Source organism: Urocampus carinirostris, chromosome 9 (assembly GCF_059441175.1).
Source record: "Urocampus carinirostris isolate Australia breed hairy pipefish chromosome 9, RoL_Ucar_1.0, whole genome shotgun sequence".
NCBI lineage: Eukaryota > Metazoa > Chordata > Actinopteri > Syngnathiformes > Syngnathidae > Urocampus > Urocampus carinirostris.
Window position 1 is genome coordinate 13,891,920 of NC_142357.1, and position 72,089 is coordinate 13,964,008.

A 72,089-nucleotide genomic window follows, 5' to 3' on the forward strand; every position below is an offset into this window, starting at 1 on the left:
TTTATAAGCAATAACTACTATCATCGGGACTGTTTGGCTAATCAGAATGCAGAACACGATGCAAAATGCAAATCCATTTAGTAGCAAGATCGTAATAAGTAATACACGTTATACCGAGGGATAACTATAATCTGAAAAAGAAGATGTGGTCGTAAATGTCATTTTTTTAAACAATGCATTAGGAATTTCTGAATAAAATGTGTTTTTCATTGCATTGGTCTTGTGCCATCGTGGCTCATGATGCTTTATGAATCCCATCTTGCACCATTGGGGCTGATTCAAAGAACCTGTTATCAAAACTATGAAGCTGGGCTACTTACCACAATTGCGGGACTTAACACTACGAAATGCCATTTTAAGCTTTTGATGCCGTTTTTGCGTTTCTATGAACTTTGCGAGTGTGCAGAGGTCATCATAAGAGCGATTAGGAGACTAAGGCTCGGATCAATCCGCACACTGTACCTCTTAGCAACACGTGTGAACCAAAGACACCAAGTAACCCAAACCGGGTCTTCTTAAATCTTAAGACCAAGGACTACGAGCGAGACCTCGGAGCCGTGGTCGGAGACGCTGGCTAAAGCCTCGGCCCGGCCCGGGAGATTCCCAGCCTCTTTAGATGCCTATAACTCATCCGCTTGGCCCGCTTCTGAGGGGAGATGCGCCTCCCACCTCCAATCCCAGGGCCTGAAATATCCTTTCAAAGGCCTCTGGCTGGAGACAGATATGTAGGTGTTTTAGATAAGGTCGGAATTGCATTAAAGGCTTTTTCCTCTTGAAAGCCATGGCTATCTTTTTTCTCTTTTTCCCATAGACTTGAGAGGCAGCGGCTAAGCGCTGCGGGACGGGACGCTGCAGTGTTTTCTGTGTCTTTGCGGTCAGTTCGCAGCTCATAAAAGCCAGGCCCCGTGAAAAAAATAAACTTTGAATAACGCACAGAGCCAAAGGCGGTGATGCGGAAAAGCTTCTTGTAGAATTCCGCAAGTTTCTAACCCAAGTTTGGAGGTACCGAATAAAGAAAGGAGAGAGAAACACGCCGCAAGTCGTAAGGAGCTCTCCGCTGGAGTAATTACAAAGCACGACAGTATGACAAGTCTGAGTGATTAAATCCCAGAAATAGGTGATTGTTGCCGGATGCCAACAGTTAATTAAAAGCTTCTTCCTCAAACCTCAAAGTTGGAGCATTTAAATAAAATAAATTGGGGGAAAGTGTCCGGGAATCAGCGTTAACAGGAAGACCTTGTTAGATTTAACAGTGCATAACATTGTGAGAAAAAATAAACTCAAAGTCTTTGCACAACGTCCATCCAAGATCTTGTTGTCCCATTGAATTTAAACTACTCATGAAGGTACAGTCAGTATTGTTTAGCGTTTCCCAGTGGTGAAACACTTGATTCATTAAATAAATAAAACTAGAATACTGACGTCCAACTTCAGTATCAAATGCTGACAAGTCACCAAAGTGAAAAATTGAACACCAGACCCCCCATTCAACAAGTATTGGTGTTGAAAAAGGACACAATTATTACTTGAATGACCAATTTACAAAAAACGTGAGAACTTGTGGGCATACTAAAGACAGGCATACCTGCCAAATATATGCTGCTAAGTGAAAATGGCCGATTTTACTTTGAGGAGAAATCAGCAATGATATCTTTAGTAAAGTTCATTTGGTAGCAGTAGAAAGGGAAACTGCAACTTTTCAACCATTTATATGTTGACATATGACTATTAAAATGAATATACTGTAATTAAATGTTGTTTTTGTTAATCTTGTGACAAATCTGGGATTAGGTTGCTTAAACCTATATAGTCTTGTCCCATTTCGGCTCCTCTTCCTTGCACTTGCTATAGCTTGAATATATTATGTTGCTATCGGGAGTGAAGACACGAATTTTCCAAAGCAGTTGTTTATGTTAGCATTCTGAAAAGATTTTAACCTCAAGAGAGGTTCACCTTCCATTGGTTGCCATTGTCCTTCAATACAATCATTAAAGCAATGCTAAAAGAAGCCTTTTAACGGTGGCTTAAGTCATGTAACGGCACTCCTGACTTATTTCGTCCACGCTGCTCTTCCTCCCAAACGTTCTAATTGTACTGCCTACACCATTTTCCCCAGCGGACCGACTGCGTGTGTTGTTTACATTTGCCGGCTTAGCGATTAGTCGCCTCGTTCCCTCCGGTGCTGCTGCTGAATATAAACCTTCTCAGGTCCCTGAGGGCCCAGCGGCACGCTTATACTTGTGCCCTCAGATGAGCAGGAATGGTGCTGGAGTTTGTGCATGAAACGTATTCTCGATGTAAACTATCCAGTATTAACTTTGACACAAGCCAGGTTTAAAATAAAATGTTACCTCTATTTGAACAACACAGAGCATGACTGAAAGTGTGAGGTATGTCAGTATGGCTTTTCTATACGTTATTGTAATAATGGAATCAGAGAGACGACTATTTTACTGTTTAATGGCCAATAACATTGCTGTTAGTTGATTTCTATACATTTTAAAGCATATCTGCTTTTTGTATAGTAGGTGCTTTAATACAAAGAAACATTCAGGGAAAGTGCATTTAGAACAGATCTACAATTTGGCATTGTTGGGGTTTCTTGTGAAGTCCTCTCCTATTGTCTTAGCGAGTTCAAAATTAATTCAAGTATCCTCTCCTTATTTTGATTGTCTCCTAAAATATAAACTTAGCGTGAACCTTTCTACGACATAAAGTCAAGTGTCATCGAAAAAAAAAATGTTTGAAGCCTTAGTTTTCACCTCCAACCAACCAACTGTAATTTGAATCCCTGATTTGATTTTCTAATCTGTTTTCATTGAAAGTTTGAAATTAATTTGTTTTCTCTCCTTATTTTGACTGACTACAACACTATAAACTTATCATTTATACTTTTACATTTTTGTATGGTGGGGAAGAGTAATTTACCTGATGGTCCCTATGTGGCCCACAAGGGTAGTTTTCCCACCCCTACATTTAATAGAATCGATTTATTCATTCACAAAAAGCTTTACATTGCAAAGTGCTGCTGTTTTGAACAGCAAAGGGGATAAAACGACTTAAGTCTGATACTGTTATTACACATTTAATTCAAAGTTTTCATGGTCGTGAAAGCGAAGCATAAATCTTCTTGGGCCGAGATACCGGGCCAGATAATAGCTTGCGTATGTCACACTGAGAAAATTACAGAGTGCAGGACAGAGGCCCGACTGTGCCGCGAGCTGGAAGAGAAATCAGTGAAATATAAGGATGCGGCCGATGAAGTACGCAAGATTACCGAGCCAGCAATTTAATCTGATCTATTAACCTCTGAGGCGTCCTCCGTCACGAAGCTCTTCGAGGTAAGACACCTTCATTTTCTTACCTCTTTTTTTCTTTCAGTTTCTCCGTCTGTTGTTTAGCCGAGGTTTACTCATCGAGCAGCTTGGTTTGGTCCGGCCTAGGCAGAGATTAAGACAAATTCTGATAAGGAGTGGAAGTTGACTCTGGGCATTAAAGAGGATTAATGCGTAGCTGTGTGTGTGTGTGTGTGCGGCCAAGGGGCCTTCTCGGCGGAGTCCGCATTAATCTGAAATTAGTACAAAAGATCAACTGCGGCCACCAGAGTGAACCTCGACGGGGGGGCTTTAGGCCCGCTAATCAAGTCTCACTTTGGGACAATGAGCGCTTGGAAGGTCAATGAAGGAGGGGGAGTTTCAAAACATTGAGGGATGATGGATCAGAGAGGGTCTTTGATGACCACATGTTTTAATTTAGTTAGGCCTGGGTATTTTTAATGTTTGTGTTTGCGCTCTGTTTCGCACCTCCAATGTAAATGCATACAAACAGATGAATGTTGATGTTGTTCCTATGTTAACACAACACTTTTTTTTCATCCAAAACTTTGGAAACCAGTTGCCTGGTTAGGTATTTTTTTCTTGGATCAATTTAAAGTTTAGCCAGTGTAACACAATATAAATTGTGGTCAGATTCTGGTTTCTTTCTAAAACCTTCACACTTTGTCATCATTTTACCAATTGTTTTGGCTGTTTTTTTTTTTTTTTTCGTCCTTTCTTTCTTTTCCACTACAGTCAATATGATGAGTTGGTCATCACAAAGGAAAACTGTAAGAAAGTCTAACTTTTTAGTCTTGTGTGTGTATTTATCAAGACATAGGATTTTTAGATCTTGAGTTCATCACAAATATATTATCCAAACCTGTAAAGCTAAAAAAATAACGTAAAACAGCGTGGGCATTACATTTACCCTCCTTCAATATTTTTTTGTGTTTGAATAAGTAAATACTGTATATCCTGAAGCAGGACATGTTTTCCCTCTGCATGTTCAAATCAATTTTGGAGTCACAAGACAAGATGGGTAAATACAAGCGTTTGAGTGAGCAACTAGAGTTTTGTTTCGTTTTTACAATATAACAAATATAATAAATACAACAACATATTTTGGGCTTGTGAACATGGCTGTAATGGTTCTAAAAGTGGGCTTTCAAAATAGATCATCATTTATATACATAAGCGGCGGAACACAGAAGTGAGTGAAAAATTCCCAAGGCACCACCTTTACACCAGTCCTTCGTCCAGACTGAATCCTGCTGGTGGTTTGATAACAATAAAGGCCTTTTTTCCAAGAGTAAATTAGAACACCACTTGGAATAATTTAGGGACTGTTTAGGATAAATAGAGATATTGCAGCAACAAGTCAAGGCATGTTAATTTGTACAGCCCTTAATAACAAGAAGTCTCAGAGGGCGGTACAGACTACAGGCTACCATTACATCATCCCCTATAAAAAAAACTACATGACGGCAAGAAAAACTCAAAAACCTCAGAATGAGGAAATGAAGAAATCTTAACAAGATGCTGCACATGGTGTTGTAAAGGCATCAACAGACAATACGCAGACATCAACATGAAATATAGTCTATAACCAACAGTTTGCTGCTCCAAAATATTGACCGATGCAGTAGTTCATAGGTAATGGCGTACATCAGGTCCAAGTGCCGGTTCGAGGTACATGCACCAAAAAACAGACTCATCCTTCCTCAGGGACAAGACTAGAGAATGAGGTCAACATAATTCATACGCTATTGAATATAATTTTGGTCAAGCCGAGATTTAAATACCGTATATTCCGCACTATAGGGCGCACCGGGTTATAGGGCGCACCCCCAAAAAATCGTTTTTGGTCCTATATCTTCCATAGATAAGGCGCACCGGATTATAAGGCGCTACAATGGGAACGTGGACACAACAGTCAGATGATTCAGTCAAACTGATTACCCCCTTAACATTCCCAAAGCTTGCAAAGAAGCAAATACGTGTCTCAGACACGTGCGGATGCGGTGTCCATACGATGTCACTCAAATGCATCATTTCAAATATCATTAGGAAGGTTAAAGTCTTGGGATTCAAGTAATGCCAAACATTTCTAAGTTTCTATTTTCTTTTTCGCTCGCAACTTTACTGTGCATACGACAATAAACACTTGGAATTGAGTTTAATTCACTTAACTCATCACAGCAACATCAAGATGGTTCCGTACTTCCGTACTCGGATCACAATCCAATTGTGAGAGCGACTTGCTTCCCGCATACAGCAAGCAACGGATCGTGGGCGCAGCCCTTCCGCTTTCTTTCAATAAAATTGTAGTAAACGTTACGCAATTGGGTCCTGATTCCGTTCTGGTCGTGACAGTTTATTTGTCGAGTTATTCTACAAAGACCTTTGTCATGTGAGTAGATAGGTGCCACATTGTGTTTGTAAGGTTTATTATCACTTAATAAGGAAAACTGCAACCATTAATACACGTAGCATTAGACTGAGGTTGACAGGTATACAATTGAGAAAGTTGATAATAATTAAGCACTTACTGTACACTTAATATTAAAGTTAATATAACTTTAAATGAAAATACACACAAAAATGGCTAAACAATTCTTTTTTTCTTGCGTAATAGTTTGCATGTGCAAACTGTAACAAGATGTCTCGTGTGGAAGCCTCTCAGACTGCTTGTGACCTGGATTTTCTGTCAAATGTGGAGCATGATTTTTTTAGGTGCTTTTATATAAAGGTACCATTATATGTGACTACAAAAATCGTACATATAAATCAACGAATCAAATCCAGAAGAGAGCGCTACCCAATAGAAACATCCGTCGTCAAGCGAGCGTGTCGCGGTCAACCGGACAAAAAATTCCTTCTCGTAAATGATGCAACGTCGCGCTGAGGGGTGGACATTGATTACAGCTTAGATTTGGAAAGTTCTCCGACGGTTCTGGCACAACAAAAAGTGCATCCTCTGCAACACCAGGCAGCAGCAGAAGAAGGAAAAAAAAATCTGACAGGAGCCAAAAGTGCTTTTAGGTCCAGTGAATTACGGTTGCGGCTTTCAAAGCAAAGAGCGTCACCGTCGTGGACGCGGGAACCACTTAAGAGGGCAGCTGCGCCAGTGACGTGAATAAGTGGGGTCTAATTTGTGACATCTTGGCACCAAGCACCCAGAAAAAGAATTTAAAAAACCTAGCTTTTTACCCTCCTCCGCTAGCAACACTGTTGTTTCTTTAATTCGGCCTTTTATTCGCACGTGCCAAAAGGGAGATGATTTTCTGCGGGGCACTGTAATTTGCCCTAACGCTGTGAAAGCTCTATAAATAAATACTCAAAAGAACTGTATAAGTGGAAAGTATTTACAAGTTCCTACTCGAGCTCTTTGTAGAGATGTTGTAAGGCAGCACAGAGACCAGAATGTCAATAAAACTGTCTTCCCAGGGAGTAGGGAGAATTGCCCATTCTGCGATCTGAGGTCTTCAAAATGGGGTTTTCAGATCCCCTTAAGTCGCCAGACAATCCATAGAAAGCTACAAAAAATAAAAAAAGGATATTGGTGAAACATTTTTTGGTGACCAATACAAAAACAACCCACTAATATGTTAATAACAGTTTGTGTACTATGGTCATTTTCACAAAAGTCTGTTTTATTTGTGTTTCTTTATTTGTTTTATGAGGTCTACTCCATCTTGATTGAAGATTGAATGCCTTTTTCATGTGCCGTAAAAAAAAAACTGTTCTTGAATCCCTTAACCGCTTGAATTGTCAGGGCAACACTTCCTGTGGTCAGGATTTGTATGGTTGATTGAAATATTTGAAAATGTTTCTATTTTAATGTTGTTATGCCAAATTTTGAAAAGTGCTTACGTTTTGGATGAAGTGCTTGTAAAAGATTGACATTTTTGCTATGTTTTTCAACGAGTCTGCTTAAAAATGACACTGCTCTCCGGAGGCTTTGCTCTGCCATTGCATTTTTTTATTCCTTCGGGATTAACTGCAGTTTGCATTAGTTTGTACAGCCTTGTCCTGTGGGTTGTGCCCAAGAGGACAGGTGCATGTTACACCTAAAAAGAGCACGATGATATGTGCACTAGTGCAAGAATTGGACTATGCAAACCATTAAATCAGCATTACCAGTTGCAAATTGTCATGGTAAGTCTTTCGTGAAATTTTAAGCTACATGTTATCGTTATTTTCACCCAAACCCTATTTGAGGAGAGATTGATCTAACACAGATATATTTGCGATTTATTCAAGATCTAAATATCCTATGTCTTGATGAATGCACACGCAATATTAAAAAGCACATATTTACAACTCGATAGCTCTGCAAAATAAAAAAGAGTACTCACACCTGATTTTGTGCTTTTAATGGTACTGGAACATTTCAAAAAGCTTTGAAAGTCCTTAAAAAGTGCTTGAATTTGGCCATGAAAAAGGTGTACGAGCCATTGTGTGGAGTGTCTTGGGCAAGGACAGACTGGCTGAACCCATCCCACTCCGGACCGTTTCCTGTGGTTGCAGTTTCTCTCTTCTACATGAAACAGATACATAATACTGGTTCCCACTGATATCAGTAGCAGGAGAAGCCTCATGATCTGACTCAGATACAGCACCTTCGTCATATGGTTGCCGTTATTGTTGGTGTATTATGTCCTCCTGCTCTTGAGAAATGAGGCAGACCTCACAATTAACATGCAGTGGATCCAGCGAGTACGTCTGCTTCAGGCCATCGCAGAGCCTTCTGATACGCGTGTGGCGATACTAATACTAAATCCTAAATCACTTGGAAAAAATGATAACCAAAAGAAGCAAAAGAAAAAGCTCAATTTGGTTCTGAAATTTTTCAGTAAGCCTGTTTTGTGACAATTTTTTTCTTGAAAAAAAAAAAAAAAACTTTATAGCGATGCAAGTACTTTTATGATTTTGTCACAGATTCAATGTTCTATGACCAATAAAGGATTTTTTGTATTTTTTTGTCAATATTAAAATTATTCAAGTATGTATTTTGGACGTTTGTTTTCTGTGTATATTTTTATTTTATACATGTATTTGTTTTTTGACATACATATGAATTAATTCGTTAATGTACTGTATATTAAATGGTTTTATACAGCTTTTCAGCTTGCAAATAGTTGAATAAATAGTTATTTACTTTTTTATCAGATTGCATTGCAGAAGTTCAAGTGCAAATGGTATAATAACAAAATAAACTTAAGTGGTTACTACTTATGTGTCATCAGTTAGCATATGATTAAATAACATTCTAAAAAAATTGTGTACAGTTGAAGGAAAAATGTATAATATTTTTTACTTTTGGTGTGATTTGGCTTAAGTTGTGTAGGTTCAAGGTTTCCGGTTGGTCCACAGACCCTTTAAAACTCAATAAGTGAGTCTGGTACACATACTTGAAACCCTGTAAAATTTAAATTATTTATGTGCAAATTCTCTTGAATTTCCTGTTTCCTGAATTTCAATAAAACTCAATAATTGGATACTCTGTGATAGAGTATTAAAATCAGTCAATTGTTTTATTGTAGCTCCATGTATTCCGTGTGTGCGACCAAATGTATTCTAATTGTTATCTTGAGAAATACTCAACAGATTTATCAGTCACAATATGTTTTGTTGTTTCCAAATTATCTACATTGGTTGGGCCATAAACTTTTTTTGAAGTTTGGATGTTTTTTTGTTCATTTATTTCCACATTTTCTAAGATATATGTATATTTTCATGCTTTTAATATTAATTTTTTGATACTATCTTTCGCACAAAATTAAAGTCATCACGATATGTATTATGTACAGTAGTTAAAAAGTTGAAAATCAATCAATCAAATACTGGTATTTACTGAAAGTCTACACATGTATTTATTGACCTTTTGGGGATTTTCCACAAAAGAATTGTGAGCTCCGTCATTTATTTTTGTTGTTGTTGCAACACTGGCTACAGTCTGAGTGGTTTGAAATAGAAAAATAACGCACATATCAACACTTTTTTATGGATATCTATCATCCAAAGCGTGCTGCGGTCGGCGTTGCGCTATATTTCCCATGTTTTATTTTCCTAACTGAGTTTGCTCGCACGCCGTCGGCCAACGGCTCGTGGAAAATCGGCGACTGATTTTTTTTTTCCTGCTTATTTTCAATTGGACGTGACGAGTGGGACCAGACAGTTCTGCAGCAGTTATGAGTCATGTTGAAAGAGGAGACGTTCGCAACAAGTTGTGGGCAGAATGACTTCTTTCTTGTTTGTTGTTTTAAATGTGAGTATGCACAATATGTGATGCCTTGACATAGCTCAAACCTAAACGGGCGGTGCAACTTTGATCGTCGAATATTTATTACAAATGCTGTGTATCACAGGACACTGACACTGTTACCGATACTCAGCTCTTGGTCTTTGATACCGATTCCATGTAAAAAACAATAGTATAGAAAATCTGCAGAAACTGAGGGTTTTTCCTGTAAGAAATACCTGTAATTCCCAAGGTAATATGTTTTACCAATAAAGTAAAGTAAAAAGATGGAAAAACTGGTCTGTAGCGTGGTCGGGGACAAAAAGAGGTCGTAAGCCGGGACGGGAGAGCAGACGAGGTCAGGATCAAAACAAGTCGTAGCCAGAGAGAGACGGGAGCAAAAACGGAACGGGTGGGAGTCAGGGTCGAAAAAGGCTTGCCTAGTGTACACAGAGGTTCGCAGACGGACTGACAACAGGGGACTGACAGGACTGGGTTCAAAAAGTGACAGGGAGCCAATCAGAAACCGTGGCGGTTGGTGCCAAATGAGTGGGCACAGGTGAATCACATCAGTAATCATGACAATAGCCCATGTTGCAAGTAACAATACGTTCCAAAAGGTCTCTATTTTTTCCGCTTTTTTGGCACATTCATTCAGGTGAAAATAAAAAATGGGAACAAGGGCTTCAAAATACCAATACAAAGACATTTACAAGTACATGCGATATTTCTATTAATAAAGCATTAGATCAAAGTCAATTTATAATATATGTCCCTTTTTGTAGGACATAATGGAATGCTATGCATAAAAAACAAATAAAAATGATTTTTTTTTCAAAAGGCTCTAATTTTCATTTAATTAGTTAAATCTATTGATGAATGAAATAAGTACATGAGAAAAATAGTAAGTGAAGAATAAATTTAAATGTTGGGGACACAAGGGTCTAAAGTTGCACCAAATTAACATATTTTTATTAGAGTACTTTTAACGTTTTGGTTTGGCAGGCAAGATAAAAAAGCCTTACAGGTTGCATTTTGCCTAAAGGCCATAGTTTGGCCACCCCTGTGCTAAGGTCATATGCAAAAATGCTGTCAGGAATTTGGAAAGTGTCTACTCGCTGACACCATCTTCTGGCTTCCTCCATCATTCCAGTCTCTGTCAAGCTCCTCGTGTGGTGCGTGCATATATTTGCATTTTTTTTAGATACACTAGGATAAAATATTTGGACTGGCCTTTTCTTAGTTTCACCATTTTCTTGCTACACTGACAAGAAACTGCGGGATGAGAATGAATTCATTCTCCCTGACTCCCTCCTTTTCCTGCTTCCCAATACGTTGGCCATCCGCAACAGTGTTGATAAAAGTAAGATAAAAGCTGACGGGCACGGTGGAAAAAAATATTAAGGCTCTTTAAGCTCGGTTGGGCATTGTTAACACATACTTACTTAATAGAGAAAACATTCTACTTTCAACTTTTGACCCCTTAACAATTCTGTAAATTGCCCCTAAACTCCCAAATCCAAGACGTACCCAAAGTAAATTGAATGCTGTTCATGAACCGTTTGGAGAGTATGCACGGTTGTGGTGTCTCTATAAAATTAACACTAGTTTTGTCCCAAACTAAAATAAACACTGCTAGTGATACAAACATGGAGTCATCTAAATTGGAACAAACAAAAGTTTTTACACTTGCCGGATTTTGTTCTTTGGGGTCACATGCCTCCAAAAGAATTTAGCATGGGCATCTTAGTTGAAAAAAAAGGCAGCGGCAATAACATGTAGCCTTAAAATAAAATTTGATCACAATCTGAAATTTACTCATTTTACTCAAGGTATGTCAAATCGTTTGCAAAAGTGGCCATTTGGTAACGACCAAATTACAGCTCCAACTTATCTGCAATCGTGCATTTAACCAGTTTGTAGACATTGTTAAAGAGTTGTTAATGTTTGACTTCTCTTTCCAGAAATCAATCTCTAATAGTGCACAATCAAAATGCAAATAGATCAAAAGCCCCATTACGCACATTTATTTCCGTCTCTTACTTGAATTATGTTACGAATTGTATTGGTTATCCAATGTGTCAACCATTGTTTGAATGAAGATGTCTGAAGGCCAAGTGGGTAATGTTCGTTTTCTCAATAGAGGCTTCAATAGGCCATGGTAGGCTAAGAACCATGAAAATAAATTTGCAATTGGTCGAGAGTGGTGTCAATCAAAAGGTCAGAGGCTAACGGCTGTATTGATAATTAGCTCACGAGTCTACTTACTTTTAAATGTGAATTAATGGGGCGAAATAAAAGTATTACAACAAGGAACGTCAAACGATGCACAAATGCTTTTAGGCGTTTTTTTTTTTTTTAATCTGTCGGCATTATCATGTGTTTTAGAGTAAATATTTTACGCTGTTGGATTCACTGGGATTTTGTGACTGTAACAAGGCCATGCACGCAGTGAATCTTTTCATCAGCTGATCATCAGAGCACGTTATTGGTGTGCTATGCCGGCTTTATACTTTTTGGGTATCATGTTTCAGACTGATCGTGTTGTTTCTGTGGTGAATACATTTTTATCTTAAATCCCAAGAGTTTCAGCTTTTTAATGATATGTGCATGACTTATTTCAATGACTGGTGACATCGTGAAGACACGTCTTTGTTTATCAACAGTCTGACGGCCTACCGACTCTAAGGGATTAAAGGGCAACTCAAACGACGCACTCTACCTTTAAACCCTATGTGTAAGGTGGTACAGTAGTTATAATGAATAACACGTACATAATTTAATTATTGTCCATGTAGAAAGTTCTGGAAAAATATTTTCTATTTGTGGCCATTAAAAACATTTCATGTATAGTTTTTATTGTGCAAGTGGGCCAGAACACCTAATATAAGTGCATACTTACATCCCATATTATGTTGTCTGATCAGTAGTAGCAGCTAAATTAATACCGATTGAGACAACCTCAGAGAGGCAATAAAACCTATATTTTTGCATCTTGAGCTCATCAAAACAGCAATACAAAACTCAGTTCTGGCATTTTCTCCAAGTTATCATATCATTACTTTCAATGATACTTGCATATCCACTTCAAATACAGACGCCAGGGGAAAAAAGGTTGCCCAGCAGGTCGAGATATTATGTCTGTCAAAACAACAACGGGGCCTCTCACGCCTCATTGAAACTCAATCGCTTTGTCCACAATCCAAATCGCCGACATAGGGCGGGGGGTACTCACAAGGGGGCGTCAGCTGGAGGGAGGGTGGGGCTGTTTTTCATCGTCGCTGTCACGATTCACTGCATGAGTACAGTAAGCAAAAACTCGGGCGACGGCACCCTTCTTTTCCACGTGTTTTGCATTTCAAGCCGGCCATGGTTGACATTTCATTTCTCCGCAAGTCATCTCGAAACGGGCCTAATTCAATTTGCACTCCAAGCTGTTTCTAATCCTCCGCTCTCCGCCACCGTGGTCTGAATGGGAGAACATGTGCCGTCTGATTGCCTTTTAATGGCAAACATGGAGTGTTCTGACACCGCGGTAGGCCAAGACAAATGCATGCAAGCACCGGGTCAATTTTTAGATATTTGACGGGAATCTTGTCGTTTGCTTCAATCGCGCTACTGTGAGAAAATGTATTCATTTTAAACAACACCAGATCTGGTGCACTTGAGGCGAGCACGGTCCAAAACCGATGGTTGTTTCTCCCAATTCCACAGGCGAATAAAAATGAATCCAAGCACGTAGTCATTCATCGTACATTTGACAGGAAGGTTATAATGAGTTTCACCTTCACAAAGAGTTTCAGAATAATCATTTGGAAGAATTATGTTTGTTGTGAAGGAGGATTCATGAAGACTGACCTTAACTGGGCTGCTTTGCTGCCTCAGAACCAGGAAAACTGTCTCTGATTAATGCAATAACTATTCTATTATTTGCCTGAAGATCTTGAAGGAGAATGGCTGGCTATCAGTTCATCCCCGCAAACTCGAGCGCACCAGGAAGTCTAAATCTGAATGGCTAAAAATAAAGAAAAATACAAAATAAAGGTTTTGGACTGCCCAAGTCAGAGTCTGGATTTAATTCCAATTGAAATGCTATGGAGTGATCTTAAACCGGCAGTCCATGCTAGAAAACCTCCATTATCACAGAGTTGAAATGATTTTGCAAAGAAGAGTGGGCCAAAATTCCTTCACAGTGTTGTGAAAGACTCATTTCCCATTATTGGGAACGCTTGATTTCTGTTATCGCTGCCAAAGGTAGCCCAACTTGCTATTAGGTTTAGTTAATTAATTCATTTTTTCAGATAGGGCCAGATAGGTTTTAATTTTTTTTGTGCCTTAATGAATGGAATCAACAATTCAAAACTCTATTTTTTATTTCCTTTGTTTGTCTTTGTGTGACTTTAAAAATTGCTTTAATGATCTGAAAACTTTGAGAGTGACACGACAAATGACATAATACTATCCCCAAATGTCAGACCTGTGCCAAATGTGTTTTGTTGTTTTCATTTAAATTTTTGTTTTTGTCTGAATCTGTTTTTAGAGAAAAAACAACTATGTTCTACCATTGACTAGGTCTAGCTATCACACTGAATGGATCAAAAAATGTTGTGACGCCAGAATGACATAAAGTTCAGTTTGATTACAATCTGATAAAGTAAACATTGTATTTTATACATTTTTCTTCAGGTATGGCAAAGTGTTTCCAAATGTGGCCCTATGGAGACGACCAGTTTACAGCTCTAAAACCTCTGCAACCATGCATTTGACTAAGTTTTAGATGCTGTGAAAGAGTTGTAAAGTTAAACTCAGTTTAAATAAATTGTCTTATTGATTTTGTGTCTGACATAGGAAGGAATTTGAATATGTAATGTACAAACTGGAGTCCTAAATGACTGAGTACATTTTGTTTGTGCCGTCTGGGCTTGTAGTCCCTAACGCACAGAGCGGGAGAGATTTTTTAGACATTTACAACATGGCCACTGCTTTTCCACTGCTGGTAAATGACTTTTATAAACGTCTTAAACGTGCAATTACTGACTTGTGCCTCGGAGTACCTCGTAATAATGTGAAAGACTTATTGGAGTTACGTAAACATGCACTCGTACGATGACAAAACCACTGCATTTACCAGAATAGGCTGCTAAACGTGATCAGATCGTAACGTCTTTGTGTTGAAACAGGTTGACACGACACTTGGTACTTTGAACATCCCGTTCGGCTTGTAGCATGACTAGATGCCCTTGCATTGGTCTTGTAGTTTGCAGTTTGTGTGCATGCTTTATTTGTTTTCATTCCACAATTTATCAACAAACCAATTACCAATAAATGAACATCCCGGTGGTGAAATTTTAAATTTAAACTGGTATAAAATATTTAACTTGCAAGGATTGTCATGCCCCTAGAATACATTGTTGCTTAAATTAGCTTATTCCTAATAATTGTCCCAGTCATCAATTGGGTAATGCTATATTCCTAAGCCAGTGTGCTGTCTTTGTATTTTTATTTTTATTTTTTTTAAACTTGGTCCCCATTGTTATTATCTCCTTACATCTCCCTTCACCATTACTGCAAGTCTTGGGACCAATAGAATTTAAAGTTTGTTTACACAAGATTTTGCGCTGAATTAAGACGGAGAAATTGAGCATTGTGGGAGGGAGTTTGGCTGCTGGAATAGCTTTATGAAATCGTATCGCAAACAAATTGCACGCTAGAAACGTATGTGATGTCATCCAAAAGCAGACAGACATCTTGGAGATGTATGAGGAACTTGTCTCTCAGTCATACATTGGAACGCGGAAATGTTAGAATTGTGTACGTTTTGGGGCAGGCAAAATAATTTGTTGTCGATGTTATGCAACATATTGTTTACTGCAGTGGATAAAATAATGTTACGAAAAAAAAGAAGATTTTATTCCACATCAGAATGTAAGGTATATCCCCAAGGCTTTGTTGATTACTTATCCAGCTATAACCATTGATACCATCCAACTTACCTTCTCGCAAACCTTCCACGAAAGCAAGTCACCTCCTAAGGTATCTATCAGTTACCCCAACTCCCAATTTACCAAAATAAAAGCTAAAACACAAAATTATGATGAGTTTTTAAGTCCCGAGACCGTCTGGTAAGTATCCATTGAAGTCATATTGGCGTGTCTTTGTTTGAACAAGGACTTTTTACGGCTATGGTGCTAAAGCTGTCAAATAACTGCCATAGTGGCTATAAAAGTAACCGTGGCCATAAAATAATTTTTCTTGCTTTGTGCGCGTTGTAGAACAAGGGAACCAACCAAACAGTTTGCTGCTTCACTGACCACGGAACATGCAGTCAAGAGATTGCAAGTAGTGTGATTTGTGTGTAGTTTCAGGCCTGGGTATTTTGGTCAAGCATGATCCTGTCACTGTCTCTGAGGGGTGTCCATCATCTTGGGATATAGTTTCAAAAGACTGGCGCTGACTGTAGTCATTAGCCTGTGTCTCTTGACCAATCGACGCACAATATTTGTGAAATTGATATCCAGCTCTGCCGTTCTATTCTCAGATAGAAATTTCTATCGGTATCTTGTATAGGTCTGAGCAGCCAGGAGGGTAGCTAGCATTAAAATATTGTTTATAGGCACAATGAATCTGTAAAGTAGCAGGATTAGCGATACTACTTTTGACTTCCAATATGATACCAATAATAAAGGCCAGAACATTATCCGGTACCGATTATCAACAAACTTGATATCAGCTGAATGTATGCATGCTGTTGGTTGGAGTGTTCTTTTTGTTAACCAATTAGCCACAACGCTGTTTGACTTTGGATAAATCTGGTTCCTTATGTCAATTTAGGTTGGAGTTACCTACCTTAATACATAGCCATAGTTATTTAGTATATTATTAGCACTCAATACTACAACTCAATACAACATTTTATTTATATCTGTACATTCAAGGAAACTGTGCGGGTCAGGTGTATCGACATTTCGTTCTGTATACACGTGTACTAGAATGACAATAAAGTAGATCTGAATCTGAATCTGAATCTGATTAATCTTGGTCCTGCTTATTCCAAATTCCGGTCATCCAAGGCCAACCCAAAAATCGAAAATCAATATTGTATTTGAAAACCATTAATTAGTAATGGAATATGTCATATATAGTCATAAATGTATGGGTTTTCCAATACTTTTTAATTAATTACACCACCCAACTCTTTCCTAAAGTTTAATTCCCTTAAAAAGAGCTCCTCATTCTCAGCTATATAAGTTATCGTCAGCCAGTTTTCTCTGTTGCTAGAAGTTCTGTATAATAGGTAGGTGTATATTTTTGGGAGGAATGGTTTACATAATCTTTTTGTCGATATTAAAAACTGAAAACTGAATGAAAAGGAGTACTGTACAGAAAAAACTGTTGTTTTCTCCTGTCATTAATTTCAATATCTCATTTACAATTTTATACAATTCAGAAACATAATAAACAACAACAGAAAAAACACAAATAAAAACTAATAAATATGTATAAGTATGTATACATACATGTCTGGGCAGCACGGCGACGCAGTGGTTAGCGCTTGTGCGGCACAGTTCATGTCATGGGAACCTGTCGTGGGTTCAAATCCAGCTCCAGACTTTCTGTGCGGAGTTTGTATGTTCTCCCCGTGCTTGCGTGGGTTTCCTCCGGGCACTCCGGTTTCCTCCCACATTCCAAAGACATGCATTTCAGGTGAATTGGCCGGTCCAAATTGTCCCTAGGTGTGAATGAGCGAATGAGTTGTCTGTCCCTGTGTGCCCTGCGATTGGCTGGCAACCAGTTCAGGGTGTCCCCTGCCCACTGCCCGATGATTGCTGGGATGGGCTCCAGCCCCCCGCGACCCTACTGAGGATAAGCGGTACGGCTAATGAGATGAGATGAGATGAGACATACATGTCTTGTGTGGTCAAGTTATATTTTACCCCTTTTTTAATTTTCCTCAGCAATCTCTGTTGATTACTTTGTTCCTGATAATCAAGCGAAGAAAATGACAAACTAGTTCTATATCACATTTCTGCAAAAATATGGATTTAGGTAATTTCTAAAATGTGCCCATAGACTTGGTTTATTTTCTATTGTATTCCCTTAAAATAAACAGAACATTCTTTTGTCTTGGTTCTAAATATTGGTGTTTTTAAAATATCTTGTTTCTTTTTGGTTTTACCTCATTGTGTTTTCTGGATCACTGGCAACATTGTAATGTGGCCTTTTGACATAACTGGTAAACTATTATGATCTACTAATACATAAAACTAAATTACATTTAAGTGAAACTGACTAATGAATTATTTAAATTTCTAAATGGCATTCTTGTAAATATCATTAATGGGTACAAAAGTTGGAAGATTTCTAGGGAATTTTAAGGGAGTACATTAGAAAAGTAGGTAAATACATTGCTTTGTAAGTCAGAAGATAGGAGGGATTATCCCTTATTGTACTGTTGGAAAAAAATATGACTAATGGTCCAAAATAAATATGGTCGGTCAAGCTCCGTACTTATGCTTTAAGAGACAGGAACTTTTTTTGCGTTGGCGGCGTTCCTGGAAGCCAGCTGAGGAGCAGCAGGTTGCGGCTGGAGCAGATGATTGCGCGAGACGAAAAGCACTTCAGAAAGCTTCACGGACCGACCCTGAAACATTATATACATGACAGCAAACACGGAAACGCCCTTTAAACGGGTCGCGGTTAACCTCCCGGCGGCCAACTTCGTTTTTTCACCACAAAATGCTGGGAGCGGGCTGTGGGGGAAGGACGGGGCCCGAGACGGGCAGGTTGCGTCGCGATTCTCCTATCCATCCACCATGTTAGCATTTCAAATGTAATTCTAGAGTCTGGATGGGGTGAAAATGAGAAGGGGAAAATACTGAGCGTTTCTGGCCTTGTAATGTTGTCTCAAAGGAAAATAACCACAAACGCTAAGTGTAAATAATACCAATGGCACAGGGCAAAGCAGTCATTCACATTGCCAGCAGAAAAACCTCTCTTTAGTTTTTTTTCCACAGTACGTCTGTTCTTTGGCAGGTTTAGGCTAGGTAGGTCCAGTGGCAGGTATAGAAAAACAATGGGCGGTCCTAAAGCTACTGTCCCATGTCCGCTCTAAAGAAATGCCATCTTGGGAAATTAACTTGTTGTTTTTGTCTCATCTCATCTCTTTAGCCGTACCGCTTATCCTCATTAGGGTGGCGGGGGGGCTGGAGCCCATTCCAGCCATCTCCGGGCAGAGGGCAGGGGACACCCTGAACTGGTTGCCAGCCAATCGCAGGGCACACAGGGACAGACAACTCATTGGCTCATTCACACCTAGGGACAATTTGGACCAGCCAATTCACCTGAAATGCATGTTTTTGGAACGTGGGAGGAAACCGGAGTTCCCGGAGGAAATCCACGCATGTATTACAAAATTTACGGAGTTCAGTGAGACCATTTTACATTATTGTTATACATGTTTGGTGATGGGCAGCACGGCGGCTGAGTGATTAGCACATCTGCGGCACAGTTCCAAGGGTCATGGCATCAAAACAAGCTACCCACCTTAATGTGCAGACCTTGCATGTTATCCCCGTGCTTGCGTGGGTTTCCTCCAGGCATTCCGGTTTCCTCCCACATTTCGAAAACATGCATGTCAGGTGTGAATGAGCGAGTGAATGGTAGTCTGTCTCTTTGTCCCATGCCCACTGCCCGAAGACAGCTGGGACGGGCTCCAGCACCCCCGCGACCCTTGTGAGGATAAGTGGTGCAGATAATGAATAGATGTTTGGTGATGTTTTTTGTTCTTTTACACTGAAGGGAAAAAAAAAAACAATAAGGAGCTAACATTTACTTGTTGTGTATGAGAAGATTTATTTTTAAATGGGTCTATTCTGCCTTTTCTAAACTATTCCAGCTGCGAGCAAAGTTTTAAAGATACGAAGTGTGAAACTTAGTTTTCGTTGCATACACTGTCATTGTTATTCTAATTGTTTTTTTTTTTCTTATTGAAATGTATTTGAATATAGGAGGAATATAAAAAATGTGTGCTTTAAGAAATTTATATTCCATACCAGACAACCTAAGTTAACTGCTCTCCTTATTAATGATTTCAATTCCGCCTGTTAAACGATGATAACCCATACAAACACAACAGAGCACCTATTTACTCACAGCAAGACAGACTATGTAGAATACAAAGACAAAAGAGTATTAGAAATCTACGATGACTTTGTCGTCTGTGACTGAGACGATCCAGAATAGAGATGGAAAGGACAAGATCGGTCAAACAAAAAAGACGAGTCTTCGAAAAAAAAAAATCCTGTACATAAATTGTCATAGGGCGTACAGTTTGAAACGATAAAAAAAATGGGGAAACCGCATAAGTTGACGGGTATAATATGTATTTATTAGCCTTTTTTGCCCCTCAAAAGTATGTGCATAAAACTAGATCACCAAGTTTGTCTCGTTTGCAAAAATCAGCCATGATTCAAATAGGGATTTTCATGAAAAAGGTAGCAGATGCCTTATGTAAAATATCAGAATGAGTTTGCTCCCGTTGGCAGTAAAACGGAAAGGTAAATATTTGTGATGTAGATTTGTTCTAAATGTGCATGAACTGCCTCAATGCAGTCACCTTTATTTATCCAATTAACTCTGGAGTGGATGGACTTGAATTTTAGTAGTTGGTTAACCATGATAATGGGCCTTAAACCTACTGTTTAGCAGCTCAGTCAATGATCTTAGCTGCTTAACAGCACACAAAAAAGTGTCTTCCAGTTGCCCAATGCCAATGAAGGTTTATTATAAAGACATCAAAGCTTGTTGCAAACTGATAGCAGGTTGTGGCAACCAGAGATAATCTCATACAGGATCCCACCTACTTTTTTGCGTGATTCACGTGCAGCAAGAAGCAGATGATTGTGAGACCTTTGAAATGGGAAAAATTTGTACCTCTAACTTCATCACAATAGGTGGGACGCTCAGGTCAGGACCTCAAGCACTGGGTCGAGACATCATAATGCTCTGCTGACATTCACAAATATAACTTATTATTCATCCCCACCCGCTTGCTCTCATGTCAACGGGTTGTCTACTCCCTTTGGTTCCCATTAAAATTATAACATGGAAAAAAACAGTTGCATATGCTCTGAAAAAGTATATTAATGTATGTTAATATGCAGGACAGTCTATCAAATAGGTAAAGAAACATCCATCCTTTACCTGTGCCTCTTATCCTCACCAGGATCGTGGGAGGTGCTGGAGCCCATCCCAGCTATCTTCAGCCAGTGTGCAGGTGACACCCTAACCTGGTTGCCACAGGAACACAGGGACAGACAATTCACTCGCTCATTCACACCTAAGGACAATTTGGACCGGCCAATCAACCTGACAGGCATGTTTATCCTCTTAGCTTGTTAAAATGAAGCGAAATGGTCGATATAACAGATTTCGCTTGACTGTGTGTCTAAACATTTAACACTTGTGAAGAATGATGGCTGAAGCTATTGCGTATTCTTATATATGACTCCTATAATCAGCACTTTCTTACGCAAACACACAAGTCATGATGACCTAAAGCGAAAACAGTAGTGGGTTCCAGTGATGACAGCTTCAGGAAGTGCTCCGCCATGGAAACTTGCACAACTTGGCAGCAGACACGCTTCATAAAACTTTCTTTTTTTTCCAACACACAAAACCAAACACTTCTAGCGATGAATTGCACATTATTCCAATTTTAGTGGTGGCTATGTTCGGCACAGCCTCACAACATTGCAATATTTTGATAAGTTCTGTAATTTCTTTAATGCGAAAAATGATAACAATAAATTCTCAATCCATTCAAAGTAAGTGGAATTTTGCAAGTTTTTAATTGTTTTCATACTGCTGATTTTGGTAAAATATCCATTATCTCATAAAATCAAATAAAATCATGAAAAAGTATTCTAGTAGCCATGCTAATTTGATTTTATATGCAATGTGGATGTGGCAGTAGCTCAGGAGGTAGAGCGCTTGTCTTGGCAGTTCGAATCTCGGCTCCTCCGTGTTACATTTTCGAAGTGTCCTTGGGTAAGGCACTGAACCCCTAATGCCCCCAAAAAGTAGGTTTGCATCTTACATTGCTGCACGGCTGCTATCGGTAAATGTGAAGCACATTGTAAAGCGCTAACACCGGAATATCATAAAAATAAATGTAAATTCTGTACAATATGATTACTACAACATGGACATTGAAAAATTGTGGGTACAAATAGCGTTGTGTTGGTTGGAAAGTAAGTAAATCTTTGGGAACCAGATCTGCAAAATACATTCTTATCCTATTGGCAGATGTGGCTTCAAGTATGTTTTATTCTTATTTCACTATAAATATTCCTTTTTTTACCTAGTGAAGTAAGAAAAAACCTCCTCAAAATTGACAAATTACACATGTTCAGTAAAAGGTGGCAGGCATTTTAAGAATTGTTTTCTACCAAGGTTAGAACAAGATTGTAATGCGACCAGATCATTTTTAAGTGTATTTTTTCTTTTTTTCAATCAGAAAAAGTTATAGTATTTATTCTTTACTACACAACAGAAAAATAGTTCCCCACTGCAGACATCTTTGCTCTATTTAAGTAATTAATACAGATTATGTATAATAATAAATAATTAATACAGATTATGTATATTAATAATTAGAATATTTTCTAAATTTAAGATATGTAATAATTAAATAATGAAGAATCTTGAAAATGCACAGTTACCTTGTGTAGAGGATACAATATTTTGCACATTTGAAGAAATCATCAACATTAATTGAGCAACGGAATTAAATATACAATATCTCATTTTACTGGTTAACAATATAAAACACCTTTAAATATAAGAAAATGTTTTCTAGCAATGCAGCAATGATCTATTGTTTGAATTGTACACTGCAAAAAAAAATATATGTATGAATCCAAACTACCTTTGGCTGTCAGTGTTGCTTATTTGGCATATAATATGAATAATTGGCATACAATTGTGCTAATTTGATCTATAATATGAGATAATCTTATTTGACTGTGTTAAAACTTTTATGTTATTGTAATTAAATGCAAGAACAAAGTTAAAAGTTTAAAATATGACTAAAATACTGTTTACTGTTAAGGAGGTATTTTATCTTTTATTTTATTTTTTAGACGATATGTCTCTTGGTAATGTATGTTTCGGCAATGGCATACCTGTCAACCTCTAGGTTTTTGCTGTTATGAGTTTTAAGACGTGTAAGACATACAAGAAAATCCGTACAGAGAAACGCAAATTTGTCAATTATGGGTACCATCCGGTAAACACCGTCTATCATGAAACGGCAAATCAATCAAGTCTAACGAGTTCGCCGAGGTAGCCTCTATCTTAGTATCGTTTTTTTCGTTGCAAACGAAGCAAGCGGTTTGATACTACTGTGCGCATGCGTCTGCCGCCTGGGGATTTCCCATCATGCATCATTCCGAAAAAAAAAAACATGGTGTAAGATTATTTTGTATTTTGTAAGGGAAAATGCGACAGTTTGTACGGGCATGGAGCCGTGGAGGTTGACAGGTATGCAATGGGTAAACTGATAAGTTTACGGACGAAATGGATGATTGGCTAGTCAGAGTACAGTACAATATTGTAGGTTAGGATTTCTCTCTCGCTGACATGCAGTGGCACCTCCAGACATTTTTCATAGGGGTGGCCAAAAGGGGCGACTTAAATTCTTGAGCTGGCACACCAAAACTAAAAGCCATAATTTCACGTTATTGAAGCAAGAAAGTCAGGGGAAAACTATCAGGAATCCTCAAGGACATGGCTACATGATACACTTTGGTGTATTGTGTAATAATTGATGTTACTATTTATGTAATGTGCATAGTTTATAACTGTCCAGTAAACATTTTGAATTCTGTACTATTGTGGTATGTATATACTGGGCACAAGGTGTACTCTGTTCTGCTGCTGTCTGATCTTCTTCCTCATCACTCTCCTCTATCACTAATGTTGGTTGTGCATCATCACCATTCTGGTGCTGCTCTGTCTGTTCCTCTCCTCCATCTTCCTGAGCATTTGGGGTGAAATGCATAACTGATGCTCCAACAATCTAACGCTATACTGGCATGCGGGGTGGCCAGTGGGGTGGCCAACATATTTATAAGTAAGGTCGTGGCCTCCCCTGGCAAACCTTAAGTGGCACTAGTGCTGACATTGTTTTCTTTGTCCACCTGTCATTGTTCTTCTTGGTCTCTCTGCCTTTCTCTCTCTTAAAGTGCCATGCTAAATTCCAAAGGACGTACTGCATCTGTGGTTTATGGCCCAATTTTCAACCAGTAAAAAATGACGGATCACCTTCAAATGTTTCTGTCAATGATAGAAAAATGTCAGTTAATTTAATCTCTGCACACACAGAACAAGTAAAGATGTAAATTTTTATTCAGTCTTGTTCGACTTAGTTTTTTTTAGAAAAGACAGACTTTACCTTTTTATAATAAATCACCTCCTCCTTCGCACTAACAAACAAAATGTGGAATTTGGGGTTTACTTTGGGCTCGGTCTTGCAAATCAAGTTATTGGTCAGGCTTTTATAGCCGCGGGTTGGTAAATTAGTTGGTCTGCAAGTCACTCAATTTTGGTTGGTAGTTAGGTAGATGGAGTAAGTAAAAAGGTTGGAAGTTTACTTAGTCAACAGTTTGACAGACAAAACCGTTTTTAGATCTCAAAATATTTCCTTTGTTTTAAACCAACACAATTTGCCCTGATAACCTGCCAAAGGTTTATAAAAAAAGCTATCTTTACGCCGTCATATGACCTCGGTTACACGGCGCTACCTAGCAGGAGCCGAGGCCCGTCTGCCTGCTATTAGCCTGGGAGCTACCGCGTTGCCCTCAGCGCTGCAGGTTTTAACACAAATGTTATTGTTTGTCACAGGAAACCAATCTGATTACTGTTTCTTCTCTCATGTGCCGCACTTAACGCCGCACTGCGGGCCCTGTGTTTGCGCATGTGGTTCTCATCGCCAAGCGGGGAGCTCGAGAGACCGAAGGGGTGCAAAAGGGGAAGCCCCCACCCCGTCTTCATCTTTATTAAGTCACACTTTGGAGGTTCAGCGGGTCTTGTTAAAACAAAGTGAGAAGGAACACAATCCGTCTGATCGCACTGGGCAATGGATCCGGTTTCATCTTTTGAGGGAAGGACAAAGAAGGAGGGGTACAAATCACATAGTCGTGACGTTTCAAGCGAAAACCTGGTATGAAGGTAATTTTAGAAAACATTGATACTGCATGGTCAGAGTTGTAGAAATTATTTGATAAAGCAAAATGTTTCGAATAACTGACTCAATCAATACCAAGTATTCATAATTTCAGGTCATATATTTCCTCCCAAATATTTGCGTTTCATCTCAACACTTGGTTCTATATTGCATTAAAACAGACCACTCTGGATGTACTATATAATTTCTTAATACAAATGATCAGTTCCTTAGCAAGTTGGCAAGAGTTTGTTAGCAATCCTGCTGATTGGAATTACCTGTATTGGAGCAGAGAAACCACCAAAATCATGCAGGTACTGCCGCCCTTGAGGTCCGAAGTGCCCAGGTCTGCTCAAAAAAGGCCAATGTGTATTATTTAGCGCCTTTTAGTAATAGAATAAAACTTTGTTAATCGAAAACATTAATTATTCGAATAATAAGTTAAAAAGTGTATTCGATATCATATAAACGTGTATTTATTTTAAATACTTGTGGGTCAAGGAATTTGTATTTTTTTACATAACATGATGTTCAGCTAGATGGAGCTGGAATGATTGTTTGTCATCGCATGCGCTAATTTAGGTAAGAACTCAACTTTGTTTCTGTATTAAATGCATCAGATTTATACCAAAATACCATAAAAAAGGAACTATTTCACATACATTTATTATATTTAAAAATAATCAGCAGGGAAATCTCCAGTACAGAATAGTAAAACAATATGCCGATTAAAACATTCGTTTGCAGACAGTGTGCGCAGCAATCAATCTCAATCGACGAGTGCAGTGGTCATTGGTCTTTAAAATGGCATTAAAGTAAGGAGTGTAACAAAAAAAATTCTCAAAACAAAACTCAAGATACTGACTGCAAGTTGTACATGTTGTGATTGTACGGGCCTCTGAATTTTGGTCTTTAAAAGAGAAAAATGGTTCAGTTTTGTCCCTTTGCGTCTCTGTAGTTGTTTTTTTTGTGCTTTATAGTTCTCGTTGGCGGTTGCAGAACACAACACAGACATTTAGTGGTCAAATATTTCACAGTGTCTATGTAACGCTTCAAGCTATGAACTGAGGACAATCTTTATCAACATCCTCCCCAATACATTAATACATTTCTTCTTTTCTAAATACAGATTGTCTTTAAGTGTTTCTCATGATTTTCAAATTTGTGTTTTTGCCTTCTAAGAACGTATGGATGGACAGTTTTACAAATGTTGTTTGGGCAATATACTATATCAAATGTGCCATTTTCTTGCGGCTGTAATTATCTAAAAACAATAAATATTTAGAAGCATGTGACCACAGCTAAATAGACAATAGTTGTTTTTTTGTTTGTTTTTGAGTTTTCGAATTACGGATTTTCACTCCACCTCACTTTTTGGCAACACTTTTTTACGATACCTTTCTGAGGGAATAAAAGACAAAGGCAAATATATCAGTGTACAAAGTTGATTTTTTTCATGCCCCCTCCTCTTTCATTTTCGTTCCAGCCCCCATCTTTTCCCTGACCACCCAACACCCCCCACCCCTCCGCACCAGCTGTGGTCTGCAAAAAAATGATTTTCAGAGTGTTAACCACCATGTTCTTCCGGGCCGGCGGCAGAATTTCATTTGCAGAGCACAGGGGGCCAATATCTAGGGTAATTCCCGGGGTTTAGTGCCACTGATCTCTTCCCAGCTCACCTTGGGGAGAAAAAATTAAAGTGGCGATGAGGCCTTTACCGGCCCCGTTACTGCGGCCATCTTCACCCCTCTGCCCCCCGCCACGTTCACCTGGGCTAGCTGCAGCTCTTTCAGATTACATTTCTGGCTCAAAACTACACTAGGCTTTGCACACAAACACATTAAAACACACAGACAAAAAGCTGCCCTGCTCAGACTGATGCTGAATATTACTAACATTCTCTCAGTCTGATGAGTCAACAGTTATAAATGATTCCCAATTTTTCCTCACGAGGCAAAAATGCAGCACAAGGAGAAGTTTAAAATGGTTCTCGCTAAAAGTGCCCATATGCTGGGATAGTTTCCATTTATAATTTTGCCACTACCCACCAAAACCAAACCTCTACTTCTGCAGCGGTCTCAAACCTGCAGCCCTCATGATGATATTTTTAGGCCCACGCCTTGAAATAAAAATTAAAGGGACAGTATGTATTACTTGACCTCTAGATGTCACTGTATTCTGCTGCACAGCTGAAAACAGTGCTAGAAAGCACAAGTAAGAATACTATTCAAAGTGACAACAAAGCACCTTTTTTTTTTTATATTTCGTTTTTGTTTTTGTTTTTTTAGTACCTGTAGCAGTAAAACAGCAGATGATCATGTAATCTCCCTCTAGATTAGGATCACTTTATGTAAAATTGATTTACATAATGTTCCACCTATGATTATATAAAACATGTGCAAGTAAATGATAATTCATGTATTTTTTGCTAATAATTATATCAATATTCTTTTTTTTTTTTTAATGAATGACATTTTTGCCACTCGGCACTGAAAATTACAGTCTCCCTTTAAATGTAGCTCTAGCGGATTATGAATATTTTTATTCTTGATTGCTTTGTTTTCTTATTAATTCCTTATGTTTTTGGGATCTTAATTTGTGGAGGGAATTAAAAAAACTATATTTGAGAAAGGTGGTTTGTTTCATCAGAACCTTTCTGCGGAAAATCCGTTTCGGCCCAACATCCTGCATCCACTAGCCCCGGTGGCCCAAAAGTGAAATGGGTTCGTGACTTCTGCTCAACAGCAACAATTATCGTTTCAAGTAAGTTTTCAACCAGGCTGTTTGAAAGATTGTATATAGCTTGTCTTGTTTGATTCAGGACATTGTGAAAAAATAAGAAAGATAATACCAACACTGAACTGAAGCACCTATGTGATCATCATCTGTTGCCTGATCATTTTGTAAAAATATTTGATAATGAAGGTATCACATAAATAATTTTGTTTAAAATTAATGTTAGAAATTGCAATGCCTGAAAAAATGCTCATTAAAAGTATTTTATTATTTAACTGGAGAACAAAAGTTGAAATATAAAGAATTTTAATGTATACACTATTTCAGTTCAGTTAATATTTAGACTCTGGCTAAAATCCCCATCTTGGCAAGCTGAATAAAACAATAATTATAGAATATACTCATAAATTTAAACTCAATCATTTTAATTAAAGTAATTGATTCAAAATATACAGATTTTTCCTGGCATTGGGACTCAAGATTTAGCCTTGGCTCGAAAAGGGTTTTGAAACACTTGTTTTAAAACGGACAGCTTTAATGATGATAATTGAAAAACATTTTAAAGTGGGAGTAAGTTTATTTGAATATGGTTAAAGTTAGGAGTATGTTCTAAAAGTTTTCAAGTTTAAATGTGACTTTCAACTTGAAAATAACATTTTGTGAAGTATAATGTTTATTTGAAAATTCCCAACAAATAATTAGGTCTAACCGTCTAACTTTGCTAAAATTGCCTGAAATCTACCATAATCATCGCTTATATAACTTGATGAACAAACAATAAATTATGAAATTATGACCTAATAAAAGACTTAAGAACTGTAGTAGCTTAATTATCAGGTCCAGAACACTTATTAGTAACTAGTTCATCATTTCCATGTCTGACGTTTCATCCTCATTGTCTGTGTCATAGGCTTCATTTATGTGTGATTCCTCAAGGAGACTAGTGTTATCAGAGCTGGCTTCAAACAGTCCAAGTTTAGCCCTTACAGAAACCAGCATCTGTATTCTGTCATTCGTTAGTCTGTTGTGTGTTTTGGTGTGGATATTGCCAAATAAAGACCAGTTGCGTTCAGATGATGCCGAACTAGGAGGAATTTGGAGAAGAATTGTTGCAATTGGTGAGACAGCTTAAGTACCACATAGGCGCTTCCACCAGGTTGATGGCGACACATGTTTAGCAGAGGCCCATACCCCTTCTCCCTTCCAAAGGCCATCTTTAGCTCTAAACTTGGCAAGGCTTGCCAAAACTTTACTTGGTCTAGATGGAGATGTTCTGCCAATTTACTTATTTCAGTGTAGCACCTGCCGATTTCTTCTTCCTGGAGAGCTATGCCTTCTGTATGATTATCATCATCCTGTAAGTTGCTGTTCTGAAACTGTGGATCAAGCATGAATGCTAGTTTGTGAATAGGTGTGACAAAACTTTGTTGTCGTTTCTCAATATAGTCTCGAATTTTCTTTTCCTCTTGTCGCTGCAAGGGGGAAGTTGGTAGAGCCTCAATGATTTTCAGCTTTATGTCATGAAAAAGCCTGTAGACATCGGAGAGGCGAGCACTGTCACTCTCCACTTGTGCAATGGCATTGGTTATGGGTTCTAGGATTGACAAACAGGAAGTGATGCGTACCCCAAATATATCATTGTCTAATATTGTTTTTCTGATATCTCCCGCAATGTCCAAAGAGTCCATGATTGCCATTTCTTGCAGAGACTCTTTTCCATCCTGGGGACTTTGGTACATAATCACTGTGGAACCCCACCTTGTAACGACAGGGAACTTTAAAGAAGTGGGTTTTCCTTTTTGCTTTTGTTTCTCTGCGAAGGTGGCAGACACTATTTGTTTATTTCTGACAAATTTTGCTATCTTTTTTGCCCTACTGTATATTGCTTGTAGGGTTGGTGTGGACATTATGTCCCCAAGAAGTAGATTTAGCCCATGAGCTGAACATCCAATGGGTGTAATGTGTGAATAGGCTTCCCTAATTCCGGTCCATGCAGATTTCATATTTGCTGCATTGTCCGTTACAGTTGCGTACATTTTGTTGGGCCCTATTTCTTCTATGACAGTTTTTAGCTGATCTGCAATGTAGACACCAGTATGTCTATTGTCCTTTGTATCAATGCATTTGAAGAAAACTGGTTGAGGTGTACAGGCAATAAAGTTAGTTATTCCTTCCCCGCGAATGTTAGACCAACCAGCTGTTACCAGTGTAACAGAGTCTGATGACTGGATCAGATTCATAACCTTTTCGTGGACTCTATCATATTCTCCTTGCAACGAGGATGTGGACAGCATGTGTCTGGATGGTGGCACGTATGAAGGTCGGAGATCTTTCAAAAATCTCTGCCAATAGATGTTTGATGTTAGGGAAAGTGGACACCCTGATGCATAGATTGCCTTCGCTAAGTTTTCATCTGCTCGCTCTTGAGATTTGGCATCCATGACATCAAAGAATTTGCGCAGAGAATGGGAACTCGGACTTGGCTGAGGTAGACCACTGTATGCACTCGTTGCGGATGAAGTGCTTGGCACAGGGCTCTCTCTTGTCGTTGAGGCGTTTGGACCAGGACTGACACTTCTGCTCCTCTTTGGATATATCATACACTTCTCTAGATGAGCTCTTTGTTTTGTTGCATTTTTGGTAAAGTTTTGATCACAGTACTTGCAGATTGAAAACTGCTTGTTTTCTTCATTGACTATGGTAAAATGTTGAAACACATCTGATTTTTGACGAGGAATGTCTGGACCTGAAATGTAAAATGTTATTTCTGTTAATGCACCACTCAATGCATTATAAACAATCTGCTGTGGAAATATAAAAGCTACAATACCGTATTGCAGTGATTAACAAAGCTCTCTCTCTCATCTCTCATCAGCTACACCGCTTATCCTCAGTAGGGTCGCGGGGGTGCTGGAGCCCATCCCAGCAATCATCGAGCAGTGGGCAGGGGACACCCTGTACTGGTTGCCAGCCAATCGCAGGGCACACAGGGACAGACAACTCACTCGCTCATTCACACCTAGGGACAATTTGGACCGACCAATTCACCTGAAAATGCACGTTTTTGGAATGTGGGAGGAAACCGGAGTGCCTGGAGGAAACCCACGCAAGCACGGGGAGAACATACAAACTCCGCACAGGAAGTCTGGAGCTGGATTTGAACCCACGCAGGAGGTTCCCAAGACATGAACTGGGCCGCACATGCGCTAACCACTGCGCCGCCGTGCTGCCCATTAACAAAGCTAAGTAACAAAATTAACATACCATAGAAAATACCCGTACCCATCTGGCAATGATAAAATGAGCCGCTGAAACACAACTGACACAAGACCTTGCAAAATCACTGTGATCTTGGCAGGATGACATCAGCTTCAAATTTAAGACTTTAAGAGGCTGATTTCAGCAGTAAAAAAAACAACTAATTGATTTCATAAATTCCTTGTGAAATTGTGAATCAAAATATAAAATATCGTTAAAAAGAATTTGTCAAATAAAAATCCCAGTATTTCCAAAATTTCCGAGCTGTTGAAAGTTTCTGAAATTTACCTGGTAAATTTCCAATATTTCCGGAAACTTTCCAAGCCTTTGCAACTCTACTTTCAAGCTATAGTGACTAGGGTGGTCCTTATTTTTCGACTTTTAAAATTTCAAGCTCTGACCCCTTGAATATGTTCCAATATATACAAAACGTAATTAGGCAAAGTTTCATCAAAATCAAAGGATATTTAGAGGTCGCTCAAGGCCTCTGAAATTTTGGTATGAAAAATAAGGATTTTTCGCACATTATATCAGACCTAGTGTACAAAGTTACTTGTAACTTTTCTTGTGTTACAATTATAAGCAATGGACTGAAATTGGATGTTCTAAAACGCCGTACACATAGGGTTAAGATTTCCGTTTTTTCTCGAAAATTGCCAAAATGTTACAATTTTGGGAAATTTCAAAGTCGTTGAGCTACCTCTAAATATTATCCAAATTGTTCAAAATTGCACACAGTGTGTTTTTATCGATATAAGAACAGATGCAGGGGGTCAGAGCCCAATATTTCAAAAAAAAAAATTTCGACCCTCATTAAGGACCACCCTAATAGTGACTGTTAAGAGTGTTTTATTCCAAACATGATATACAGCTTTAAGATAGAGTTTCCGGATATGATTTGGACTTAGAGTTGGAGTTCCAGGTCTGGGTCGCAGATTTAAGCACTGGTCAAGGTTTCAAAATAGATTTTTATAAATTTAGATTAGATTTTAATAGATGTACGGCTTGTTTTAAAATTAAAATTAAAACCATCAAGTGATATGGTGGTACTGATTTCAAATCAGGGTATCAAAACACACTCGATGTTAAAAAATATTGGTCGGGGATAAAAACTAAGACTTCAAACGAGAAATATTTTCAAAGTCAAGTCAAGTCATGTTTATTTGTATAGCCCTTAATCACAAAGAGTCTCAAAGGACTGCACTGTCCACAGATTATTGCAGACAAAATGTCTTAAATGTATTGTCATCGCTGGTTAGACCAAGTGCAACTGATATATTTGATTGATTGACGTCTTAATGTATTCCTTGAACGGAATCACCAGTTATGTGGTTCACATGCGCATTATTTATCAGTTTATCTTTACTTATATCTCTGTGCCTTGTACAAAGGTGTTCCTATTAGAAACACGCACACCAAAGATTTCCCAGCCTTCCACAGAATGGAAAATATACCGTGTACCCCTTTTTCTCCATAGCTCCTTCCCATGCTCCCCAAAAAGCAGAAGTAACTACACAAGGAATAAATAACTAAGTGGGGAGCAATGGGGCAAAGACCATGTTTTGGGAATTAAGGAATCAGTGAGCTCCCTAAACAGGATCGATTCACTAATTTGCTCCTCTCGCAATATTTACATTTGTCTTTGTCAAGTGTGCATGTGTGTGTTTGTTGGGATTCTTACCATGGAATAATGAGGTGGAACATTTTCAAGTTTGGATTCAGGTTTCAGGATAGATTTGAATTCAGGGTTTAAAGCTGCAGTTGAGAGGTTGAATTATTGTATCAAAGATGAATTCTGAATCTGTGTAAGGGTTTTTCAAATTAGTAAAGTAAAGGCTGCACTTTTGTTGTAGACACTTGAAACAGCCCCAAGAACAACCACCCAATTTAAGACCCTGTTTAACCCAACTGGAATATACTGTCCTAAATCTGATACACGGATATACGGTCCTAAGTCTGAGTTAGTGTTTTTAATAAAAGTTAATAATTTAGAGCTTAATTTAAAAATCTAATTAAAAAAATAATGTTTTACTTATGTAAATTGGCTAAGGTTGACAGGTATGATACACTGACATTATGGGTTTGAAGCCTTTTGTTAAGGTTTCAAGCAAGTATTAAGTTTTTTTTTTTTTCTGAGGAGCGATTAAGTTCTAAAATCAAGACTTCAAACAAGACTTTTGACTATTTGACTAAAAATCACTTTTATATAAAAATAAACTTCTTATGTTATATTACCCCTTGTGTTATCAATAAAACAACAACCAAGTTCACGTACACATTACCACATTGGCGTGCGTGGATGGGCTGAGTTTGATGTTATTGGGATCAAACTGTGGCACTGAAACCAGAACCGTGGGTCCAGCTGTCTGGGTGTCTGGGCGGGGGGGTTGTGGGTGCGGGTGGGGTTCCCGGGGGGCGGTAGGCAAGGGGGAGGGCAAGGGGGGTGGTTCGAGCAAACATGATAGAAATGACTCATTGTGATTGTAACCTTCCAACCAGCTGTCCACACGTCCATCCATCTGTCAGGTTGGCCCTTGGCAGCCAATGACAGCAAGCATAAGTTGATTGAATGAAATGCTGATTAAAAAGAAGTGCACGTAAGTTGTGTGGCCTTGCTGTATATTGGTGTGGACTTTTGACACAGATTGACACAAAAATCTCAGTAAACCAAGCCACATTTGTCAATGGATAGTGGGGTGGACAAATAGATCAAACACCGTTATTATTGATACCGAGCAAGTACTTGGATAGGCTCGTTACTATTGTCTTGGGATCCACACCTAACCTCTTCCACCAATTGTCTCAAAGCGCTCTTTTTATACGTAGATTTCGCAGTTCTTCTCTCTCTCAACCAACACCCTTGGCCATTCTATAAATGTATCCCTGTTTAACTGACTGACAGGCAGACTTTTAGCACCTTTCCTACCTTGCCTGCTGCTGCACCCTGCCTGCCAGGGAGAAGAGAGGGCCAAATATTTGCAGGCACCCTTACCAGAAGCTTAATATGAGAAAGGCAAATGTGAAGCGCAACGCTGTTTGAGCTTCTTTTTTTTCAACAACAGAAAAGGACAATGCCATGTGTCATTTGTGTGATAAGGTTGTCTGCTACTACGGAAAATGTACTTAAACACATGATAAAGTTAACCCTACAGAGAGCAATGAGCTGCATCCAAAAAGATAAACATGCTATTGTTGCTAATCAAAAACCTGTAAATCCGTTGTGACGATGGTAACAGAGACAAAATTTATTGTTTTAAATTAATAATTCTGATCCCCAAAAAACATTTAAGAAATATATACTCACAATAAATGAAATAAAAGTAGCTTATTACAATTCCATTTGTTTGAGTTTAAAGTTTCCAAGCTTGTGTTTGGCTTTTAGAATTACGTTTTAAGCAAGCTTTTTTGTTTTTTTGAAGCATTGGTTAAAGTCTGGACTAAAAATTAAAAATGTGCCTAGCTTTAGTCAGCCTGAATTACGAGACCGAGTTCATTGTGTTATCAAATTAGACTCGGAAACTTTTTAAAGCGACAGCCCAGGAAAGAAGCCTTCGAGCGGTCGTATTTTAACACTCACTTATGCCTTCGTGTTTTCGTGGGCGCGCGTTTGTTTGTGCCAGCGGCATAACTGCATTCAAATAACAGCATGCATTTACACACACATCATCACCCTTGCGATCAGCACCCAGCTTATAACCCCCACCCTGTATTCTACCCTCCCCCAGCCTTTGCTCTACTCTGATTGTATTTATAGTCTGTGATCCAAGTGTAAAACAAGCTCCGTTTCTTTTCAGATGCAATGGGTGATAATCCCCAATCAGCTCCGAGCGGCAGATAGTTAGCAAGGAGATGCTAAATATAGAGTGCCGGTATAAAAAAAAACATTCCGAGGTTAACTTTGATCCCGCCTGAAAATGATTAGCACTAGCGTAGCGACGGGCTGTATATAAACCGACCGCTGAGCCTGATGAGGCTTTGCAGTTACAGACGAAATGGAAAACTTATTGAGAACTATTTACGGAAAAAAAAAAGTTTTGGGTGGGAAAGCAAACTCAATGCACGACCTTGATAGTGATCGGGTGATGGTGAAGTGTTAAAGTCCAGAGCGGGACATTTTGTCAACATGACGGAAGCAGGCCACTTTCAGAATCCGTTGATGCCAAGGCTTGACAGCTCGTGAATTCATCATAAATCAAAGATGACTGACTCAGAGCCAACTGAGAACTCCAACCAAGTCAAGGAGAGAATAGGGTGAATCGTTACTGCTTTTAATAGTACATGTGTGTCAATCAGGGTTGAGGTGCAAAACTGGTTAAAGGTTTCATAAAAAGGCAGGATTTCAAGCGAGGAAGGAGGCTCTCGAGAAGAGCTGGGGTTTTAAAGTTATAAAACGATTTCTTGTTTTTCAAACAAGTGTTGACGTCATGGCAACTCTTTGTTTCACATTATCAGTCGGGTCTCGGGACAGTGTCATGGTTTGAATACAGGGTTTGGGTTTGAGGTCCAAGATGGTATCGAGCAAGGATCGAGGTCTCGGTTCGAAAAACGAAATTATGAAATTGTGTTCAAATATATGTTTCGAATCAAATTCATGTTGGTTTTCTTGTAATTGGTTTAGTTTCTAAGTCATGTTTCTGGGTTTGGTTTTTAGACGGAATTTGTGTTTCAAATCGAGGTTCAGGATTAAGATGAAAAAAAAAAAATGTCGGGATTTATGTTGTTTGGTTGGTGAGTTGGTTGGTTAGTTTGTTGGTTGGTTGGTTGATTGTTGTCCTTCATGTTTCTTTATAATTGGATTACATTTGATAATTCAGTCCGACACTGGCACAATGCAACACATACATGTTTTGTTCGCGCTAAAAGTAAGCGCAAATAAAATGGCCAAATGATTGGTATGTGTCTCGAAACATTTTGAAATCAGGCACTGGAGACGGAAGAAGTTAGTGTGTGTTTGTAACATGATGAGTGATGTTCAGATACTTTTTAAACATTCTTTTTTATCAGTGATTAACTTCCAGAGGTTATTAATCGGTCACGTCTTGCCTTTGTTGTAGGGCGACGATACAGCAGATGACGCTCTCTTTGTACACAAACGACGTGGAAATCGAAGGCAAAGAAATATGTTGGCTCTAACCAGGAAACCTAAAATTAATTTCATGATACTTTTAAAAGAATATTGGGTTTCAGGATGATAGCTTAAAAAAAGACGTGTAGGCCTCAGTCGCGGCATTGTTGAAAGCATATGTGTGTCATTTATTTTTGGAAAACTATACCAACTATTCCACCAGGTCCCCATGGCTGTGGTGGGGGGAAGGATGGTTGTGGAACGTGTCGTCAGAGTAGCATCTGTCGGGACGTTCAACCGTCCCAGCGTATTGTTTGCAACGGATGACTTTGAACTTGATTCTGATCAGACAAGCTTCTTGATTTAAAACACCGCTGGAGAGCTTCCTGGAAAAAAAGGACGGTGCGAGGAGGGGTATTTCTGTCTGTGGAATTTGATCCAGAGCATGCGGACGCTTGGTTTTTTTGAAGATAATTTATGGCAGTGAAGGCGTGGATAAATCTATATTGTTGTAGCGGCAGAACAGACAGGAAAAGTTTTTCCTGTCAGTGGAGTATTGACGTATGCTGGTTCGATGTATTTCATGAACAAGGTCAATCGTTAGCTCAGCTCCAGCATCTGACTTTTTATGATACAATAACCAAAGATAAATTTAGTTCAACCCATGAGTTTGTAACAGCTCATTGATTGAACACAAACCCATCTTTTTCATTCCTACACAGGTGGTAGACAATGCTCTGCGTCTGACTGCAGGCATCAACAAATTGATCCAGGTATAAATACTGTACAATTCTATTCTATTCAGATCAGTACTAAGGTCCACATTTCTGGTTGAGATGCGTGAGAATGCATGCAAATTTTAGAAAAGGATTCTACCTCAATGTCTTGAGATTCTCTGCCAAACATGTTGTAGTTTGCATGTAATCTCTCTCAATAGAAAGTCATGTTTTCTATCCATTATGACCCACAAGTGATGCCTTTGCGTCTTACCCAAAATAGCCGAGACTTAAGTTTATTAGAAACTCTACACAGGATAACCACAATAGAAGATGGATGGATGGATAATGAACAGATGAATGGCTAATGAATTGACTGTTATGTCACCACCTGAAATCATAAGAGTTATCACTGTCTGTTTCAGTCCATATTCATCTTTTGACAGAATTGCGTACAACAGCTAATAATTAACAATTAATACTGGGCAGTGGACAAACAGTGACCGCTGACAATAACAGTTTACTTTTTGAGGTTTTGCTGCTTCATAGATTCACATCATGCATTGAGTTCTGCATTCCGATCGGATATACAGTCAATCCATCCATTTTCTGGGCCATATATCCTTAGTAGCATTGTGGGGTGCTAGAATGCATCTCAGCCATTTTCGGGCAGTGGGCAGGAGACACCCTGAACTGGTTGCCAGCCAATCGCAGGACACACAGAGACTTATAACTTTTTTGCTCATTCACAACTAGGGTTAATTTGGACCGGCCAGTTGACTTGCCATGCATGTTTTTGGGATGTGGAAAAAATCGGAGTGCCCAGAAGAAAACCCACGCAAGCATGGGGTGAACATTTCAACTCTACACAGGAAGGCTGGTAGCCCGATTTTGTTCTTTGGTTTTAGTGTATAATAGAGTTGCAGCGCAGAAACACTGATTATTACAGCAAATATGTATTTGTGCAGCGTTCGGTAAACAGGAAGCCAGGTAGCCAGGCAATGATCGTTATCCAAGATGTAGGCAGGGGATCGGTGTTAAAGTAAAATCTAACAGAGAAAGCGGCAGTCCATGAGTTTGTCAAGCGTTATTTGAGATCCGAAAGAGCAGGCAAGGGTTTGCTACACTGGATTAACAAGAGGTTGAGACAAAAGTGCTTGGAACGTGACAAAGAAGTCAACAAACTAATAAAAAGCCAAGGACAGTGTTTAAACAGTGATGAGGGAGGTCTTGTTATAGGAGGGAGATCGAGAAAGGTGACCGTAGATGTAGGAAAAAAGTTGAGGCCAAAAGTAAGTGACCAAATACAGATTTTGCCCATCACATTTTTAACTTAACCCTCAGGATAAACAAGGGATCACTGTATATCCAGTCGTTCACCTCTACCATGCAAATCTGTGCAATACTGTTAAAATGTATAGGCAGCATCAGTATCAGATAGAGACAATTTCCCAACCTGATATTTTTCAAATTTTACGTTACTTCATAAAACTGAAGCTAATAATAGCAGTAATAGCACTTTCAACTTTATTCATATAATGTAACAGATGTTGGCTTGTAATTGGTATTGGATGGAGCTTGTTTCTTAAAATATCACACGAAACAGGACAAGGGCCCTATAATCGGTCGAACTTACATGGTAGCAAAAAGACAAAGCCAGTCATAACAATGCCACCACTTGACACATTAGAATTCATTGATCTCCCTACAGGCTCTTAACATGGTTCAGCTTCTACAATCCATCAAAACACGGTGACAAATAGTCTTCTAAATGAGCTTGCTACATCTTTAGTGTATGGTCATTGGGTAAAAAGGCAGTTGAAGAGAAGAAGATGAGACTTAATGGACTGCGTAAGGTGTTTCTATCAAGCATTGTGTTTGTATTTTGACACCCTTGTGGATTAGATGATCTTTTGTGATTAAGTTCATTATTTATAATCCTATATTCATTTCTGGAGTCCAGATTTCACCTCTTCCACCGTTTTCTATGCTATGGCCTTGTGTAAAAAATGGAATGCTATGGTAATGCTAACCTGGAAAGTAAATGAAATTAAAATGAAAAAAATGAAATGATCTGCATTTATATAGCGCTTTTCAAGTCAATGACTTCCCAAAGCGCTTTACAATGTGCTCCACATTTCCCAATAGCGGCCTTGCAGCCATGTAAGGCGCTAACCTGCTTATTGGGGGTATTAGGGGTTCAGTGTCTTACCCAGGGACAATTCGACATGTAACACGGACGAGCCGGGATTCGAACTGGGATCCCTTGATCCCAAGACGAGCGCTCTACCTCCTGAGCTACTGAATTTGGAATTTTTGCACCAGCACTTCCCATGCAATCTAATGAAAAAATGATTTATTGGTTGTTTTAGTATTTCGTTTGTAATCAATCAAGTAAGTAAATCACACTGCTTGAAGAATTTATTAAACGCGACGATCAACATGGAGCCTTGTCTCTGCCCAGCACGGTGTGCCGCCGAGCGGTCCGACAGCCGACAAGATGAGTCAAAGCGCAACTGGAATCACACGGGGGCGGTGAGTGTCGGGTGTCCTGTTCTCGCCACTGTCACCAATCAATGTCAAGAAAACAGAGCACGGCACAAACTCAAAGTCAAGTTGCGCATGAGAGATGTTTTTCTTGGCAGAGGACGGCTCAACGGGTCAAATTTGACCTCCGCTTAAGTCAGTCTATGTCTTCAGCTCAAAATAAATATCAACATTCTGTATTATTATTATTATTACTTTTGGTGATCCTAACACCCGCAATCCATCAGCTTATAAGGAGATACTGTATTTTGAACAGAAGTTCTTTTAAAAATTATTTTCTCAATGAATGACATAGACTGTTTTAGTGAAAATGGTTGCAAAGACTGCTGTTAGTGTTAGCGTTTAGCTTTATGAGATGTTGTTTTATGTGTGAATGTTTTAATGGCCCAAAATTTACACATTGTCCAGTATTCCACATTTTCCACTCTCAACAATAGTTGGTTCCGACAGGTGTAGGCTAGTATTTCACTTCATATCAACATGGTTCCATGATCCATGAAAAGGCTTAAGAAGCATTAAATTCATTATTCTCGAAAAAGGCCTTAATTGGCATTAAAATGTCTTAAATTAAATTCTTAAGAATGTGAATGTGAACACATAAGATTCGTATGTGTTTGAAAAAAAATAAGATCGTGTAAATAAGTCATGTTTTCATGATTCATGATAGAAATGCTCATCGATGTAGCAGAGAGTTTTATAAGGAATCTGAAATAAAAGGAAGAGTAAGTTTCTGTTGAATAAATTGAATGTCACTATACATATATATATATATATATATATATATATATATATATATATATATATATATATATATATATATATATATATATATATATATATATATATATATATATATATATATATATATTGAATGTCACTATACATATATATATATATATATATATATATATATATATATATATATATATACATACATATATTATGTTGGAATTTAAAGGTACAATATTTTTATGAATAACGTGTGTGTGTATCTGTATGTTGTAGTTCTGTAGTATTGATGAATACTCAAGTATTTGTATGAACATCAGTCTGAATTAGCAGCCCCAGTTTTTGGGTCCTCTTTCCGCTATTTCTCCATAAATGGCTTTCTCTTTTTCGATGTTTCCAAACCCTTCTTTGAATGGACAGTGTGTATTATTTAACACCCTAAGTGATTAAAAAAATAAAAAACATCACTTAAAAAAACAGTGATTTAAACAAATAATCCCCCCCAAAATGAACTACCGTATTATATTGACAAGCATTTGTTTAAAATATTTGAAGGTCAAGCATTTTCATGTATTTTACATAACACGATTTTCATTGTGAGGCAGCGGAGATAAATGTCTGCCATCTTGCTGCTATGATTACTCAAAAACCTTGAAAAGGCTTGGCAAAAAAAAAGAGAAGAAACATGGTCCGGTCTGGTTACTTTGATTCGGCGTGGTTTGTACTCTTCGTTGTGCTTTGAGTGCTTGTTTTTTGTTGCACAACACAATACACTGAAATCTAGCAGTGAAATAGTAGACTCTGTTCCTTTAGGTTACATTTCTCAAAAACAATCGCTTCTCTCGTGATACATCACCTTTTTTCATGATTAAATCAAGGAAAAGAAACCGTTTTATGCGTAAATACACGCATTATTGTTGTACAATATATATATTTTTTAATTTCCAAACCAGAAAAAAACGATATGTGTTTACACATGAAAATAAAAGCAGAGTTTGAATAATGGCAATGTTAAGTGTTGCTCTGCTGCATGTCATGGGAGTCATTTTAAGCGTGGCCAAGTGCAAACAATCGGCTCGTGGTGCCGAGGTGTGAGCAGGGGTTCACGTTACGTTTGTTTTCACACATGTTAATCTCCGCTTGTAAAACTTACTCAGGACCAACGAGGTGCGCTCGCACGGGAATTCATGCCGGCCTGCAGGGCAGCCCGGCCTGAGGACCGGGGGGGAAATTAATGAAGTCTGTAATGAGTTATCAAAGAGGGGAACTGGATATCCGTGTGGGGGGGACCCCACCTGTTTATGAGGGCGGAGGGGCGAGGTTCATGCGCACACACAAACGCACACAATTTGCACTGGCAGACAGATGATTGCAGGTGGGGTTCACAGGCTTCCCCACCACCGTGACAACAGGTGGATAGACGTTTTTTTTTTATGATGTCTGCAGCACTGCGTGTGTATGCATGTGTTCGTAATATGATATGTCAGAATTGACTACCAAGAAAGGGAAAATGAAATTGAAATTTCCTTTTTGAAATACTTAATTAAATATATTTTAGAAATTGAAAACACAATAAAGGGACATTGCGTAATATTTAGTGCCTCCTAGTGCTAAGAAAAACTTTAATTCAGTAAAAAAAAAAAACAGCGATTTTAATACCACACCAATGTTATTTTTCATTAAAAAATGATAGGTCTAGATTTGGGATGTCAAACCACACCACACCTTTGGTCGCAGGCCAATCAGGATAGAAATGTATTGAATACAGATGCTTCACTACTAACAACCAACAGTAGATAAAAACATTTTTTTCGGGATGTCGAAAAATATCCTGTAAGCTAGATTTTGTATTGTGAGGAACATTTTATGAGTACAGGACATTACTGTAGTGCTTCTTTCCACTGCTACCAACGTGTGGTGCTGTGAGAGATCACCGAGAATCCACCCCGGAGAAGAAATCCGCTTCAATTTCCTAGTTCGTGTGTAAACATTCTATCCTGTATCTTTGACTTTTTTTTTTTTGTAATCTTTGCAGCCATTGTCAAGCTCCTTTTATTGCATGTGGAAATATGTGCAATTCTTAGACACGCTCTAATGAACTTATCCTTTTACATAATTTGTCTAGGGATTGGGTTAGCATTTGGACTGTATTTAAAACAGTCATTTTCTTACTTTCACCATTTTAAGCCCCAACCCCCACCACCTCCTTTCATCTGTCGCTGGAACATCGAAGTTAGAAGTAAGATAAAAGCAGACAGGTGTGGTCGAAAAAAATATATAAAGGCTCGTTGAACTCAGTTGGGCATTGTTAACATATTACCTAATTTAGGAAATATTTTATCTTAAACATTTTAAAGACACCTCAAACTATGCATCCCACCTTTATAAAGAAATATTTATATCACCTGAATATCCTGATTAAATACAGGTCTTTATCACGTGTTTATCCAGGAGTGCCATGTCGATGCTCATTACTTTGTTATCAATGTCGAGAAAGACAATTCCGATCTTTCACCTGCATTGCAAGTGAAATTGCCCCATCTATTCTCTATTGTAAATTTGTTTAGAGTATGCACTGTATGTGGCCGAATAAAAACGAAATGTGATGTTTTATAGGTAATTTGTGTATTATTAACATGCACAGACAGAAGAGTTGAAAATGTTTGACTGAATTGAATTTTGTTACAGAACTGACAGCTTTGACTTACAAAATATGGAAAACTACAGTTTACACTTGGTTCTGTGTTGCTTTAAAGGGACATTGTGTATTATTTAGCGCCTCTCGGTGGTAAAAAAAAAAAACGTCATTAATTAAAAGACAAAAAATATTTATTTGGAATAGCAAATAGCATTCATGAACTATCATACAAACGTGCATCTTTACATGCTCACAGGGCAAGAAATTTGAATTTATTTTAAATACACCAAGAGGGAGCTGACATAATCTGTCATCTCTCTGCCAAGGGTATCCCCAAAAAATAATATGACCCAGGATTCAGATTTAGTTATATACAGATTCAGACATTTCATTAAAGTGAACATTGTTTGCTTCTAATTATATCTGCTCATCAAATTTTGTAGAAGCTTTCAAGAACAGGTCATTTTGACAGTGAGCATTCTTCTATCCAATCATACACTGCAAAACATCTAAGTTAAGAAAAATAAATGAAAAACATATTGTTTTTATGGAGGGTTTTTATGGGTTTATTTGTTTATTCCAGTCACCAGGATTGTTAACAAGCTCCCGCTATATTACTAACAACCCGATGATTCGTATCATCAGGGTTAAAAAAAACAAAACTCCAAAAACATGCAGGACATGTGGCCCTTGAGGACCAGGTTTTCAAAAATCTGAGAAAATAACAAAAAGTACATTTAACTTCTGTGATTTTGAATCACGTCTTAACTGAAGTCCTCACGTTGATCCAACTGATGAGTAGAACTGCCTCCTCGATTAAAAAGGTTTTAAAGCCACTGCCAGTTCCCATGCTGCAAGTCATGTAAAAATGCTAGTGTAAGAGCAGAGATAGGAAAACATTTGGGAAAAGAAGCCGACACAGGCAATTGCATCTGTGACCGCAAAAGAATTCGTCTGTGGACCACGTCAACGGCGAGCATTATTTCATTCGCTTTGGTCTTTACCACCACATCAGCGTTTTTATCCACCAATCAAAAATTAAAGAGGCATTTTTTTAATAGCCCTGGTGACTGATGTCTAATCAAACATCCTATTTATAACTAGGGGTGGAGGTTCAATCCAAATATCGATATGATGGATACCAAGCAAGTAATTGGATCCGATCTATACTATTGTCATGGGATCGATTCTTCACTCCTCCACCAATTCCCTCAAACCACCGCTTCTACATATACGTAGTTAGTGAAGCCCTACTCTCTCTCACATTCTCTCAGTAACTCGGTAAAGTTTATGCCTGACTGTGTGACTGACACTATTAGCAACTTTCCCTACCTGAACTCCTGCTGCACCGAATAGAGGGCCAAATCTATATATTCTTACCCCTCCTAGAAACTAAAAGTGAAAGGAAGCGCAGCCATGTGTGGACTTTTTTTCACCGACAAAAAGGGCACAATGCCAGGGGCCATTTGTGTGGTTAAGTGGTCTGTTGGTTTGGCAACACCACCCATTTACTTAAACACAAAAAAACTCACCCTGCACCAATATGCTATCAGAAACATAAACATCATACTGTTTCCCCAAAAAATACTGTAAATCTGTTGTCCATATGGCAACAGGGGCAATGAGAGAAAAGTGACAATGTATTTGCATTACTGTCTTTGAATATATTGTGCAAGATGTGTTTTAGTTCTCTCGTAGGCATTGGTATTAAGTATTTGTGTTTTGGTTACATTGCTGCTTTTTTGGTTTACCTCTCTTGGCTTTTGTTCTAGAACAGTTGTAATCTAAATATTGTCATATGTTGTTTAAACTGTTAAAGTCTGCCGAGAATTGTTTTGATAGAAAATGAAATATTTTAGTGCCTAAAATATTTTTGTTTTGTTTATGATAATTACAAATTTTAATGATTATGACATTTCTAAGCAAAAAGCATCAGTATCTGATCGGTATCAGATGTGTTTACTTGGATCGGATCGATACGAAAATTCCCAGCATCGCCCATCCTTATTTTAAACTATTTATACGCTCTCCTGACGACCTAATCTTGTCCATATTCAAAAATCGAATGTTTTGTTTACTTGGATTTAGCTAGCGAAGCTATTTCCAGTTGGAAACCACTCTATCTGCCGCCAGTGTCTTTTTGGGGCTCGACTCGTATTGCTCGCTGAGTGATTGATGAAAGTGTCCGAAATAGACAAGTGGCGCTGTTGAAATAAACTAATGTGCTGTTTATTGCTTAATGCGACTCCAGTGTATAATTTATGCCGGGCCCACGTTATTTTATACGTCTTCAGTGGGGCTGCAGAACGCATCTACGAGGGAACGTTTATGCCGCAGTATAAATAAATGGGCAAAAAGGCTCCGCCACGGAACTAGTTGACGTTGGAGTATGGACGGATCGAATTTAACTCCATCACTTATTTCAAAGGAAATGATAAACACGGATTGTGGGTGAAAAGGGCTGTAATCATCAGGGATTCCTTTATGGGCTATTATTTTATTTTATGATGTTTGTGGTAACTATACATCAATCTCTTTAAACACTCACATATTTTCATCAAAAAAATGAAATCTGCAAAATGGGACATTTTCTGCTTGTTTGAAAATAATAACTTTGAGGATATTATACGACCAAATACATAAAAAAGTTCTAATCACATAACTGGTATTTGTTTTAGGAAGAAATTAACTTTGCTAAGATTTGTATTTCCTATCTTGGTTGTTTTTTGTAATGACCCACATTATCTACTATTTACTAAATAAGATGATTTTCCCTATTTTAAGGATTTGTTTTCACAGAAAAACAGAACAAATGATCTTTATACAACCACAATTGAAGCCCAAAAAAGCAACATTGTCTTGCAATGACAAAATAGTTACTTTTGCAGTGCTTTTCACAATTATAAATCAAACTTTACGAAGAAAAAAGTGCACAGCAAAATATATCATACTCCCCTGACAAATAGTATTCTTTATTTAGATTTGATTTGTTTAAGTTTGTTTCTAAACTTTATTGAAAATTATTCTGGAAATAAGAAAATGGTTCAAATCTACAAATAAATGTTCATATAGATTTACTCTTGAAACAGGATAAAATATATTTATATAGGGAAAAATATTTTTTAATAAAAGCTATAATTTCTTCCACTGGCAGAATAATTTGTTGTTTTTTTTGCTGGGCCTTTTACAGTCATAATTCAAGTTTTAGGTTTAAAAACATGAATAGATTATTGAAAACGTGTATATATCAAATTATTGCAAGTTTTTTTGACCTGTTCTTCAAGTTTTAAAGGTAGCTGCGAGATAATGTGGAACTATTTAAAAAGTATTCAAGGACAAAATATAATTACATCACATGATTCAGTTATTTTTAAGGCCAGCAAAGAAAGCCTTGCAGACCCTGGTTATTGTTACTTGGTTATTCATGATATTGAGCCATAGCATGCTTTATTAGATAGAATTGGATAGTGCTCTGCGGCACACTAGACAAGGGCTCACGAAACTGGGTTATGATGTGGCTCTCTGTTTGCCTCTGTTCACCAGTTGTCACCTTCTAAAGCCGCAGAATTTTCACTAGATCACAGATGAGTTATCCATTATTTAAACCGCTTCTCCTCAATAGGGTCGTGGGGATGCTGGAGCTCATCCCAGCTATCTTCAGGCAGTGAGCAAGGAACACCTTAAACTGGTTACCAGCCAGTCGCAGGGCACCTATAAACAGACAACTTACTCGCTCATTCACACCCAGGGACCATTTGGACTGGCCAATTAACCTGACATACATGTTTTTGGAGTTCCCGGAGGAAACCAACGCAAGCACGCGGAGAACATGCAAACTCTGCTGCTCCCGCAGAACTGTACTGCAGACCCGCTAACCACTCGACGGCCCACAGACATTATCTCCAGACAGAAGAGCAGTTTCAGCGACAGACTGCTGTCACTGTCTTGTACTACGGACAGACTGAAGAGATCTTTTCTTCCTCATGCCATGAGGCTCTTTAACTCCACCCGGCAGAGTAAAGGCCTACATTAAACCACACCACCTACATTGGATATTACCGAATCTTACTGCAATATGTATTCTGTGTAGCACTATTTAGTTACTCTATATAACACGCTACAGTGGGCATTTGCACGTCACACTGGGTATTTGTATATTGTATTCTTTTGGCTTTATTATTGTACTGTTCTCAGCTCAGGGATGCTGCTGGAAATATGAATTTCCCTTAGGGGATGAATAAAGTATCTATCTAGATAAGTTATTCTGTAAAAATCATTCAACTTACAAGTCTTAACAAGACACTTTTGATGGATCAGCTTCATTTAACGTTTGAGAACCTTTCGCTCATATCAGTTAATGGTACTCTCATTTTTCGTCATCTTCTGACTAGGGGCTGCTTCCAAAAACAATCTTTTAAGGTTACGTAATTGCTTGTTCTCAGCGTCTGGTTGTGGTAAAGTCGGCCTTTATGTAACAGATTTACCACAAAAAAAGTTGTAGCGCGAAAAGTGTCTGACATTGTTGTGCCTGCTTCTGCAATGCTTGTACTGGCAACTCTCGGGAGGCCTGCTGTTTGTGCTCCTAGCTCGGGTTGACCGCCGTCCAAACCAGAAGAGCGGCGGAGAGAAGTCAATGCCGTAAGTCGAGAACTACTGTGCATGGGCGGGTGGAGTTGGCGCCGCATCAATGGAAAGGCTTGCAGGGAAAGGGGAAAAAGTTAGAACAGGGGAGACAGATACTGGGACAAAATAGGAGTGGGGGGCTATAACGTATGGTGACTATTTTGAGAGAATATATTTGTATGTGCCAGAGGTAAGATCAGCCCTAAAAAGTCCAAACTGAGCGAGGTCCGCGGGTATTATAGCACTACCCAGCCTCAGCCCGACCAATTAACTTGATTTGTAGGACCAAGCCCAAAGTGAACCTGAAATTTTATATTTTATTCGTATGGAGTGGAGGTGATTTATGATAACAAATGAAAGCCTGTCCCTTGAAATGAAATCTAAGTTAAACAAGACTGTATAAACATTTACCTATTTTATACTTCGGTGTCTGCAGAAGTTACGCTAACTGAAAATTTTCCATCGTTGATGTATTTTTTTTAAGACTTGACAGGAAAAATGTAAGTCCGTCTGTCATTTCAACAGGTTGAAAATTGGGCCATAACCCTCAACAGCAGTACATCCCTAAGAATCTCGTGTGACACTTTAAGAGAAGAAGAGGCAGAGACCAAAAAGAACAATGACAGGTGGATATTAGACAGAGACTAGAAAGAGTTCCTTGAAGATTTCAGTACAGTAAATGTTTTTTTTTTTTTGGTTTTTAGTATTCGCACATCATTTTATTATATATTTTTATATACGTATATTTATTTTTAAAAACTCAGAGAGAAAGAAGCCACCCTTGACTCGAACGTATCGATTGACATTTTAAGCCAAACCCGAGCTGAAATTCGTGTTGGTTCGGGCTCAGACCAAAAATATCACCTCCGATGTGAGGACAACATTTGTATTTAAAGACAAAACAAAGTTTTATATTTCTTTGGAAAAAATAACAATTATCCATTACTTGAGCTATTTTCAGAACTTGTCCCTGGGCTACTCAGGTGTTCTTAAGGGCCCGGTCACACAGCCGTTTGCGTCTGTATCGCGGGTAAAATTTTGCGATTTTTTTTTTGCCCGTGGTTGCCCGCGATGGAAAATGCGCAAAATTGGCCAACCCGCTGTTCATTGGTGGTATGCCCGCAAAACAGACGCCGGCGACCGTTCCGCTTCCTCATCGCGTCATTTCCGCGTCATTTCCGCGTCATTTCCGCGTCATTTCCGCGTCATTTCCGCGTCATTTCCGCGTGTGGGCCACGGGTATAAAAGCTGCCGAGCCGGTGTTGTGCCGAGAAATGCATCCCTGCCGAGATTTGCATCCCTTGGCTACTATAACCACTTTGACCTGGTTTTATCTCACTTTTATATCACTTTTCAGGAATGTAATAGCGAACATATAACCAAAACCACTTTGTCTTGCATTTGTTGGGAATGTAATACAACTTAAACCGTTCCGTCTTTGTATTTTTTGTGAATGTAATCGAACGGTAATGCACACAGTATATAAATCATATTTAAGCAGGTAACATGTTTATTTTGCCCTTTTCTATTCAAACCGCTCGTATTGAAACTGTTATGCACTCTACCATAGATCTTATTTCAGCATAATAAGCTTTATGGTAGAGTGCATAACAGTTCTCAAAGTGATTTATATACGGTGGGCATTACCGTTTGATTACATTCACAACAAATACAAAGACAGAATGGTTTGAATTGTATACATTCCCAACAAATGCAAGTCAAAGTGGTTTTGGTTATATCTTTGCCATCAAATTCTCGAAAAATGATATAAAAGTGAGATAAAACGAAGTAAAAGTTGTTATAGTAGCGAGGGGATGCAAATCTTGGCAGGGATGCATTTCTCGGCACAACACCGGGCTGTAGAAATCATAACCGCTCAAGACACAGTACCGTGAAGATCAAGATTTCAAGCTATGGCACCGAAGAAGCCAATATGTTATTATTGTAATAGTTTTTCATTTGTATTTTATTATCTTGTTATGAAATGAAAAGAAATGTCAAGAATTAAAAATGGATTAAGACGAGGTCACTACGGTGACGGCGATCGATGTTCACCCCTTGACGTCTCGAGCACAACTGACGTGTGCTCGGCAAATCGCGCTGTATATACGCGGAAAAAGGCGTTTGACCGTCACACGCGTAACACGCTAATTTCACGTAATAACACCGCGATACAGGCGCAGAACATGCTATGACCGTGCTCCACCCACGATTACCCGCTGAAATTTCGCGTCCTACCCATGTATAACCACGCCCTGGCCGCGGCCGTAGCACGTCGTTCCGTGTCTGTAACGTGTCATTACCTCGTGTGTACCACGTGTGCCGCCCGCGGTTACACGTGGTCTAAAGTTTTGAGCAGCGCAAAACTTTTTCGCGCGGCCAACCGCGTGTGAATTTCCGACCGCGTGTAAAGCACTGCTGTATCTCGTCTGTATGGCAATCGCAAAGCATCCAACAGCGTCTGCTTCACAGGCAGAAATTTCTGGCCATGATTCAGCCTAGATACAGACGCAAACGGCTGTGTGACCGGGCCCTAAGGGCTACCTGGTGCCAATAAGATAATAGATGTGAAGGGAAATATTCATCAAATCTGCTTTTGAGAAGAAATTAACTAAAAAAAAGTTCGTAAAGGCAAATGAAGTAAATATAAAGGAAACAAAAATCCAAAATGTAAATGAAAATAAAGCCCAAAAAAATGTGAGAAGACATTTGTTCATAAGCATTTACATTTGTTTTATATCCCCTAATTTTCATTATATTTCCAGAAAAATGTGTTAAAAACAGAGTTACTCTGTGAAGTGAAAATAAAAACAGTGCAAGTACGGCTGGATATTTACGCCAAAGACATTTGGAGGTGTCAACTCTGCCACCAACAAAACTACCATGTATCAGCGCAAGAATCGCCTCACTGTCACAACAATTCTGATACCCCCACCTTTCTCATGACCATTTTTACCCCATTGCATTGGAGTACCTCAAAGGAAAACATATTTCACCAAGACGACTCCCATTGTTTCCACGATGATGTGGATTTATAATCGGGCGCGACAGGACGCCTCAATCGAAAATGCAACACGGCGGCTTTCATGCTTCGTTTACATTGCAACAATCACTCACTACCGGGGAGCTCAGATTCTTCTGAACCGCAGGGACCGATGTTTGAGGGCTTAACCCCGCCAACTACAAATCAAACTTCTGGGAATTCATCACTGCCTAATGTCTTCCAGAGCAGAAAAGACTCTCCGATCACCTTTACGTCTACTGAAGTGGATACGTATTAGTCGAATCACAAAAACGAAAACAAAAAAACAGTATCGTAACACTTGAAGAAGGTCAAGACCACCCTGACGTTGGAATAAGAAAATAAAAAGAAAAACTGATATGTATTGGTTGTGTACCAATTTCTGTCCGATGGTGTCCTTGGTTTTCAATAGTCCTTGTCTGAATAACATGCAGAGAGGTTCGTGTCTGTCTATTATTATTATTCTTGTTTAATCTTACGATGACAATGAGTTCTAAACTAATTCACTGAGCCTAAATGATGACACTATCCACTTGCTGGCTCACTTGACATCATAAAAATCTAAAATTATTGATTTCTGTTGTCACTATTTTCCTTTTTTGAGGTTCATGTGGAAGAAATTTAGTGATAAAGGGGAGGAAAAGCTCACCTCCCTCCCCTGACTGCACGTCACAGGATAACCATCATCATTCAGGGTAAGTCAACTAGTTTGGACCTTGTTGTAATTTTAAGATTAAAATCCTGGAGTGGGTTAAAAGTATTTTTGAATTGTACGATAGATGTTTACATTTGTAGGAAAATAAAACGTAAACTTGTTGATTGCGGTGTGCTGTGCCTCATGCAGAACAGTCGACGTAGAATGGGTTCATGGCCTATGGATTTGGTGTTGGGTGAAATCTGATGTTTTTGTGAGATTGTTCATATTTCCGACCAAATGTGACATGTATGTGATCTCCAGTTACTTGTATGGCTTCTCCCTTGTTTGCCAGAAGTTTCCCACAAGCCGAGAGGACGCATGATGTCACATGCAATGAGTCCACTGTTTGTGGATGTGCTCATGGATGCTGACGCCATAGCCTATCTAGCAATTTGAAAGTTATTGTTATCGTCTTGATGCCTTCGTTTGTAGGATTAAACAAATAAATAGACTCAGCTATGGAGACTTCGCCTTTTAACTTGGTGCACCCTATGTTTGTGATTTTTTTTTTGTTTTGTTTAGTTTGATGTCTTCATACCTGTTTTTAATTAAACTTTTTAAATTAGATCTAAATGACCTACGCGATCACAAAAATGAAAGAGAAAACACATTTGAAATGATCGGTGCAGTGTTGTACCTGGAGTTGGCATTATCACAACATGGGTGAAGGCTCTGGTCTACTCAAACCCTCAGAATGCATGCATAGACTGTGTTTTTAGAAAGGATTAAATGTGCAAACTGACTATGTCCCTTTTAAATCTTCTGAAGTAAGAACAAAAACAAATGGAAGTAAAATAATAAATTGAAGAAAATAACTGGATGTGAAACCTTGATACCAGAGAATCAGTATTTCCTTTGTTTATTCTTTCATCCACCAACATAGCTGAGTCCAATACTCACCCTATCAAAAATGTCCCCTGTTTATGGAATCAAGTTAACCCCTTCTTAAAGGTACAATCAAATCTCAAGGGAAATTTGACCAAATATTTTAAACCGCACCTCTTCAACGTTTAAGACTGTTGACAATTGATCACTCTCAAAATTAATTTAGATGGTTATTGATCCGGTGATGTCATAGAGATGTGTCTCATCAAAACATGTTTTATAATGTGTGAAAATTGATTTGATGGTGTACACAGGGTGCGAAGATGCAGATGTCAAACTGTGATTCATCTGGATCCGATCGAGCTTTTGGCAAAGTTTGAAATGGGAAACACGGAAAAAGTCAGTGAACATGCCCGGAACCTTACGGCTCTGTCAAAACTCATCAGATCATCACCTGATCAGCTTTTATTGAATTCTGAAAATGAACTGCTTCCAAATGCACTGAATGGTAGCCTCCCACTTGTTATTTTGTGATGGAAGACTAAATCCTTGGTGGAGGTCTCTGATTCATAACATGATTCATATTGAGAAAATAGTTTATTTTAGATTAAGTACAAGTAAAATAATCTAAGCATAGAAAACTTTAAAGAGGTTCTCAACGGTGCTATGTGGAAGTTTGACGGTTATATACAGTATTAACAGTGAGTTCACTTAATTGTAAATGTATTGTACGTTATTTAAAATATAACTAACACTTAAAATGTATTTTGCTTCCAAAAGACAGCACAAGATATTAGTGTAAGGCGATCCTCTTACTACAAATAAAAGGTAATTTTGCACAACCACAAACAAACATGACTGTTGATCCAAAGACTCATAGAAAATATTTCTTATATTGGCTTTTTTCACTTTCCACAATATATCCACCACCTTTCAAAAACTCCAGAAAATCCATTTTATACCAATTGTCATCTTGTGGAAATGTTGGATTATTGATTTTAGTATAAATACATTTTGTATTGTGTTCATCAATGTTTGTGTTTTTGACCAAAAATGTATTGTCAAATCCATAAATCGATTATTAAGACCGTAAATTCCGGACTATAAGCCGTTACTTTTTTCCCAAATGTTCAACCCTGCGGTTTATTCAGTGATGCGGCCAATTTATGTATTTCTTCTGACAGCTGCCAGCGGCTCTCGAGTACAAAAGGTAAGATTTTGACCGGTGGAATATATGCGAGTAGTACAAAAGGTAAGATTTGGACCGGTGGAATAAATGTGAGTGTGTTGCGTAGGACGACACCATGAGTTTTACAAATACCGTATTTTTTTTTTTAACAGACCCGTTTCCTTGTGTTGCGAGCGTGTTCCTAGTAGTGTTTTGCTACCCTTCACAGACACGGTTTGGATGAAAGTTATAATATTATTATTAAAGCTTTGAAAACTCTCTCGGTGTACCGTCTTTCTTTGTAAATATGTGTAACCAGGTATAATATGTATTTGCAACTGTATATTTTTGTAATGTATTTATTTTAGAGACTTATTATGATATGTTTTCCACGGGCGAATCAAAAAGAAGGGGCGAATACAACTGGGGCTGATGGGAAGTGGAGTAAAGGTGAGACTTGTTTGTGGACGCAGCGGACAATAGTGTATATATATTTTTCACACCCTTACCTTTGGAAATATACATTTTTTTTCCTTGGATTATTTTCAACGGGACCCGGACTCTGCAGGTCTGCGTCATGTTTTAAGTACTGGTATCATTCTACGATCAATTTGCCGGCTGTTGTTTTTGGACTCTGTACTTCATATTCAGTTACAATTGCGGGACTCAAAGTCAGGTTTGGGTTGATTTCGTGATTGTGTTACATGTTTTAATGTGGGCGCATGCGGCATATATGCAGATGCGGCTTGTGTAAGTACAAAAGCGGTCATCCTCTTAAAATGTGGTGGGTGCAGCTTATAATCCGGTGCGCTCTATAGTCCGGAATTTACGGTACATAAAATGGTTGCCCCGAACAAATTATAAGACTTATCGTTCTTTCATGAAGTAAACTTTTGGCGTCCTCTTATGGTAATCAGAGGTAAGTGCAATCAGCACTCAGAAATCCCAAAACTGATTTCCTTCTAAACAAAAGATAGAAATGCTACATTAGTATCATATTTACGTTTATATAAGCCGGATTCAGAACTATAAAATACAATATTGAAATAACAGATTGCCTTGTATAAGTATAAACTAAATAAACTACAGGTGAAGTAAGACAGCCAGAGCCACCCAAGTCAGGTTTGTCGGTTTAGCTCCACTGACATCAATCCTCATATCTAGGTCCTTCGCCTGACCCCCCTTTTCAGTCTCTATCTTGTGTCCAAATGGCCTGCAGCCGTCGACCAATTTATTCTGTCCAGTCAATTGACGCCATCACAATTGAGTTTTAAAGGGAACTCATCTCATTTTATTGTGATTCAGTGTGTTTTCTTACCAAAGTTAGTGAGAATTGGGGGAAAAGTGGAAATGGTGAAAATAATGATTGAGTCAAAGTAGGAACTTATCTCCTAATACCAAAATGGTGTATGAGTGTCTGCCAGTGAAGCACTGTTTGAAGGTACAGTAAATTATTGAAAGCTTAAAATAGTATTATTTTTGTCATTATTACTAGTATATTTATTTATATAATCTACATATTTGAATAACTATCATTGTTTATCAACATCACGTACATATTTATTGTAATATGTGCTGTGGCTTTTTTTAGGCAGTTTTAGAGGGTTTTCTTACATGCGATGTTTGCTTATATGTGACCAAACGGTACATAAAAACGTGGCCTCTGATGTGTCGGAGATCATTAGGTCGATGGTATCTGTGCTTATTGCTTTTCTGAAACCTGACGTATCGAACCTCTTCAGCTCCTACTCGTCACTTTACTTGATTGCTTTGAAAATTGGACATAAACCTATAAGGAAGTCTTATTGTCCGTGTTCATACCCAGAACAGAGGTACAGTAAGTTAAAGTCCGTCTGCAATCCCTCGTCATCTGGCAGCCCTTCAGCCTCATTCATCTCCGAGCTCCGCTTTAAGCACTTTTACAAGGTGAGAAGTGCCAGATCTTGCACAATTGAAAACAGAGCCGGAGTATCAGCTGTAGCTATCAATCATACTCCGATCAATCGTCGCCTGCCGCTTCACGTTGTAGCTGCTTGCCATTCGGTCGCGTTCGACTGCCAACGATTTGCAGTCAGGCGGTCAGCTACCACTAGCCAGACAGAAATATTCAACTTGAAAAGGTTGGACTTCATTCTCAGGATATTTGTAGAAGTAACTTTATTCTTAATCTTTTTAATAGTTTCCAATCAAAAGAAAGTTGGAAGTTGGAATTTGGATACGCTTGGTTCAACATAATCATTTTGGAAAATATTGAACTTAAAAGGGATAAATTGACCAGTAAATGGCACTATATTGTGAAATATAACCCAAAATTAGCACAGGGAAAAATATAAACCTTGTGTATTTTTTCTTGTTATTTAAGCTTATTTTAAGTTTTCTCTACAAAAGAAAATAATTTTGCATTTCAGAAGTTTTACTAATGTTCTAACATTGTAATATAAACATGAATTTGAAATGCTAATTCTTTTATCACTTTTCTGTGATATTCTCATTAATATTACATTTTACATAGCTACTTTAATATAAAAAATAATTCATATTGACTCATAATATTATTTGTATGAGTAATATTATTCATGTAGCATTGAAACTTTGTCACAAATTAATTGTATTTAACTTTTTTTTTTGTATTTACCCGCTTAGTGTTTCTGTAATGCAGCCGTTAGCCAGTCCCCTGTTCAGAAACCAGGTGGAAACATATGTTGGCCTAGAGAGGGATGAGTGCAATCAGGCTGTACCTGCCCAAGACGCACCAAAGGATTTGGTGCCCCTGCGACCCTACTGGTTAAGGGATCCAACCAACCATCCAACCAACCAAAATGTTAGATCATATAATGTATTACAAATATTGTTGTTATTTAAATAGTAAGTAATTTCTAAAAGGTACTAATTGGTTGTTTTTAGTCAGGAAAGAAATCTCCAAAAATAAATTTATGTTACTTTATTTTTTTATTTTTTGGGGTATTTCTATATCTGGGGCAGCACGGCGGCGCAGTGGTTAGCGCTTGTGCGGCACAGTTCATGTCATGGGAACCTGTCGTGGGTTCAAATCCAGCTCCAGACTTCCTGTGCGGAGTTTGTATGTTCTCCCCGTGCTTGCGTGGGTTTCCTCCGGGCACTCCGGTTTCCTCCCACATTCCAAAAACATGCATTTCAGGTGAATTGGCCGGTCTAAATTGTCCCTAGGTGTGAATGAGCGAGCGAGTGAGTTGTCTGTCCCCGTGTGCCCTGCGATTGGCTGGCAACCAGTTCAGGGTGTCCCCTGCCCACTGCCTGGAGATGGCTGGGATGGGCTCCAGGCTCCAGACCCCCGCGACCCTAATGAGGATAAGCGGTACGGCTAATGAGATGAGATGAGATGAGAATGAGATGAGATTTCTATATCTGGAATACTCCTGTAAGAGTCTGAAAGGAAAGAAAATGATAATTATCCAATATTTTTCAAATTGATGAAAAATCTAAACTGTTATTCAATTACTTCGTAAATAAATCAATAAATAAAATAAACAGACAATTTTTTGTCATAAATTAATTACATTCTTCTTTGAATATATAAGTAGATAAATCTGGGGGAAAAATTCTATGAGAGTTTGATGAAATTTACCTCTCACATGAAAGCTTGTATAATTAATGAAATACGAATAATGTTATTAGATATTGAATTGAAGTTGGCTTTTGATTATGACTAGAAAGACGCAACACTCAAAAAGTTCGAGTCTCTGTTGATACAACGATACGACGTTGCCAACATTGCAAAGTACTTAGTCTCGAGAAGACGGGGTCAGAGTTTAAACGAGGTTTATGACGGGAAAGTGTCAAGAATTATAGTTGACACGCTGAGTGATAGATGACCCTTCGCAGTTCTTCAGTCAGTCAAACCTTTTCATGGCTTTTTTTAGCTCTTTTACTAACAGAGCCTCAAGGAAAAAAACTAAAATATTGGATTAAAGTCCAAATTGATGATCGATGAAGCAGCAGATGGCCCCGTCATAAAAAGAGCAAACTTGAGTCTGTACATGACGACGGACAGACTGAACAGAGTCAACAAAACAGTCGACATCTCGAGTTTCCCGGCCCGAGTTTGACACATCAAAGTCGGCGTGAAGACGGTTTTAGAAGTACAACAACTGCCGCAGTGTCCGCCGTCGCCCTTTACGCTCTGCTGTCATCGCCGCCGTGATAAGGCTAGCTCGCCATAAACCCAAACCACACGCTTGATCTTAGCTAAAGAGGACCAGGACGCTTATCCACTGTAAAACCTTACACCCTCAATGCTAAATCATCAGTGGTAAAAAGCACTCTTGGGCGCATTACTGAAAAGTAATACATTGTTAAGGTTACTTGCTACAGTAATCCCTCGCTGTATCGCGGTTTAACTTTCGTGGTTTCAATACTTTGCGGATTTTCATCCTGAATGCAATGAGTTCTGCAGCAGACACTCACAGCAAATGCTATTGCAACGGACGTGTGTGCATGGCTTTGTGTGTATGTGTGTGTGGCCTGTCTGTGTACGTGACAGTGATAGGATGGTGTATGCAGTCAGTAAAACAGCAAGGCAGGCGCAAAAGTCAATGTTTCCATCAAAACAAACCGCAACGCATGGCGACAGCGAGTAATTTAGCGACTTGTTACATTGAAAGAAAATTAATCAATGAATTTAGACTCTGTCAGAAGAGCGAAAGAAATGCTCATCACCTCCGGGTGCGCCGTGGATTGTTATCAGGTCCAGGAAGAGATTGAGGCATCTGAAGAAAAGGCAATAGCGAGGCTGCAGAGCCAATATATTGCAATAAGGCTGTTACAACATTGACAAGCAAACCCTGCTAAGTGGGAAACCGCTACATTTGCGACAGTTATATTTTAACCATCACGGAGACCTGGCTTAATCCCAGGATACCAGATACTAGCGTGCAGCCAGCCAGCCGCTCTCTGAATCGCTTTTTTCACAAAGAAAGGAGGAGCACTCAAATTCCTTGAACTTTTGTTTAATGACAATAAAACGTTTCATTCAACTGCAATTTCGACATCATCTCCAGGTAAGTTTGACGCATGGGGGTTTTATGCAGAGGCGTCCCTACTTCACGGCTTTTCACGTTTTACGGGGGGTTCTGCCCCCCATTTTCAGTGGTAACCAAGGTTATACTGTTCACCTACATGTGGAAGAAGAGAATACTTCATATCTCTTGGCTTGTGCAATCTTGAGAGATGGTAAAGAAACACTTAGCCGAGACAATCCAGATCAATTTTCTTCTATATTCTTCGGACCACACGAAATTCTCCTTGTCCATTTCGGGGTGCTGTCCAAGACGTTTTGTTTTTCCAAGCCATGGCCCTATTTATTTTCGATGTTTTGTTTTTCCTGTATAAGCCACGCACCCTTCCCCACATGCTGCCTATCATTTACTAGCGGTTACACACAAACAAGTATGTATTTTATCGTTGTAAATAGGGTGATTATCTCCATGACAAGAAATTCAGCAACCCCATGCTCTGTACTTGAGATAATGCCACTATAACTGTTTTCAATTGAACTTTATAGATACATTTAAAGACTCCCACCCTTCATAAAGGGTTGCAAGATGGGGGTTGTATGTGACAATGTGGAGCAGGGGTTAACAACCATTATGTTTATTTTATTTTTAAATTATATTATTTCTTTGCTACTACCAGGTTGTAATTATTAGAGGTTAAGTCAACCACTAAAAAGTGTCATTTTGAAATAGAATTTAATAGAAAATTGCAATGACCCAGCACTGGTATTTTCAGAACCTGTCCACAGGCTAATCTGGTGTTTTTTGGGGACTACCTGGTGCCTGAGGTTACCACGTTCTAGACCCCTGACATAGAGTGATGCATCAGAGGACATGGTAATACATAATATGCATTAAAGAGTAGTGAAATAACGCAGTAACGCACCATGTAGAAATGACAGTAGAGATAAGACTGTTTACCCGAATTCTAAAACATGCAAAATTTGATTTTTGCATAAAACTATATATTGTTCAATGGTATATTCTAATTACTTTCTCAGATAAGGCATTTTGAAGACAGCCTGTCAAGACGTTGACCTCCTGAGCTGTGACATAATGTGAAGGCCACCCGAGTAAGCATGATGTTGATTTGTCAAAGAGGTTTCAAGTATTTTCGGCAAAGTTTTCGTAGTTTTCTGTGGAGAATGCTTGGGCGTTGTGTCCCAGATGGATGCAGATATGGAACAACAAAAGGTGATCAGCAAAAATGGGGTTAATTGGAAAAAATAACATAGGGAAAATTAACAGGGGCTAACCCAGCCAGGAATAAACCAAAGAACACATCAGGCTATCCAGCTAACCTGCTGCTAAAGCGGGCTAACTGGAACGATCAACTCCAGGCTGGTCGTCCAAAAACACCAAATAAGAAGCCAGACTAACTATGAAACAAAAAGAGAAGCGGCAAGGGCAACAAAACACAAACCCAGGCGAAAATAACCTATAGACACTGCAGGCTAGCGGGCTAATTGGCTGCTAATGGGGGATAACCTGGAGCAAACAAAGCTAGAGGCCTTCAGCAAAACTGAGGCTAACAGGGAGCTATCTGGACAATAGTATACCAACTGCAAGACACGCTCCAAAAAACACAAAGGAAAACCCACAATCGTCTACCTAAAAGGAGGCGAAGGCAAAAAAGGACCGCACACTGTAACGGCAGCAGGTAAACTGACCTTACGCTGCCATTGTCGATTGAGGCACGCGACTAGACAAAATGGTCAAAATTCCCCCAACGACAGGGTATGCAAAGTTTCATTTCCTCCAAGCGAAATGAGCACTATGCAATCGCTGTTCAAAACAATCGCCGTCTGTTTTGTAGCGACATCACTGAGTCTTGTTTTCTTACGGTGCCATCACAGCTCTACTGGATATGACTCATATCTGTCAACTTTGAGACTAAATTTCAGAAGTCCCTGGAATATTTTTCTTCATATCAGCAAAATGTTGAGGAGAAAAACTTCATGGTCTAGGCCTGATTGAAGAATAATTGTTATAACCCCTTTAATAACGAGTAACAGTACTGGTTAACAAGAAATGCAATTGCGTTCCAGGAACGTGTTTCTTTGTAACACATTAGTCAAAACCCTGGAGGTAAAAATTAAATACCTACAAATGTGTGTACTTTTTATTCATACTGTAGTCACACGTGTACTTCCCTCCCAAAAACAGTACTAAACATGAAGTAAAACTTGTTTGCCGTTTTTCAAGGTCAAACTTTTAATTGATCTAACATGATGGCAAATATATTTCTGGTTTTGCAACAAGCAGCAGTGTCTGTGGTTTTTTTTCTGTTTTTTTTTTTTTTTCTTTTCGAAATCCGATCGCATCGCAAATAGGAATGGCAACGGTTCATTTTTTATTAACGCCCACCTCTGCCGTCTCGCCGTCTGTGATGAGAATTCAGCGCCGGCATCAGATTGAGGTGGGGCGGGCGCCGAGGTGCTTGAGTTTATCATCGGGGAGCTCTAATGCGTTGTTATCGAAAGCGGCGAAGCGGAAAAGACGGGGTTTAATGCGGCATCAGGGGTTAAGTCGCAACTAATTCAAAACGTCATGGCAAAGATTTATTAGGCATCCTATTTCCCTTCCAAACATCTGCGAGCCGACTTTTAAATACGACAAATCACCTTATCGATTATGTGGACGACAAGGGGTACTCAGGTTAGGAGTTTTCTTGACTACTTGTTGTTTCAATTTGTGTATTTGTTTTCTGTTTGATGGCTTTCTTTATTGGGAACTTGCAGCACAATGTCACCCCGTTTTCTATACTACAATGATAGCCATCAAAATATGTCAGGCTGTAGGCCAGGTGTGTCAATGTCAAAAGATGAGGGGCCAAATAAAACATTTGACTTCAAGCCGAGAACCAGACTGATCTAATGCTGAAAATTTCCAGGCAAGAACCCAACCGGGCGCAGAGGTAAAGTGCAGAAACAGCGATTACTACAGCAATCATTGGTCTTTTATTCATTTGGGGTTTAGTACAAAGGAAGTCAGATGGCGAGGCAAAAAAGACTGTCCAAGATGCAGGTGAGGGATCGGTGTTTCAGTTATTTAATATAGCGAGGGTGACAGTCCAAGAGTTCGCCAGCTACTACTCATGATCTGGAAGGGCAGGCGAAGTTTCGGTACACTGGAAAAACAAGTCACTGAAGCTAGCGACGTGACATGGAGGGCAATGAACTAGCAAAGAGCCAAGGAGACTGAGTGACGAGAGAGGGTTGTGACAGGCTGGTGACTGCAGCTGTAAGGAGGAAAATTTAACCCGGATGTGACTGACCAAATGAGGTAAGGTTGAGAGAGATAGTTGAGAGAGAGAATGATTGAGAGGGAACCTGAGAGTAGGATTGTGACATTATCAAAATGACACGTGTAGTTCAGTGATCTTAATTTAATCTACTGAAAACCTAAAAAGATATATTACATTGTGATCAAGTAAACAAAGCATTTTTAGCTTGCTCAATAAACTTTAATTTACAGCAGGCACAAAAAACAATTTTTCATAACATCGAATGTAATGAAAGAAGAAGTATTTTTAAGGCACCATCAGTAGCCTATAGTTTCCTTTTTTAGCAAAAGATGTCCTAATTAGGTGCACAGGGGGGAAAAATAGAAAATGTGTATCAAACAACTAAAATATATGACAGATATAGATTAAAATACAATAAAATCAAGTGCAAAAATATATCAACCAAAACAAATGCTTTATTTAAGGAGAATATACAGTGATAAAAAGACAACAATTCCTGATGTATGCTAAAATAATGAATCGAGATCATTTAAGGGGCCGCAGAAAACCTTTTTACGGGACACATCCGGCCCGCGGGCCTTGATTTTGACATAGGTGCTGTAGGTAGTTGGTTCCTTAAAGAAATTGCATTATTGTGTTTCAAACAAGAATTGGCCACATTGGGTTGTGCATTAAAATCTTTGTACAAATTTGTAAAGATGTGAGTTATTTTGGGTGGATTCATATTAACTGAAAAATGTAAATTATTCCTCAAAATGTAAGTTTCAAGCTATTCATTGCCACGTCATTTAGTTTAACGTCCAAAATAGGGAAAGAAATAGGTCATATTTGCCCATTGCCTTCACTTGGCCCCACCCGTTTGGCACCAGCTGTAGCTCGTTGCCTGATTGGCTTCCCTCCTATTTAAACTCAGTGCTCTCATTCACTCCTTGTCAGTCCATCAACGAACCTATGCACTTGCAAGACTTGTGTCTTGACTCTGTCCGGTATCCTGCTTGTTTTTCCAAAGTCCGGGTTCGATCCCGCCTGTCTCGTCCTGTCCGGTATCTTGCTCCAACCTCCAGTATCCGGTATTGATCCCATCTGTCTCCTCCTGTCCGGTATCTTGCTCCAGTCTCCAGTATCCGATATCGATCCCACCTATCTTGTCATGTCCGGTATCTTGCTCCAGTCTTCGGTATCCGGTACTGATCCCGTTTGTCTCATCCTGCCCGGTATCTTTCTCTAGTATCCGGTATCGATCCCGTCTGTCCCATCCGGTATAGACCCGTGTGTTCTGTATCAATCCCATCTGTTCTGTCCAGCCTCGATCTCGTCTGCCTCTGACTTCTCTCCCTCACTTATTCCGCCCAGCGATCGCCGCATCCCTGGCGTCTGTGTTCATGCGCATGACTGACCCATTCCTATAAGATAAAGCTTGTGTGACGTTACGCATTTGGGTCCTCCGTCTGTGTGGGTTCTGACAGTTTGAGGGTCATATCAAATTGGACAAAATCTAACATATTTACATTGCAATATTTCTGAACATTTTTATTTATTTTAGCACACCGGAACTGATAAATACCACTTACTTTCATTTCAATAAGGAAATATGAGAATACTAGATCTTCAAAACAAGTGCTTTAAATTAAGCCAGTCTACAACATATTTGGGGTTGCAAAACGTGACAGATTTTCGAAATGTAAGACTTAACCAATAATAACAATGGGAGACGCTGTAGTCCGACTTAAGTCCGAATTTGGTTTGCTGCTTGTCTTCGATCCCGAAGATCATTAATGAGTCATGAAATGCAAGAGATGCCAAAAAAGCCGATATACTGTCAGATTGGGTTTCCAGGTCGTGACAAAAGACAGAATTTATCCTACTTTAGTATTTTATCGTCATATTCGGCAATCCTCTTGAGCTTTATCCAAAAATTAGTGGTACTATCGCCATATAATGCTAGTATGCATGACGCTAATATTAAATCCAGAGGGTTTGTAGCTCATCATGGGAATTTTTATTTTCTTTGACTTTCATTGTTGTTGCTGTTGTTGCACATCATCCAAGTAGAAGTTAGGAGTACCGTGAAGTTTTTCCCTGAAAAAACACAATGTCAATTTTTGTGGGTGAGTTTTGTACTTTGGTTTGAACTTTCATCGGCCACTTTCCGATTTTTAAAGACAACTTTGTCCTTGTCAATTTCAGTTAAAAACATTAAACTTGTCATGTATGTTTATCCATGTAGATCTACAATAAAATCGTCTTAAAACGAGTACGAAAAAAAATTAAAACATTTTCCCAAAAAAAAACTTTCTATAAAATGGGGAAGGGGTTTTTAGCTATGATCACCATATTTAACAGGAAGTCAAGTAAGTTAAAAATGCTCCAAAAAAGGTTACTCAGCAGTATTAGTTTTGTTGACTTAGCAGTTTTTCCAAAAAGACATTCTACTCTCCTAGTCCCCAAAAAAGAGAAATGCTGCCCAAAAGTGGTTGCGCATCTCAATGCGGGCGGTGCTCTTATGGTGCACATCTAGTTTATTATTTTTTTACAACTGGATACCTGTAAAGAGGTTCGCTGAGGGTTGTCCTGACTATTATTGCACTCAGTGGTTCTTTATTTTGACTAGTATTCACCGCTTACATCATTATCACTATTAGCCAATCATGTTGTTGTTCCCCTTAGGGGCTAATCTGCTTTTTTGCCCTAGGAGATTCAATAAAAAGAAAGGGCTGGAAGTGGAAATTTTACAATAGAGTTTGAAATGATCTGCATTTATATAGCGCTTTTCAAGTCAAGACTTCCCATTTTCTTTTTCTGTTCTCCTTAAAATCCACTGATTCTTTCTCTCCTTATTTTGAGTGTCTACTAAACTATAAACTTACCAGTATGTAATCTGTTTTTTTTTTTCTAGTTTAGCGCCCAAACCGTCTTTTGATTATTCTAATTATAGACAAAACACAAAAAAAGTCGAAATAACCCTTTACTGAAATTACACTGGAAGTCATTTTAGTTTGAAGAATTCCTCTTTTTCTATATACAAAACTTTTAAACAGGCTGGAAAGATGTTGATTAGCATCGTTGCCTACATTTTTACCAAAGCTACTCATATTGCATTCTCCAATAAGACAAAAAACAGCAGATTTTTGTGTGGTTTTTTTCCGATCCTAGAGTCGTGGACGAGTGGACGTTATTGAACTGGAGATGAGAAGATGGAATCCTGATTCCAGCTAATCCTTTGATTTGGCTGCTCAGGTTGAAAAAAAGGAGAAGATCTCTGCTTTGTGTGCAGAGGTAATTGGACTGACATCACGTAATTGGGTGTCAAGAGAGAAGAGGAGCTAGTGGTCGCACTCTAAATTTTCACTTTTTAGTGGTGAAGGACCAGACTTTTTCTTCTTGATTAGATGAACGAGTAATTAATTTTGAAGGAAACTACTTTTTAGGGAAACATTAAGAGCACAAAGAGGAGACCAACCCATTAACTAATTGGAGAGTGTGGTAGGATTCCTTGTTTGGATGAGATGTATTTTAAGTTTTGTTTGTTTGTACAGTCCTCTACTGTTCTCCTTGGAAGTTCAAAATGCATTGATGTTTCCTCGCCTTACTTTGAGAGTCTGCTAAACTACAAATGTAACAGCTATTTAGTGTTATTAAGTGTTTTAGAACAATTATCTATATTTTGGGAAATAAAGTTTTTCTGTGCTGAACGTTTAGAATGTTGTAGAATTATTCATCAAGAGAAAAAACATTGTTTCATTTTGTTTAATATTTCTAGTACATTTTGATAACTAGTGAGAATATGCGATTAAAATGCCCATTTTTTCTAAAAATAATGTTATAATTTTACAGGGGTGATTTCTGTGATTCTACAAGAATAAAGGTCTTTGGTTAAAAATTGAAGAAGAAAGCCCAAATACATTTTCTTTTCAATAATGCATTCTGGGTATGATCATATAGCAACAGTATCGTAGTTCCGAGTTCGGTTTTAGAATCTGAACTATATAGAAAAATAAACCAGTTTCATCCATCTCAGAGGGAGGCCAATTTTGTTTTTGTTTTTTGCTGTTCACTGAAAATAACGTCACAGTGACCAATCACGACTCTACTTCAGAAAGCACATGAACTGTAATTGGTCTTGACCTTAGCCTTTGACAACTTCAGTGTTATTTTGAGTGGAGATCAGGTATCAAAATGGCTGGCTCTGGGATGGATAAAAACAGGAAAGAATAGCTTCTAAACTTATATTTGCAAATGAATTGTCTTTCAGACAACTCAAAATCGATCACAACACTGGTTAAAATTATTTTGCTAGAACTTTTCTTAAAGTGTGGAAATTGTGTTGTTTTTTTTTTTATTATCAAAATGTGTCAGTTGTGGGGTGCGAGTTTTTAAGTCAATTCATTGGATGTCACGATACTAAACTCCGGTTTCTGTTTATCTGTATGTTTTTATCTCTTTTCTCTCTCCTCTGTCCTATTTCCCTCTGCCTTACATTATTTGGACAATCACTTTCGGGTTCAATTATCCACCTCACAGCAGTGGTCACTTGTTTTTTCACCCCATTTTTTCCTCCTATCACAACTCATTCTCTTCCGTTCATTATTACTCTTGGTTCCCATTTCGTTCGTGGCTAGATCGTTGTTTTCCCGTCAGGGTCCAAGCCCCCTAGTCTCAGATCCCTGTTCAACAGTGTACAAGTCCCCGGATGCCCTTTGGACCAGGAGTGCCACCTAATGAACTTTTTGACTGACGCCTTGGAAGCTTGGGCTTACTAGAACAACAACCCCTCGCCTGCCTCTTGGATCACGATTGTTGCCTCTTGTGTTTTAGATACTGTTGCCTCGCTACCTGATGTTCCATGTACCGAACCCTGCCTGACTAAAATACCATCTTTTTCTGTACTTATCTTTTTTCCTGCTCTTTCCTTACATGCGACCCCTGATGGGTTCTAGACTTTGGAAGAAAAAAAATATAATCAACAATTGTTTGTTGGGGAATCTGTTTTGAGAATTATAGAAAATATTGCATGTAATAAAGTATTTGAAATAATTGTCCTAATTGTGTATGTTTTATATTACCTTTTAAAAAGTAAATTTGTTAGATGTTTCCTATATTTTATGTGGGTTTTTTTTTTTTCAAAATACAAGGATGTTTTATTCCAATTGATTTAATAAATGTACAATTTATCTAAATATATTTATTACATATTGAAAATTGAAAATGCACCTGCAGTATTGTGTTTGTCGGCTGTCAGCATCAACCATTGACGGAGCGCCCAGTCGATCGATTTGTTTCCCCATGAAAACATTTCAGAAGTGGAGTGGGATTGGTGGCAAAGCCTCAGTCCTGTTAATACGGGACCCGCTGCTGACCTGCCGGTATTTTCAACTGCCACCCAGCTGCGGCAGTCACCACTCTAGGCCTTTTATAAGCATTAGCTGCGCAGAAAGAGGTTAGCAGCTCAGCTTGGGCCAAGACCTAAACATACGAGAGTATGTGCACCCGTCCAACCTGTGCAAAGCTGACATTATTTATGATAAGGATCAAAATATTTTACAATATCATGCAGGAAACTGTTAATTTGTGGAAATCTAGGGGCTCGCCTCACGGACATAAAGATTATATCACTCAATAATTTGCATCTTGGCCCGACTGAGATTTTTATTATTGGTTCAGCTCAATGCTGTGACTTAATATTAAACACTGGTATGAACCTTGACAAATGTAACATCAACAAGAGTGACTTTGACAAAAATCTGACCCTAATTTATGGTTTGAGTAATAAAATGAAAAATATTACTATAATGGATTGTTTCCATCTTCTAAACATGGCAAAGATTTTGCCAGATGCAATAGCAATCTTATGCTGAGATTATAATATTACCTCTCATCTCAATTACTGTACTGCTCTATTGTCTCACAATGACTAGCATCAAGTGTTTTCAGCTGGTACAAAATGCTGCAGCGAAACTTGTCTAGGACAAGAATGTTTGTTAAAAATGAAATGATCTGCATTTATATAGCGCTTTTCAAGTCAATGACTTCCCAAAGCGCTTTACAATGTGCTCCACATTTCCCAATAGCGGCCTTGCAGCGATGTAAGGCGCTAACCTGCTTATTGGGGGTATTAGGGGTTCAGTGTCTTACCCAAGGACACTTCGACATGTAACACGGACGAGCCGGGATACGAACCCTTGATCCCAAGACGAGCGCTCTACCTCCTTAGTTACTGACGCGCCCCTGTGTTCATATTACTCCAATTTTAGCTGACCCGCACTGACTCCCTGTCAGTTTAAGATGTGATTTTAAGGTTCTGTTACTTACATACAAGGTTGAGTGGACTTGCCCCCTCTTATCTTTCTGACCTAATTGCTGGTTTACCAGTGCTTCTAAAAGCCAAGAAGATACCACCAGGTTCCAGAGCATTCTCCATTCGGGCTCCGGTGCTGTGGAATGCTCTGCCCTCTGAGAAACGATCCGGAACCTCAGTGAAAGTGTTTGAATCTAGATTAAGAGATGCACTTATATTATGAGTGACGTTGACCTTAGACTTTTGTTTTCTTGTCCTGAATGTTGCACATTACATATCTTCTGAGCCATCAGGCTGGTACCTTGACCTAATGCGTGCAACAATCTAGAACCTGATGATACAGGGAGCTTGCCGTGGCTCTCAATTCAACTCTTTCCCCAAATTTCCATTAGGACTTACGTTTATTGTTTATGTTGACAGTGTACTTTCTGTCAATGCCCTTGCAACAGCCATTGCAGCCAGGTCATCCTCAAGGTTTCCTAATATTCCTCATGCTGAGGTTTTTGGAAATTTTCCTTGCCCTCATGAAGGTCTCAGATGAGGAGATGTTCTAATGGTAATATTTGAAGCCCTGTGAGACTTTTTGTGACAAATAGTTATATAAATGAGTATGACTTGACAAAGTTCCAATCACTTAACACGTTTGCCGCCATCATCGGTTGTACAAATCAAATATCTGTTTTAACTATCCAGGCAGTCAACAAAATAAGCTGTTCCACTGTACTGCATGACATTAATGTTGTGACTCCAGTTGAGAGAATGGTTACAAACACATAAGAGAACCGCATACGCTGTTTATTCCCAATAATTGTGTCAAGATGCAAGCATGGTCGCAAAACAGGTGATTCTCACAAATGTGGAATGCGAACATAATCAAAGTTGCGTTCGTGCCATATTGATGACAACTTGAAAGATGACTAACGTGCTGATAGTTCTCACCAGGCATGCATATAGAATTCGTACGGCGCCGCCAGGCACATGCACTGATGATCTGTCACACTAGGCCTTATCATTTCCGTTATGATCCCCAAAGAATTATTCGGGTTACAATCTGACTTACTTTCCAGTCAACCAAACTTATATCTACTGATACAAGCAGAACTTTTGAAGTGTGAGACGGGGGCTCGAGGGACCCTAAAAAACCTTTAGCCGTTTTAATGACGTCAATCAACAAATGGGAGGCTGTCCAAGTGTTTCCTGCGAGCCGTTCGTGACAGCGGCGCAAGTAATTGAAACATTAGAGAGAGAAGGGAATTTAACCTTGGTTAAGGCAGCACGCGAGGCTGCCCAGACGTCCGGCGGGGGCGGCAGTAGCCCCCACATGTCACGGAAATGCCTTAGCAATTGCAAAGTTAGCATAGCTGCTGTTTTGTTTTTTACAAATTTATCATGGGCACATTAACTCTCAACCTTTTGTTTGTTTCACAAAGTTCAACCAATAATAAGGGTCAGCAAGGTATGGTTTACGAACCAGGTATGGCTCTTTTCATGAGTACATCTGGCTCAGAGATAAAATAGGGTTAAAGGCAATTTTCTCTGCAACTTTCCCAATTTGGTGTGGGCAAAGCCAAAACAACACAAGCTATTTAATCGGTCCAAAACATATAGGACAAAGATATAACTACAGTTTACAGCAGGGGTGTCCAAACTTTTCAGAAAGTGGACTAACTGTGGTAAGCTGAAAATGTGTTAAACCCAACTTTTCAGACAAGCATTTTTTGAATAGTTTTTAACTGATTCACCCTTTGTCTCATCAAAAAGTGATGTTGTGCCATTAAAACAGTTTCCAGTTGCTTCACCTTTTCACAGGGTCCGTTTCCAGTTAGCTTTGTGTAGCATGTTTCCTTTGACAATGCCTCTTGATATTATACTATTTAAAAACAGCCGCGGTCTCTTTGCCAATCAGGCAAAGTCTAAAACGTTCCCGACCCCCTCTCGCATACTTTTTGACGACTTAAGGATAATGTGTACTATTTTACCGCTAAATGTCGCGGTATTGTGTGTTGTGAAAATGAGTGTTCATAATGACTAGGAGGAATACAAACAACGGAGATTCAAAGTTACCAAACCGCATTAATTTTGTTTTCATTTTCTCCCAGCCTGTATAATGTTTTTGGTTTTGGGGGGGTACCCGTAGCCGCAAGATGGACATTCATCTCAACTTCGGTTGAGGTTTGTAACAAGTAAAATGAATGCAAATTTCTCGACCATCTTCGCAACATTGCTAAAATCTGTCCTATGCTGTCTCGGTCGGATGCGGGGATTATAATTCATGCGTTTTTTACCTCCCGTCTCGATTACTGTAAAGCACTACTCTCCGGCCTCCCGAAGTCCAAAATCAAGAACCTCCAGCTACTACAAAATGCTGCAGCGAGGCTTTTAACTAAGACAAGAAGGTTTGTTCACAGTACTCCGATTTTAGCTAACCTGCATTGTCTCCCTGTTAGCTTAAGATGTGATTTTAAGGTTCTGTTGGTGGTATAAGGTCATGCACGGACTTGCTCCCTCATCTTTCAGATTTAATTTCCCCCTATGTTCCGGTCCGGAGCTTTCGCTCTGAAAATCCTGGTCTACTAGTGATCCCAAGAGCCAAGAGGAGATCCGCAGGTTTGAGAGCGTTCTCCTTTCGGGCCCCAGTGCAGTGGAATGCTCTTCCCCCTTAGATTCGATCTGCAACCTCAGTGGAAATGTTTAAATCTAAGCTTAAAACATAGTTCTGCTCTATAGCATATGAATCACCCATATTTTATGTTGACCATATCTGTGTATTATTTGCCCTCATGTAGGTTTTAGATCAGGGGGTGGGGTCGTAATAGTCTGTAGTTTGCAGTAGTCTTTGATCTGTGCAGCCCTTTGAGACTCTTTGTGATTAAGGGCTCTAGAAACAAACATGACTTGAATTGACCAATTTTATCCTCGGTGTACCTTGCTGTGTATGATTTTACTGTCTGTTTATGTTATTTATATAGATGTTTATCAAATTTGGAGCAAAAAAAAAACATTACACTGTACAGTGGTACTTCTGTCCTCAACCTAATGCATTCCTGGTTGTCGGTTGAGTACAGATTTGGTTGAATACCGACATTTTTTTTCCCATAGGAAACAATGGTAAGTATTTTAATCTTTTCCACCCATAAAAGAAATACCTAAAATATTAAGAAAACATGTATCTAAACAACATCAACGACCCTAATTGTGCACATAATATATAGTAAACATAAAAAGGAGAAATCTAATCTATTTTGTATCTGTTACATACCTTTGAACAGTGGTGTGATGTCATACAGGAATGGGTGGGTTACTGCTTAGCCTTCCTCTTCTCTTTTAATAAGAAACCTGTCCATTGTCAGCTGCTTCTTCCTCTTTTGCACTATTTTTCTAAAGTACAAGGATTGCTACATCTGTATCCGGGTGATATTTTTCAATAAAAGCCTGCAGCTCATTCCACTTCACACACATCTCATTCACCGCTGCACTCGAAACATCCATGTTCAAAAGCAACGCAAAAGCACAAACTAGGAAAAAAATAACTTTAAAAAATCACGTACCCCTTCACTCATTGACAGTCTGCATAGAAGTGGCGCTAAAGCTAGGCTGACTCGCGCCACCGAGTGTATCTCGGCTCCACTCGGCTCCTCTCATTGTGTGCCAAATCTCATTTGATTCTGCTATTTTCGGCTATTTTGACCCGGCTACTTTTGGTCGGGAACCGAATTCCATGTCGTGCATCAAAACATGTTTCACGCACATTTTTTGGTTGAACACCGATTTGGTTGCGCATTGAGGCGGTTGAGGACCGTGGTGCCAATGTATTTATATATATTTTTTTCCCTTATGTATTGGCGATGTATTGGATTTGAAGCTCAATATTGGCATTTTTTTTTAAATGGAATCAATCAGTGGTTTTTTTCATCCTGGTCGAGCCTCTCTGCCAAATGTTTAAGCCCAGTGCGGCCCAAAACACAAAATGTTTTCCACCACTTACCTATAGCCATCATCTTCACTTAATGGATTAACTGGGATTGCTTTTAATAGTTTTGATCTTATTATACAATTTAGTGTACCATTACTCTTTGGTGTCTGGTGCACCTACCACGTGAAATAATTTTGAAGTTTTCAAGGAGTAGAGTTTTTCTCAAGAAAATTTGGTTCAATTTGTCATTTCAGCCGGTTGAACAACTTTTTCAACAGGTTTGACCACTCCGCCTCATCCTCACCCCTGAGTACTGCAGCTGTCCTTCCCCCTCCTCCTCTGGACACTAGCATTGAAGACATCCCCCCACAAAAAATAACTGCAGCCCAGGTGTGTGGAGAGCTGAGAAGGCTGCGAACCAGCAAGGCAGCTGGTCCAGATGGAGTATCCCCCCGACTGCTGAAAGCCTGTGCGTCTGAGCTGGGAGACCCTCTACAGCGCATCTTCAACCTGAGCCTTGAACAGGGGAGGGTCCTTCAGCTGTGGAAAACATCCTGCATCATCCCAGTCCCAAATAAATCAAGACCTGAGGAACTCAACGACTTCAGGCCGGTCGCCCTGACATCACATGTGATGAAAACCATGGAGCGGTTGCTGCTGCACCACCTGAGGCTACAGGTCAGTCACGCCGACCCACTGCAATTTGCTTACCAGGAGAAGGTGGGAGTGGAGGATGCTATAGCATACATGTTACACCGATCCCTCTCTCACCTGGATAGGGCTAAGGGGGCTG